Source organism: Glycine max, chromosome 15 (assembly GCF_000004515.6).
Source record: "Glycine max cultivar Williams 82 chromosome 15, Glycine_max_v4.0, whole genome shotgun sequence".
In the NCBI taxonomy this organism is placed as follows: domain Eukaryota; kingdom Viridiplantae; phylum Streptophyta; class Magnoliopsida; order Fabales; family Fabaceae; genus Glycine; species Glycine max.
The window spans coordinates 49,312,558-49,370,843 of record NC_038251.2 but is presented as its reverse complement, the minus strand read 5'-3'; the positions used below and the strand labels follow the sequence as shown (position 1 = coordinate 49,370,843).

At 30.5% G+C, this 58,286-nt stretch overlaps 3 protein-coding genes and 2 pseudogenes across 8 annotated transcripts; 3 read left to right on the top strand and 2 right to left on the bottom strand.

The window, feature by feature from the left end:
* The first annotated feature begins 4,903 nt into the window (after nt 1–4,903).
* LOC121173513 (gibberellin 2-beta-dioxygenase 1-like) lies at nt 4,904–6,354 on the top strand (annotated as a pseudogene).
* A 1,326-nt stretch (nt 6,355–7,680) lies between these two features.
* Nucleotides 7,681–9,520, top strand: LOC121173512 (gibberellin 2-beta-dioxygenase 1-like; annotated as a pseudogene).
* A 13,636-nt stretch (nt 9,521–23,156) lies between these two features.
* LOC100814754 (heme-binding protein 2) lies at nt 23,157–25,087 on the top strand. Its single transcript, XM_003546714.2, has 2 exons — nt 23,157–23,543; nt 24,521–25,087. Exons 1-2 carry the CDS (start codon nt 23,260–23,262, stop codon nt 24,954–24,956), a joined length of 720 nt encoding a protein of 239 aa, XP_003546762.1. The 5' UTR covers nt 23,157–23,259; the 3' UTR covers nt 24,957–25,087.
* A 1,010-nt stretch (nt 25,088–26,097) lies between these two features.
* LOC100814224 (ubiquitin carboxyl-terminal hydrolase 15) lies at nt 26,098–35,366 on the bottom strand. Of its 6 annotated transcripts, none has more exons than XM_006598098.3 (14): nt 35,212–35,366; nt 33,643–34,097; nt 32,588–33,017; nt 32,038–32,494; nt 31,539–31,705; nt 31,324–31,412; nt 30,871–30,956; nt 30,602–30,764; nt 30,293–30,416; nt 30,018–30,175; nt 29,785–29,869; nt 28,380–28,592; nt 27,475–27,536; nt 26,098–26,938 (listed from the first exon to the last, which is right to left on the bottom strand). In XM_006598098.3, the coding sequence occupies exons 2-14, from the start codon at nt 33,927–33,929 to the stop codon at nt 26,290–26,292; spliced, it is 2,970 nt and encodes a 989-aa protein (XP_006598161.1). In that variant the 5' UTR covers nt 33,930–34,097; nt 35,212–35,366; the 3' UTR covers nt 26,098–26,289. The 6 variants fall into 6 exon arrangements, with proteins under 6 accessions (XP_006598161.1, XP_006598162.1, XP_040865442.1 ...); XM_006598099.3 differs by having other exon boundaries at nt 33,643–34,066; nt 35,212–35,364; XM_041009508.1 differs by having other exon boundaries at nt 31,539–31,702; nt 33,643–34,066; nt 35,212–35,364.
* Nucleotides 35,367–53,614: 18,248 nt separating this feature from the next.
* LOC100813690 (tobamovirus multiplication protein 2B) lies at nt 53,615–55,792 on the bottom strand. Its single transcript, XM_014767381.3, has 5 exons — nt 55,498–55,792; nt 54,857–54,922; nt 54,697–54,761; nt 54,376–54,466; nt 53,615–54,090 (listed from the first exon to the last, which is right to left on the bottom strand). The coding sequence occupies exons 1-4, from the start codon at nt 55,693–55,695 to the stop codon at nt 54,394–54,396; spliced, it is 402 nt and encodes a 133-aa protein (XP_014622867.1). The 5' UTR covers nt 55,696–55,792; the 3' UTR covers nt 53,615–54,090; nt 54,376–54,393.
* Nucleotides 55,793–58,286: the final 2,494 nt, after the last annotated feature.

Genomic DNA, 58,286 nt, shown 5'->3' with positions numbered 1-58,286 from the left:
CGACTAATGTTGTGAGAGAAAGGCATTAAAAGGTGAATTGTCTTTTTTAAGTTGTCTTCATATACAATATTTGAAATTATAATCTATTTTGTTATGGTATAAGCTTACAATAATAACACTAGAAAATTAATTTTAAAATTCCATAATAATGAAGGATAATCAAATAATAAAGCACTAATAAATCCAATTTTGTAATGAATATTCAATGGTGAAAATTAAAAGTAATAATAATAAAATTGTTAGCAGCATTGTAAATTTACACCTAATAATAGATCGGTTATAATAAAAAATGATATATATATATATATATATATATATATATATATATATATATATATATATATATATATAATTTTCTAGACTAAAAATTATTTACTAATGCTAACATAGACTTTTTATATTTATATTAATAGTTTAATATTTACTACACAAGAAGTATACTGGTGAAAACGAGTCTAATTAACACCAAAGTGATAAATTAATGAATTCTTTTATGTAGTTATTTTTTTTATAAGCCAAAAAGTTTATTAATTGACTAAGTGGAAGCACAAGAAGTGCTCACTTGGCTCCTTTATGTGGTGGTTGCCACGACCATCGATATTGGTTAGTCAAAGATCAAATCGAGACAATTATCATTACATATAACCACCACGCAGCCATTTTCTTTGCAGAAAAAAAAATAAAAGTAATAATCCAAATTTTCATTAAAAAAAAACAACTTATGAAGAATCTTCATACAAGATCTCCAATTAAATTTATATGGTATAAATAATTTTTTTTCCCTGTAAAGTAGGTGTTTTTTTTTTAGCTTTTTAAAGTTTTTTATTTTAATCATTTAAACATTTTTTTAAAAATTGGTTTAGTTTCTACGTTCAAGTAACATTAAATGATAACATAATAATATATAATGATGATTACCCATTGGCCTGTTATGATCAACGATAATCACATGTATTTTTTTTTTATCAATTGCGTTTATGAATCCTTATTATTTTTTAATTTTTTAATTCAATGGATAGTTTTGAAATAAAATTTAAATTTATGATATTAGATTAGTTAATGAGTAATGTCATTAAATGCAATCATCACTTAAATCTTTTAATTCAATGGCTAATTTTGAAATAAAATTTAAATTTATCATATTAGATTAGTTAATGAGTAATGTCATTAAATGTAACCACCACTTAAATCTTTTAATTCAATGAGTAGTTTTGTAATAAAATTTAAATTTATGATATTATTAGTTAAAGTTAGCTAACTTAACTACTTTTATATGAACTAGGGGTGTACTGGATTAGGATTTTAAAATATATTTGTTTTATAAAAAAAAAAAAGTCTTGACATATTCAATCAAAATTTTTAAATAACATAAACAAGTCTTATGGTATTTAATTAGGATTATTAGAATTTTTTAAGGAATACAATAAAATTCAATGTTATTCAATTAAGATTTTTTATAACTTAAAAAAATCTCTTAGTATTAAAAAATATAAAGATTTCAACGAATTCTTTTTTTGGTATGGATTTCATGTGATTTTTTAATCAAAAAATATACATCAAACAATGTCACAAAAAACCTTGAGACTTTCTTGGATTCTTTTTTTTTTTTTCTTTTTCTCATTGCTCATAATTTTTTCTCTCTTTCTTGAAGGCAATATAGACATTCATGTACAACACTTCATAACCTTTAATACCTTGATAATATTCAATAACCACATGTTATCCTTGTCATGTACAGGCTCAAGCTGCTTCTCCTTTCTTTTGCCTATAAGTAACAACTTTTCATCATTAAAATACAAACACAATCATTTGTTATGTATTACGGGCATGTTGACATTTTGGCTCATGGGGCTCTATCTTTTTGTATCTGGGGTTTTTTATGATACTTTTTGTAACTTATTCAACTTTTTATTACTAATAGAAATACAATCATTCTTAGCTATATACTCAAATGAGGATTTGCTTCAACACTAGAAAGATCCGCAAACTTAGATATATTTTCTGGCATACAACGCGTTAAAAGATTTGATTGATGAGAAACAATATCATTTTTAATAATGATTGATCGAGTTATCTGGAACTCATCTCATCTATTAAAACAGGTTCATGGAAATGGTTATTGTGCAAAGTCGAGACTCAATTGGGAACCTTTTATTCCTCATGGTGCACCTGGAGCGTGTCTTCCCTCATTACTTTGTGGGTACTGATTTTTGTTTTGATAACTAGTATTATATTTTGCTTTAATTTTCTTTAAGAAAACAATCATTTATTGTGGAAAAAAAAAACTTACAATAATGTAAAGCTAATTTATTAGTTTCAATTTTCAATTAATTAAGATTTACTGTGTTCAAAAGTTGAATCAAGTAGGATGCAAAAAGGGTCATATAATTCACTTATTTATTTTTCATGAAAAAAATTAAGAATATTAAAGGTTTGTTGGATTTTGATGAGTGTAAGAAGAAGTTAGAGATTATCAATTTTTTTATAGAGTCTTTAATTTTGATTAAGGATTTTTCAAATCTTGTAAATCCACTCTTTGTAAATCTTATGAATTCATATTTTATAAATCCATTAAAATTTGAACTACAAAGTCTAAATCATAACAAAAAAATCTTAAAAATCATTACATTTTCACAAAATCTTTTAAAATTCACAAGATTTTTTTAAAATTCTAATCTAATACACTCCCTTATATATTTTTTTCTTATATATATAAGAACAAAAATAACATTTAAAAATAATTTATAAAAAAAATTACACATGACTATCCTATCAAACTACTTGATAACATATTAAGTCAATGAACTACCAATTCGATTGACAGTAGATATTTAAAAAAATTAAATATTTAAAGAACTAAAATAAAAAATAAAAGAATTAAATTAAAATTAAAATACCTATTTTATAGGAATTAAAAGATTATTTAAGTCTATTTATATATATTTCCACACAAAATCTTCCTTAACATCCGGTATCTCCCATGATTTTGATGGGCTTAACATACCACCAATGAACTCAATCTTTGAGCTACGCGTGACTTTGAGAATCCTTTTAAAAAAATAAAATTTTATCCTTATTAATAGTTATAACTTTTGATCTAGTTGTAAAGTGCTTAATCTAATATTATATGTAACATATGAAATAAATACTAAATTTAAGATTAATATAAACCTTTTTTTTAAAGGAGTTTAATATAATAAATTAAAAATTATAAAAACCCATAAATCATTTCGATATTTTTATGTAAATTAAGTCCATGTAAACTCTTTTAAAACTCCCCCTTAATTGGCAGAAATGATCATGTAAGCAAACCAACGCTAATTTTTATTTCCTAGTTGCAAAAGAGCCACATCTGACACGTATTGATTACTCATTGACGTGATTACAATCATCGATCGCATTATATAAAATATAAGAAAAAGGAGAGTATATTAATATATTATCCTTTGTATAAAAACTAAAAAAGAAGTTTGTAAAAGAAAACTAAAAAAGAAGTGCATGTCAAGTAAAAATATTTAAAATAGTAATAATACAAAGTATATATACTTCTATATATAGCATCATAATTTTTTTTCAAATTATTGTCATTTTATATAGGTGTGACACCTTCAAAATAGACAGATCTAGAAGTGTTAAAAGATGTTTCTTCTTTTCTGTGAATATAGAACATTCTATCGGCGCATAATTTCAAAAATGACATCATAATCATGTGAAAGAACTATATAAAACTATGGGCGCATAATTATGCAAAATTTTAAGAATAACATGTAACTTGTTTAGGAAAGAGTATATTAAGAGATAAAATTACATTTAAAAAAAATATATTTTAATTTAGTTTACTAATGCACATTTTAAAGTAGTTCATTTATATTATAAGCAATTGAGATTCAGGATTAAGAGAAACTTTTAACCTAAATAGTGAAGGTTTAAAACAATCAATTTAAAAGTATACACAATGATAATACAAGTATTTTAAGTTACGAATTATTTTAAAATGTTATATGTATGTTTTTAATGGACAGAAGACAAGCATTTAAAACATGAAGTATACATGTACCTATCTTATTGATGACGATTTTATGTTTACAAAAAGAAAAAAAAATTAGTAGTTTTCTCTCTCTCTAAATAAGTAGTAAGACAAATCATGTAGGACTAACTTTGTGCAAAATGATTCTCTTTACTAATTCTTACTCTTACCTTAAAATGCAAATGGACCAATATAGTACAAAAAAGTAAGATGACAACTCAGAATTTGTTTGTGGTGTGTCAAACACATTTTCTTATGTTTGGTGTCAGTTAGCTCCATGAACATAATATCGTGGTATCAATGCAACTCACAAGTTCTGATCTAAGTATAGGCCAAGTTTTTCATAATGTTAAATACACATACTTCGGACCCTCAAATAATTTTTTTCAGAGTATCCTCGTGAGTGCCATATTTATTTTAGTTTCCTTCGGCAGAAACCTACTTTTTATTAATGAGCTAAAGAAAAGATATATTTTAATAGGGTACAAAGAGTAACCGAACAACTGAATGAGTCTATTTAAGTTGATAGAATAAAATGTGTGAATCATTCTATACTTTGATACCTATCCTTGATTCCCCCAATCGATGAAAAAAAATATATCCAAACCCAAAAATACAAGGCAACCAAACCAGAAAACCAAAAAGTCCAAAGGAAATTAACATAACTCCTACAGAAAAGCAGAAAATAGACAGAACCAGATGATGACAGGAATAATTTCCCTGCATGTTTCAGAGACACTCATTCTAAATAAATGTGCCATATTCACTATGTGGCTAGTTTCCCCTGCATATACCTACACCAGTGTATAAATGAAATGTATGCCCATACCAATTAGCATATCCTTCACAATTCTTGATATCATATGCTATCTACTTTGATACATTAATAATTAATAAAGAATATTCATTCTCCTTATGTTCTTCCCCCTTCCAGTAATGTTTCACATCCCATGCTTTGTTTTAACACTTAAACCAACAGGAGCTCATCCTACTGTATGTTATCATTTTCTGTAAAGCCTTCAATTTTTTTAGTAGAACGATGAAGCAAATGTCAAAGAGTAACTGTGCCTGATATAGGGCCCACACATAGATCTCCTATTAGACATTGAATCATCTTGCTTTCTTCACTCTTTCTTTTTCAATGCCCCCACCAATTTTGGCTATAAATACCCAAGAACTCAACCGCTATTATCACAAGCATCCTTGCTCAGAGCCTCATTAAGTTTTTTCTCTTATACTTATTCATTGACTCTCCAAAAGCCCTTTAAACCTCTCTATTCCTCTCTCACGTACCCTCTTCCTTCCATTCACTCCACTTCTTAACTCCCCAAAACAGAAAGCAGCAAGAAAAATGGTGTTGCTGTCCAAGGCAACAACAGAACAATACTCCTACATCAAGAACTACATGCCAACGGCATTCTCCTCAACAATTCCCGTAGTGGACCTTCCAAACCAGATGCAAAGACCCTCATAGTGAAGGCTTGTGAGGAATTTGGATTCTTCAAAGTCATCACCATGGTGTTCCCATGGAACTATATCCCAATTGGAATCTGAAGCCTTCAAGTTCTTCTCTATGCCACTCAATGAGAAGGAAAAAGTAGGCCCTCCCAAACCATATGGGTATGGTAGCAAGAAAATTGGACACAATGGGGATGTTGGTTGGGTTGAGTACCTTCTTCTCACACCAATCAAGAACACAACTTCTCTTTTATGGCAAAAACGCTGAGAAATTTAGGTACCATTTCAAAATAGAACAAAACAGAACCAATCTAAACTAACTTATACATCATATAAATAAATTAACAAAGCTATGAAAGAAAAAATGATTATTTTTTTTCCTCCTTGTTGCTATTTTGCAGGTGTTTGTTGAACAGTTACATGTCTTCTGTGAGGAAAATGGCATGTGAGATTCTTGAGCTGATGGCAGAAGGATTGAAGATACAACAAAAAAATGTGTTTAGCAAGCTTCTTATGGATAAAGAGAGTGACTCTGTTTTAGGGTGAATCACTACCCTGCTTGCCCTGAACTGTGAATGGTCAAAACATGATAGGGTTTGGAGAACACACGGACCCACAAATCATTTCTCTACTTAGGTCCAACAATACTTCAGCCTTCAGATTTTCTTAGAGATGGAAACTGGATTTCAGTCCCACCTGATCACAATCTTTCTTCATAAATGTTGGTGATTCTCTTCAGGTACAACACAAAGCATACAATTGGTTCATACTGAAAAGTTAAATGAAAAAAATCATTTCCTTTATGACTTTCTTATTTCTTTGGATAAGTAAAAAAAGAAAGAAGAATAAATACAAACTCTTCTTTTTAAGTACCCTTTTGAAAATGTGTTTGTGCAAAAATTTTAGTTGACTTGTTAATTGTTACATTTCCACTGGGTCATTCATCTCCCTCCTTTTATCATGAAAAAAGATTCAAAATGAAAATTGAAAAGCAAGAGCAAAAAGTTTTGTTTTCCACGTTATGTCACTATAGAATAATGTTTTATTCAAAAGAGGCTATATATATATCATTGTTATTTATTAGTACTATAATATTTTCATTGCATGCCTTTTCATTTTGACTTTGTTTTTCGATGCATCAACATAGGTTATGACCAATGGAAGGTTTCGAAGTGTGAAACACAGAGTTTTGACAAATGGATTTAAGTCTAGACTCTCAATGATTTACTTTGGAGGTCCACCATTGAGAAGTTTTTCATAATGTTAAATACACATACTTCGGACCCTCAAATAATTTTTTTCAGAGTATCCCTCGTGAGTGCCATATTTATTTTAGTTTCCTTCGGCAGAAACCTACTTTTTATTAATGAGCTAAAGAAAAGATATATTTTAATAGGGTACAAAGAGTACCGAACAACTGAATGAGTCTATTTAAGTTGATAGAATAAAATGTGTGAATCATTCTATACTTTGATACCTATCCTTGATTCCCCCAATCGATGAAAAAAATATATCCAAACCCAAAAATACAAGGCAACCAAACCAGAAAACCAAAAAGTCCAAAGGAAATTAACATAACTCCTACAGAAAAGCAGAAATAGACCAGAACCAGATGATGACAGGAATAATTTCCCTGCATGTTTCAGAGACACTCATTCTAATAAATGTGCCATATTCACTATGTGGCTAGTTTCCCCTGCATATACCTACACCAGTGTATAAATGAAATGTATGCCATACCAATTAGCATATCCTTCACAATTCTTGATATCATATGCTATCTACTTTGATACATTAATAATTAATAAAGAATATTCATTCTCCTTATGTTCTTCCCCCTTCAGTAATGTTTCACATCCATGCTTTGTTTTAACACTTAAACCAACAGGAGCTCATCCTACTGTATGTTATCATTTTCTGTAAAGCCTTCAATTTTTTAGTAGAACGATGAAGCAAATGTCAAAGAGTAACTGTGCCTGATATAGGGCCCACACTAGATCTCCTATTAGACATTGAATCATCTTGCTTTCTTCACTCTTTCTTTTTCAATGCCCCCACCAATTTTTGGCTATAAATACCCAAGAACTCAACCGCTATTATCACAAGCATCCTTGCTCAGAGCCTCATTAAGTTTTTTTCTCTTATACTTATTCATTGATCTCCAAAAGCCCTTTAACCTCTCTATTCCTCTCTCACGTACCTCTTCTTCCATTCACTCCACTTCTTAACTCCCCAAACAGAAAGCAGCAAGAAAAATGGTGTTGCTGTCCAAGGCAACAACAGAACAATACTCCTACATCAAGAACTACATGCCAACGGCATTCTCCTCAACAATTCCCGTAGTGGACCTCTCCAAACCAGATGCAAAGACCCTCATAGTGAAGGCTTGTGAGGAATTTGGATTCTTCAAAGTCATCAACCATGGTGTTCCCATGGAAACTATATCCATTGGAATCTGAAGCCTTCAAGTTCTTCTCTATGCCACTCAATGAGAAGGAAAAAGTAGGCCCTCCCAACCATATGGGTATGGTAGCAAGAAAATTGGACACAATGGGGATGTTGGTTGGTTGAGTACCTTCTTCTCAACACCAATCAAGAACACAACTTCTCTGTTTATGCAAAAACGCTGAGAAATTTAGGTACCATTTCAAAATAGACAAAAACAGAACCAATCTAAACTAACTTATACATCATATAAATAAAATTAACAAAGCTATGATAAGAAAAAAATGATTATTTTTTTTCCTCCTTGTTGCTATTTTGCAGGTGTTTGTTGAACAGTTACATGTCTTCTGTGAGGAAAATGGCATGTGAGATTCTTGAGCTGATGGCAGAAGGATTGAAGATACAACAAAAAAATGTGTTTAGCAAGCTTCTTATGGATAAAGAGAGTGACTCTGTTTTTAGGGTGAATCACTACCTGCTTGCCCTGAACTTGTGAATGGTCAAAACATGATAGGGTTTGGAGAACACACGGACCCACAAATCATTTCTCTACTTAGGTCCAACAATACTTCAGGCCTTCAGATTTTTCTTAGAGATGGAAACTGGATTTCAGTCCCACCTGATCACAAATCTTTCTTCATAAATGTTGGTGATTCTCTTCAGGTACAACACAAAGCATACAATTGGTTCATACTGAAAAGTTAAATGAAAAAAAATCATTTCCTTTATGACTTTCTTATTTCTTTGGATAAGTAAAAAAAGAAGAAGAATAAATACAAACTCTTCTTTTAAGTACCTTTTGAAAATGTGTTTGTGCAAAAATTTAGTTGACTTGTTAATTGTTACATTTCCACTGGGTCATTCATCTCCCTCCTTTTATCATGAAAAAGATTCAAAATGAAAATTGAAAAGCAAGAGCAAAAAGTTTTGTTTTCCACGTTATGTCACTATAGAATAATGTTTTATTCAAAAGAGGCTATATATATATCATTGTTATTTATTAGTACTATAATATTTTTCATTGCATGCCTTTTCATTTTGACTTTGTTTTTTCGATGCATCAACATAGGTTATGACCAATGGAAGGTTTCGAAGTGTGAAACACAGAGTTTTGACAAATGGATTTAAGTCTAGACTCTCAATGATTTACTTTGGAGGTCCACCATTGAGTGAGAAAATAGTACCATTATCTTCACTTATGAAAGGAAAAGAAAGCTTATACAAAGAGTTTACGTGGTTCGAGTATAAAAATTTAACCTATGCTTCAAGATTGGCTGATATAGGCTTGGACATTTTGAGAGAATTGTTGCTTCATAATATGCTAAAGGATTACGGGGGCATTTGTCAATACAAAATGGGGGGTTACAATATATAGTCTATGTACTATATATGTTTTTTTTTTTTCAACTTTAAGGTTATTTATCAATTAGAATGCTTCATAGACGATAGAATATATACCCCTTTTGCTTTTGCTTCAACACTAGTGGATGACGTCTGATGTAGTCAACAATGGAGATTTGTTAATGATTAAAAGCTTGATTCAAATTGTAATAAAACATTATAAGAATAAAGTATATATTCCATGCACAATTCTCACAATAATCTTGTAAATTGCATAACATATTCAACGTATCGCATGTCATGGATTGAGTTTTAGACCTAATTAAGCATGTTCAACTAATATTTCTCTTTTATATATATATATAATATATATATATATATTAAATTCCATTATTACACGTTATTTGTTTATTTTTACAATTTAAACAACCCTTATATTCAATCCAACTATTTTAAATTTTTTAATAAATGAGTTTCATTATTGATCTTAAATCCTTACAAGTTAGGGTAAAATACCATCTTATTCTTCTACAATGTAAAGTAGCATCACATTAGTATCTGAAAGCAAAATCAAGTCTCATTGTAGTCTACCTCTAAACTTATCTGTTGAATATCACTTTAGTTCATAATTTCAATCAATTTTTGCATGATATATAATTCAGCATTGTTAATTCATTTCTTATAAATTAAAATTGAATTGTATATTTTACCAATTACCACCTAAGTATCATCATTTTACAAATTTTTTCACTTAATTATTTTTTTCTACAAATATTATCATTCAAATTTGTAACTTTCACGCATTGATCACCCCCATTTTTATTTCTTTTAGCAAATTTTACTACTAAAATTTTAATTTTTACCTATTTTATCATTATATTGATAAAAAGAAAATGACATCGTTCCACAAAAACTGATAAAAAAAATAATGTTATTTTCGTTTTTCTTTAATTATTTTAGTGATACATCACTCGATAAAATGCAAAAGAAAAAAGAAAAAATTTAAATGATAAAACTCAAAAGAAAAATTTAGGAGATAATAAAACTTACAAAATAAAAATACCCAAATGATAAAATGTATATAATTAAACTTAAATTAAATTCTTTTCATGTAAAGATGGATCAAGATTATAAATAAACAAGTAATATCTAAAAACACAACATTTTTTCATTTTTTTCCATTGTTTTTGTCATGGCATCACATCAATTAGTGGCATCCATGGCGGCGTGCCGTCACTCAGACTCACTCACTCACCACACCCGACCAGTCAGCCATTGTTTTTCCGTGTCTCTCTCGTGACCGAACCATGGCTTTTACGAACACGTGTGCACTACCACTCTTCAAATGACACGTACGCCACGTTTGAGTCTTCCACCAGTGTCACACGCACAAAATCTCCCACGTGTCTCACTGTTCAAAACTACTGTGCCAATGATTCGTTCCATCACACCATTAATTGGGTCAGTTTACTTCTTTAGGCATAATTAATGCATCATAAATATCTTGAATCATGCTTTAACACGTGTTCAAAATATAATATTACATGAAACCATTTAGATACTTTTCAGAATTTCAGTACGCGAGAATAGTGTATAGCTGATGAACGAATAATGTAATAATTTTTGTAGTTATTCAGTTGTAGTATCTTTTTATAATAATTTTTGTTTCTGAGTTATATATCACCTGTATTTCTTAATTTATTAATTTAGAGAATAATTTTATTTATGGTGTGTGATTTTTGTTAGTTAAAAATAATTTTATTTACGGAAAAAATTAAATATTATAAATTATTTATTAAATAAATTATTTTTCCACATATAAATATAATAAAAATTTTACACTACAATGCACAATCCTATGAATTACATTTTATAATAATTACTAAATAGGTTTATATTTTAGGAAAATAGTTGAAATTCTTTAAAAAAAAACTTTTCTAAACATATATATTTGCGATTGAATGACTATTAAAAAAACTTCTTAGATTCTTTGTGAATGCATGTCCTATTTTCTCATTCTTCTACTTTTAATGCAAATTATATGTATTTTTTACATAGAATAATCTTGATGGAACCAAATAAGATAATTATAGAGGATAAAATCATCTCTTTGAATATTTAATATATATAGAGATGCATATCGAATATTCAAAATAATTATAAATTGTTATATATGTTAAATTTATTATTTTTATTGAATTAATTTTAAAGTCATACATACAATGAGTTTTAATAAGTTGAAAATGTGGAAAAAATTTGTATGAACAGTACATGAAAATTATGCTGTATCTTATATTCTGTTAAAGATTGTAAAATACGTAAAAGATAGAGAAAATTAGGAAGATAAAAATCAAAATATTATAAATTATGGAGCAAAAAGAAAGAAAAGATAAAAATAGAAAGAAAATGAAAAAAAACAAATGCAAAAAGAGGTGTGAAAAAAAAAATATTCTTACACTTTTATTTTTAATTTTTTAAGACAATTTGTTTATTCATACATAAGAAAATTTGTATGATTAAGTGATTCATAATTTTATCCTTGCTATTCCTATTCTTAATTTTGATAAATAAAAAATGAATTTCATCTCATTAAGTTGTTAGTAAAAGCTATTAAAAATGCAAGGTAAAATTATATATATGTCTTTGAAAAATAATTTAAGCTTTGGAGTAGTTTAAACTTTTGAGATAATTTTTTTTTTAACAGAAACATGTATATTTAAATTATAAGAATCAAAATAAAATAAAATATTTTAAAAATACCATATATATATATATATATATATATATATATATATATATATATATGTGTGTGTGTGTTGTGTGTGTGTCAAATAATATTTGAACACGCACTTATAAGACAACGTAAAATGTCTCTAATTAATAAATTTTGAACGTCAACTCAGTCTGCTGCTTGAAATAGCAACAGTGCTATAGAAGCATATTATTCTTCTTCTTCGTGACTTCCTTCTTTATTTCCTTCAATCTTTGTCATCATTTTCGGTGTCCATGCCCTCCACTCATGTCTTTCCATGGCCCCATATGCATGCGATGTTTTGAGTGATCAACAGTGTCCATATAAAAACCTATATTTGGAATTGTACCTTGTACCTAAATTTTTGAAAAGGAAAAACAAATTGGTTTTCAGTGACCATGAGCGTGACTACGTACGTACTTTTAAAATAAAAATATTGCTTTTATAATTTCTTTATCTTCATATTTTTTAATTAGTATAAATTTTTCAAAATAAACTCAACTAGTAAAAGTGTATTAATCCTTAATTTATCTGAAGCATATCATAAATGTAACTCAATAAATTTTAGGCGTAAATATACAACATTATATTTGTTTACTTTATACATATATTCGCATTTAATTAATTGTAACTTTTTCTTGTGGATATTGATGATGATGAAAAGGAGTACCCTTTGTCTCATTTTCATCCATTATTTATTTAAACCACTTGTAGGCATCAATACCATGAAATTTTTTCTTTTCTTTTTTTTTTTTCTTTTCAATATTCATGTGTGCAAGGTTGGTAGGAATATTTGTACGGAGGGAAGCAAATTGCAAATAAAAGGTCAAATTTTCAAAATTTACTTTTGAAAAATTGGGCTGATGAAAAGAATGTTAATCTGAATTCGTTCTCATCCTTAAGTTTTATCTTTATCATGATTTTTTTTTTTGTGCAGAAAATTTTAAGGGAGAAGAATATCATTCAAGTCCAAGACAAGAAAAACTTCTATATTCAAAGAACATTTAATGAAGAATCTATATTTATCTCACCTAAAAAATGAGTGGAGGTTCAAACATAAAATCTTTTAATGCGAAAAATAATGTCTTATTTCACTCAACTAACTTCTTGAATTCTTAATAATAAAATTGAGAATTTGAGATTGTATCTTGAATTTACAAATTTTTCTAAGGTATAATTATAGCACAAAAGACCTAATGCAATTGCTTGTATGATGATATTTTCAACCCATTCTAATTTAAATTTTCTTATTTTCACTCCCATAATATTGACAAGGAAGGTGTCAACTTGTGTAGGCTAAACAACGCATGTGAGGCTTTTGTATTTTAAGAGGCTATTGTATAGATCAGGGCTCGTGAATTATGACACTGCCGGTCCTGCAGGTATCATAGACAAGATCTATCAGAAAAATGCAGCATATATATATTTAAAGATTTCATTGGCATGCTTAATTATGATTTCCAATTGTCAAAACGTAGCTATTAGCGGATAGGGTCTCAATCACACAGTCACAACAGCAAGCATTATTGAAAGATGATTAATATTAATTAATTAGGAACCTGTAATGCTCTAAACGGATCCATCATTATTATTACAAACTTGGATGAAGACGCTACTATATATATAGATACATGAGTATTCATCATAATAATTAGACTTGTGGTTTCAGCATGACCCTTAACATAAAGTGGCTCCTCAACATCAATAGTCATGCCAATATCTCATTTTTGACATGACTTGACAGTTTCTCTGATCCTCATCAAACAAACTAATGGCATGCCAAACTAAGAAGTTTATGATTAGTATTACTATCTCCTAGAGATTTTTTTTTTTAAAAGAAAATTCTCATGATCATATAATTGGGTTGTGGAAATGATAAACAAAAAAAGGTGCACTAGTGGGTTGGTTAGTCATCCATGAAAAGGATCAGGTCATGTTAAAATTGAAATCTGGATAATGTATGCATTCCTGCCTCACAAGTTGAATGGTAGGCCTCTTGTTAGCATAAGATGTGTATAATTTATAAGCTTATAGCATCATGGTTTTGTGTTGATTAATCAAATTTTGATTAGGTATGGCTCTGCCTAATTCGTCCATGGGGATATTGGCAATCAGCATTATCTACAGCAGATTAATGTATAAGGATAAGGTGTCCAAGATAAATTAGTCCCACACCACATTATGTGCTATAAAACTGAAAAGTACTTTTGAGTTTTGACTCATGACCATAAATTTTTTAATCTAGCCATTATAGCTAATGATAAAATAACTGTGTCAAGTGCTCCTCTGTTTCTAATGACAACATTAACTATATCAAATCATGAATATGTTCATTCATGATATAAATTCAGTCAATCATTAACAGTCATCGTTATCATCAACAAGCTAATTTTAAATTTAATTTCAACATTAAGAAGAAGAATGTGCCAGAGTATAAAGACTATAATTTCATTAAGTCAATGGATGATTATGTTGTTAGAAGTTAGAACATTTTTTTTTCATATTTTGGGATGCTACTAATTAATAATTTGGATTTTTTTTTTAAAGAAAAGAGAAGGTTAATAATAGTCTCTCTATGTGGAGAAGGGATATTCCTAGGATGATCAAATAATTATTTTGTGCCTATTATACTGTAGTATATATAGGTCAAAACCATTAGTAACTTGTAATAGAAGGTCTTAGTAGGCTTAACATCAAGATGTTTATATATCCAAGTTAAGTCCATTCTCCACTACCGACCATGAGCTAGAGTTTTACATATTGAGAGCTGAATTTCGATTTGGAGTGGAAGAGATTTCCAGAAAATCAATCAATTAATATACAATCATATGCATAATCAAGATAGGTGTGTAATATATTGTAAACTATTAGATGCCAACTCGTGTGATCAGGTTTGTTTAAAAAAATATATATATTTATAGAAAAGTCTGATTGTGAATAAGCTTTGAAAGTTGGCAATCAATCTATAAGTATACTATCGGCTTTCAAAAGAATTGACTCAAATACAGAAATACTGTTTTTATATATGCTTGCATCTAAATCTTATTGTATATTATACAAATTTTAATAGTTTAGTTGAACAATATATTTAATTAATTAAGCAAATTAATCATTCATATTTGTACAGAAGTTAACTTCGTTTTAGTATATGTTAAGAAGATGGTAAGCGAATCAGTTGTATAAGTAATAGTTTTTTAAAAAGCAAAACACAATAATATTATACATGAGTTATTTTTTTCACAATATTAAACATCAGAAATTAAGAATTTATTATAAACCTACACTGCATTTGTCATAGATTTATTAGTATACTATTATGTGTTAAATTTATGTTTGATAAAATATTTTTGTATTCTACAAAACTAGCTAAAAGGAAAAAAAAATTAAAAAGATGAGTTTAATTCATGTTTCACATTAAAATCAAATAAGGGGATGTACTAAATTGATCTTCTTACAAAATTAAGCACATAATTTTTTATAATTAGTTATAGGTCTTTAAAGTAACAATAATTACAAACATGAAGATAATTGAAATGAAAATTATTTTTTTAACTTGAAGCAACGTGTAACATGAACCAAATAGGATGTATCTCAAAGTTCAATTCATTTATTTAATTAAATCAATTTTCTCAAGTCCATCTAATTTGATTGATGAATCAAGTTTAATGAATAAATTACCAAATTAAGTATCAAATTAATTTCAAATCAATTTGCTTCAATATTAATCCTGTAGGGAAACTATGCAAAATGCTATTTAATATGAATTGATTTTCGTATAAAACTTATGAACGACTGAATTTTGTCAAATATGACTATGTTTAGTTTTTCGTTTGGGGGCTTCAAACTCAGTTTTGGTGATATGTTTAATTATTCTGAGAGGTACGTTCGTAAAAAAAAAAAAAAAAAGTTTCGTCTAAGAACTCAATTTTGTTAAAATAAGATTTAAGTTACTTTTGTAAACTTAAATTTTGATTAAAGTTTGTAAATTTTAGTCCAAAAGAGTATGTTTGGATGGATAATTTTGATTAAAAAAATAATTTATCTGAGAATTTAAATTTTTGTAATCTAAAATTTATTGTTTGGATGTTTTTTTTATGAAGAATATAAATTTTTGGAATTTTAAAATATAATTTTAAATAACTAAAAGTGTGAAATTTTAATTTCATTATAAAATGTTAGCGTATTTCCTTCATAATCTTCATTCTCTCTTCTATTCTAAAATCTAGTTCTCGAACTCGTGACTGGAGAGCATTGATGAGTGTGGGCAGAGAGACACATAGAACTATATTTGCTAGTAAGAGGAGTAGCCGTCATTATCCATCTCGCGCTAGAGGACTTGGGTCATGCTTTGCGCCGTTGACTGAATACTTGTGATTGGGTGTGGTGGGATACATCGTCGTGTCTCCGTTTTCCTGTGACTTCCTATACCACATAAGTGTTCTTCTCTTTGAAAGTACACCAATCATATTTTCTCTTTTCTTTATCTTTATTTTTTTTCACCCTCACAATTTTAAATTTTTTTATCCAAACATAAATTTTTGAAAATAAAATAATTTTAATTAAAATATTTAAAATTCTTAAAATTTAAAATTTATCAAAATTTTAAATTTCCTTATCCATACCCACTCTAAATGTAAATTGACAATTGGTGCCAAAAAGAAAAGAGACTTGTGAAATCAAATTTAGGTCAGACTGACTGTGCATTTGGTTCACGCGGGAGTTACGCATGTCGGCACGACACTGCCAAAACCTCTAAGATTGATCTCCTTTTGCATTTGTTTCACGCTCAACACCATTGTAGACCCAAAATAGGGTTCCAATGGAAGGTACAAAAACAACCAAATCTAGTTAGGATTCTTAACAAATCATGAATATCAACAAAATCCAAAGATCTAGTAGTACATAATAATAATAAAAACTTTTACTTTCATGGCAGCAGCACAAACAAGCTAAAATACCATTAATAGTGGACACTACTAGCTGAAAAATATGTAGTACCATAGGCCCTTGGCCATGCTTCACGCAGAGTTTTTAAAAAGGAACAAGAAAAATCTCATTAATTCAAACCACAAAAAATATATTTAATTATCTAATTTCATTTTCGTCACTTTGAAAAATCAAGATGTCAGGATCTCCAACGTGCCAAAACTTATCGACTATAAATGTCCCACAAGCACATTAGATCCAATTCTATCTCACATCAGCATTTAAGAAAAACTCTCCAATCTCAATAAAATTTAGGTATTTTCTAAAATTATTTTCAAGGGTTTCAAATTTAATATAAATTATTTTCATATCAATTGTAATATTAATTGCATCTATGCTGCACTTTTCGAACACTGCCAAATAATTGTTTCTCTATACTGGAATTTTAGAACTCACAAAAATAAAATAAAAAATAAAAAAACCTATAATATTCCTAAAGAAAACTATAATAAACTGCAAATGTACGTCTTGAAGAGATTTTTCTAAGAATGGAGATTGAGAATGCTACGTAGAAATGTAGGTACCTCTACATGTCCAGCAAAAAGATCTTCTCCTCCTTCCTTCTCAATAATTGAGAGTTCTAATTATGGAGAAAAGTGCACAGCTAACATGTTAAGAGTGGAAAGACCGTTCTGACCTCATATTATAAAAATAATCTTAATTTTCATTTGCTTGACCATATATCAAAATCTAACCTCCAATGAATGTGTTTTAGTTACTTGGGTTGGGTTATGTTTCACTAATTTAAAAATTAGCGGGAAGTCGAATATCTAGTTCAAAATTAAAAAGTTATTAGCTAAATGAAAGCTTACATATGTTAGTTAAAAGTTGAAAAATTAATTTATTAAATTATAAATATTTGATAATATTATTTGTTGAAATAACTAAAAAATATAAATTAATAAAAATGAACATGCTGATGTGATATTTTAATATAAATTATACTTTTATTGATAAAATTAATTAAAAACTAAAATTACAAATACCAAAATATATACTTTTTATCGATAAAATAAAATAATCCTATCATATAGCAATATCAATATCTTAAGTATAAGCTGAAATATCTAAATAAATATTGTAAATAATACAATGATTAAAATAAATAACACAATATGAAAATATCCAAAAGAATAAAAAAAATAAAAAGGTAAAAATAAAAACTCTTATGTAAAAAAAGTAAAAAAAAATAGTAAAAATACGTTGCAATTGGAATTGGAAGAAGCGAAAAAAATATGAAAAAATCTTACTTATATAGAAAATATTAAAAAAATAAATCTGATAAATATTAAGGATAAAAATGAAATAAAAAATTAAAAGTTAAAAGCTAGAGTTTTAAAAACTTTAAGAAAGTACTAAAAAAACTTATTTATCAAATAGAAAAAAATAGCTAATAAAAAAAGTTACAAACTAGCTTAAATGTTTGTCTAACATAACCTTAGCATCATTTGCTAGGAGAGAATTTGAGTTTAATTCTTGTATAACACATCTTTGAAAGGAGACAAAAAAATTAAATGAAATTAATTAAGTCTCGAATCAAGAATTTATCTCATACTTAACTTAAATGACCAAAACTTGTAAAATATCTCAAGGTCACACCAATTTTTTATATACCAAAATCTAACACACTTAAAAATATAAAAATAAAAACAAATTTACTTATAAATAAAATTTTAAATCTACCCTTAAATTATAAATTTAAGTACACATTGGAGAGTGATACTCCCATTCTACTCACTCTCTTAATTAGACATTATCAATATTCTCTCATTTAGATGCATATTTTACACTCTATTCTCACAACTAACCAAAAAAATTCTCAATCATCTCAAACTATCATCATCATCATATGCCCAGATCTAGGTTAGGGACTATGGGGTAATTGCTCCCACAAGATTTTTAAAATAGGTATTGTCCCATAAATAATCTTTTTTAGATGAATGTAAAAAGTTATAACTAAAAGATAATAAATTGATACTAATTTTATAGTTTTATCTTTTTAAATTTACTTTCTTCTTCTATAATACTAAATACATAGTCGATGAGAGACACATACCTTCACTTGGATTTTATTATCATAATAAAATCATATATTTCATATGAGTTTATAATATTTTCTCTACCATATATATATATATATATATGATCTACTTAATTGCTTATGCCTTTTAATTTAGTCTCTCTTTTATTTTTATCTTAAAATCACATTTCAATAGTTTTAGAAATAACTTTATATCATAATTTAATTTTTTTTATTGTAAATCTACAATATAATGTATATATTTAAATTATACCAAAAGATATTGGGCATTTCAGCACCGTTTCTTCGCCCCGAAGAACATCGACACAATTAAACATTTTGAATCAAGGGATATAGGTATAAGTATCTATTCTAGACCAGACAGCAAAGCTCAAATTGCTACCATCAACAGAATCTCTATTTTCAGTCAAGAAGTATTTTACAAGCCCAATGATTAGGATAATCTCATCTAACTAACCGAGAATAATGAACATGAAGGTTGAAGAGAATAATTTTATTTAAGAATAACTACCCTCACTATTGAATCATGTTTAACATTATCCAAAAAAACCACCTTGCTTTTCCTGTGCTTGCACTAATTAACATGAACCCCTTTTGCTGGTATTCATTCAATCCTCACCTCACCACTCACCAGTGTAGATATTCTCAACCTTACAATATCTTTCTGAATTGAGATTTGTAGAGTACTTGAGCACATAAGCTTTGACTAGCTTTTTTTTTTCTTTATCACATTGAGTACAAAAGGCATGACATGTCTCATCTTTAGCTACTTCACATTATTCCTTGCTAGACCTGCAAAATGGGAAAGCAACACTGAACCGACTCTTTGATTCCCCTTCATGAAAAGCTATGAAAAATTACATAGATGTCATGTAACAGTTAGCACCAACAGATGGTAACATAACACCTGATCAAATCTTCAAATATTATCAAACTTGAAACTTGAAAATTTCTATTAGATTCCCTGATCTGTCCTAGCCTATCTGAGACTGAAAGTGATCTTGTACTACGTAATACATATCCAACCAGGTAGTTATTCTCTACAATGAATGAATAAATGTACTTTTGCTATAAAATTCATGCACCCTTTCATTAGCATACTGATGGAACCAACCAATACCAAGCCTACTAAATTCCTTAAAGCCCCTTTTGTAGGAATAAGTTGGCCATTGTTATTTTCACACCCTTTTTTTCTATTCTCATACTCTAACTTTTTTACTACATCTAGTCTTTATTATAAGTTCCAATTAACTAAATTATCAAAATTAAAGAATTTGATTAATTTAGTAAAGAACATTCAATTTGACCTAAATATTTTTTTCAAAAATGATCTCTTAACAAAACTAACAAACATTAATGGATTGTGTTTTTCTCACTTCTACATTATTCTATAATTGACTTTAATGAAAAATATTTTTAAAAAAATAATTAATACAAGAGACATTTTAGACTGGACTTTATAAAAAGGATTAAGTCAACTTTTAATTTGGACCTTATACTCCATCTAAACTGAAATATAACAAGAAGAAAAAACTGATCCATGTTTATAATTAAGAAAATTAGTTAGCATCATTTAAATTTTATAGGTTCAATAAAAAAATACATTTTCTAAAGTATCCTTTAAATTTAATTGCATAGGACAAAAAAGAGAATGTTATTTAAAATAAAAACTTTAATTAAATGAAAGATATTTTAGAAATAATATCATTAAATAGGAGAGGGTAAGTTAAAATTATTTATATTTTATTCCATTATAGACTTTTTTTTCCTTATATTTTAGATTAGAGATATTAATAAGGAATGAAGGTAAGAATTTTTATTTTATTTTTACAAAAATACCATTAACGAAAATACATTTTCGTGAGTATGAATTCACAGTAGAAACTAGTTTCTGTTTCATATACCAAAAAATAATACAAAATTTTTTTTGCAAAAAACGTGTTTTTATAAAAGGTATTTTTTTTCAAAATAAAAAGGTATTGGAATAGAGAAAACAAGAGTAAGAATATTAATGGCCGAATAAGTTTCATTTCATAAACAACATAAACTTGGAGATTTTTATTCCACACCCTAAATTGTTATTTGCACCCCTAACTCTTTTTTAGGAGGCATCAATATCCCTCTTTCCTTCCCTACACTTATCCTCCTACACAAAATCACATTTCTGTTGTAGTACAAGAAAACAGAAGTGCACCGAAACCCATCCTTTTCTCTTCTTATTACCTTTAGTTCTGTCTTTCGAAAGAGAAACATACTTATTTTGATATTCCTATGTTTTAGACCATAAACAAAAAAGAAAAAGTTGACATAGAGGGGATAGATGGTCTGGTTAAGTGAAGGAACAAAAAGAGAAAATAATTTGTCCTTTTCAATACTAGATTAAAAAAAAAAGTTTGTACCAAAAAGAAATACAAAACAAAGAACAAACTTTTTGGGTCTAGGATAAAAATTAAAGCAGAGATAAATCTCCATCAAGAATTGTAAGTGCACCCTCATATTCCCCCTCCTTTTCATCGTGTCATGAGCCCTCTCACAATTTTGGGCATCACAATGAGCATACAAAATATACAACATAAATGTATTTTTGTTGTAGTATAGGAGACTACGTACAACAATCAAAGTAGAAATATGTTTCTATCATATATTTTGTAGTGAAAATGTATTTTTGTTTTGAAATTTGAATGCACTTCCTGTATTACAATAGAAATATATTTCTATTGTACATTTGTACAACTAATGTATTTATGTTGAAAGGGCATTTTGGGGAAAAAAATTTAAAACACACTTGAATGGTGAAAATAGCAAAACTTAGGTGAGAATAGTAACTCCTGATAAACTTTGACACCTTGGGTCTTTGCAATTCTAATATGGGTGTTGCTACGCACCATGAAAATTGTTGGTACACCCAGCATAACTTGTGCCATTTTCATTCTACTCTTTCGTAAAACTGATACGAATCAGGTAATATGTAAGCAATCTCATACAGATTGGTCAATCCGTATAAGGCTTACGGATTAGTCAATCCGTAAGGATTCTTGTGACTTTTGTGTTAATAACACGACGCTCTAATCAATTGAGTTAATAGATCAATTATATTATAAAATAATTAGTGTCGTTATATATAATACTAAAATTTCTAATGTATATTTAATGCGCATGTAAATTTAGATAATAAATTGTGACAATTAATTTTGATCTAATAATTAATATGTCTACATATATGAATTTTTATGAAACCTATAATTTTTATTTAAAATTTATATACGTAAAAAAAATACATTATTAAATCAAAATTAATTATAATAAAGTCAAAAAATACATTAGTAGATTTATGTTAATAAACCTATAATTTTTATTTACAATTTATATACATAAACAAATTAATTATTAGATCAAAATTAATTATCATAAAATTTATTATCTAAATTTATATGTGCATTAAATATTCATTAAAAAAATTAATATTACACATAACGATATTAATTATTATATAATATAATTGACCTATTAATATAAGAGATACATGTTTGATTCCTTCGTAAACTATTATTTTTAAATTAATTTGTAAAACATATTTTTAAACAAAAAATAAAAAAAATCATTTGGGTCAGTTACGGATTCGACAGTCTGTATGAGACTTATATTACCCAATTAGTATCGGTATGGTCCGCATAGCAACACCCTTCTAATATGTAATTTTATTAATTCAAATATAAAAGAAAGCACGAACAAAAAAGAAAATCAATTCATGCAAATACTTTTTGTTCTTCGAAATGTCACAATAAAGGTCCTATAAACAAGAGAAAAATTATCATCACATTCTTTAAACACACCTTTCTTTTAGTATTAGATGAATTTCATGCAAATGTTTTTCAAAAAAATAAACCAAAGCTATGATCCAAATTCTTTAAAGTGGTCAATTTGTTTTAGAAGGTAAAATAAGCAATACATTAATATATATTCATAATAAATCATAAACACATTACAATATTAATTATTAATTTTTTTCATTAAACCACTTTTATTTTTATTTACTGCCAAATCTACAATTTAATAGCTCTCATTAAAAAAGAATATACAAAAGAAGGTACCAGAAGAAACATAGTAAATGTGTGAACATCAAACGTTGTTGTTTTCTAGCCACATGACGAAACAGTAACAATAATTTCAACACGTTGCATCTTCAACAAACATTCAGCTACTCTAGCCATGGCTGCTGCTAGTACTATGATCACACTCAAGTTCTCATTCCTCTGGAGTCTCCTTCTCTCAGTTTCACTCTTGGGTGTAAAGTCATCACATAGCCACCAAAATGGTGGGAGAAGAACAATTCCTCCAACATGCAAGCGCATTGAGTGCCCCACCCATGATGTGATTGAAGTGGGTGATGGCTATGAAATCCGACGCTATAATAATAATTCAACTGTGTGGATGTCAACTTCTCCCATTCAAGACATTTCTCTGGTTGAAGCTACAAGAACTGGCTTCAGGAGGTAATAAGTTTCTTTCATTTTAGCAATTTTTTACATGAATTTCTGAGTTATTTTCTTTTCAAGTTCAGTAATAGTGTAACAGTAAGTCAGTAACACTCTCAGGTACTGGGTCTCTTTTTTGTTCATCATCATCATTATCATTAGTATGTATTGTCACCTCAGCATGTCTATTACCACTCTTATTTAATTGAATTTCATAATTTTTCCTTAAATTATTAGATGGAGTATCACAGAAAAAGAAGGGTATTTAAATTAAAATTATTTGAATAGGAGTGGCAATAGACATTCACCAGTTATAAAAAGACAAATTTGTTTTTGTAATACTTTAATCAAAATTAGAGTTTCATCTATGTTTACATTTTATGCAAATGTTTATTATGTCAGATTGTTGAGATGCGACTCCGATTGTAATTAAAAATAGCATAAAAAATATCTTAAGAAATGTATAAGTTTTCTCCTTATAAAAGCTCATGTCTTGCCCTGTATGTTATAATAAATGCATTTGTTAACCAGTGTCCTTGCCCTGTATGTTATAATAAATGCATTAGTTAACCAGTGTCCTTAGAGTACGGGTTTAGGAGTTAAAAAGAGAAAATATTTATAGCAGAGATCATAGGAGCGCGTAAAAAAATTCATGAGTAGAGTAATTTTGCACATCCTAATAAAAATCTCTCCTTTTAGTTCCTTAACCTAACCAATGTCCTAAGGGCACTTGTTAGCATTTGCCTTGAATTATATATGTATGTTTGGAAAAGTTTAGCCTGAGCCATATTTCATTCTCAAATAAAACTTGTCACATAATTATTTTGTAAGAAAAACATTTAACTATGGATGGTTTATTTTTATTCAGTAAACTAAGTTCCTTAGTTGATCATCTACATAGCAAAAAGTTTTCAACAAGTGCTTCTGGTGTTGGGTTATTCTATCCAAAGATTTAACTGAGCTTGAGTACCCCCTTTGGTTGTTTGGACATGCAGTCTATTTGATTATATCCAAGGCAAGAACAACTACAAGCAAAAAATTGAGATGACAGCGCCTGTGATCACAGAAGTTTCACCTAGTGATGGACCCTTTTGTAAATCCTCATTTGTTGTCAGCTTCTTTGTGCCAAAATTGAACCAAGCAAACCCTCCTCCTGCAAAGGGTCTCCATGTCCAAAGATGGAACAATATGTATGTGGCAGCAAGGCAGTTTGGTGGACACGTAAACGATTCAAATGTTGCGGTGGAAGCCGCTGTGTTGCGAGCTAGTATTGAAGGCACAAAATGGTCTGGTGCCATTGACAAAAACCAGAAAGCTGGCCATGCTTCTGTTTACACTGTGGCACAATACAATGACCCTTTTGAATATCAGAATAGGGTGAATGAGATATGGTTCTTGTTTGAAATGGAAAGTGAAAGGCATGCAATTTGAAATTTATGAGAAAACTATTTACATCACTTTACATAGCTTGTAAACTTTCTGCAAGAAAACTGAGCAGATCATGGTTTGAAGTATTAGAGCATCTGAAATTGATAAAATAAAGTGTTTAACATTCAGCTTAAGCAATGCTTTCAGCTTAAATAGTATTTTGGATCGCTAGCTTGCGAACTTTTTTTTTTTTTTTTTATGAAAGCTTGCTAGCTTTAGTGTGTTTAGATTTCCATTTGAATAATTAAAAATCACGGATTGAGCAGAAGGTCGTACCTTGTTTTTTCCCCTAAACTATGGGTTTGAAATTTCAAACAGCAATCCAAATACAATATTATGCACCCTGTTTGAAATGGTGTTTGCACAAAGTCCAGAGAGTCTAAAAGTACTTTTACTATGGAATTATCAATTTTTTCATTCATTCCGTGCATTGGATTTTTTGTCATTGCATATTAAAATTCATAAAATTATTTTTCAAACTTAAATCCAAACATGAGCTGAGTAGTGTGATCACTATCATGTGCTTTAAAGTTGGTTTGTTTAATGGTTGGTATTCCCCTGACTCGTTTGTTGTTGTAGTTATTACCTATAATTGCCAGACAGATTCGTCAAACTCAATCAAAATTGAGTGTAAAATCCTCATGATGTTGCCTGAAAATTTATGTCAAAAGAATATCAAGGCACCAAGCTTATTGTTCATGATGCCATTCGTTAAAGGGAAAAATTTCTTTGCCTTGGTCAACATAAAAACCAGCACTATAATATAGACATGTGCAAGTCTCGTTTTCACAAGTTCCATAATGTACACCAATCAACAACAGCCACATTATCGATTTAAATACACAGTAACTGTATGATACAAACTTCTATGATTATTTAAATGATGATACATCAATTATAGTTTAGTGTAATTTACACTCGTGTAAAGTAGATACTGTACAAGAATTTCTCGTTAAGTGAAAAGCTATTAAGAATGAGTTTTGAGTTAAATAATAACGTAAGTGTTACCGATATGTTTTTAATATTATACTAATGCATTATATAAATAGGACATCAACATGCCTAGTGAGCATGGACCCTAGTAATAATTAACGCAAGTTTAAAAATAGTCTCAAATCTCAATGAAATGGAACAGTGATACCACTAGGAAAAGACTGATGGATTAATAGATAACTAAAGGATCGATGCCGTCATCTTTACAATTATCAATAACAAAAAAAAAATACATCTGTGCTTAAAAGAACTATATGCCTCAATCAACTAAGTATTGAAAACTTTGAGGCACAGCACCTACTGCATCTAATAATCAGTTCAACAAGTTAGGATTCCCCAAAGACTAAAATTCACACTGACTAGAAGTCCGGGTAGTACCACACACAGGATTACTCCCATAATATACATACATGCCACAATTCCCATTTGGTGGATGTTCATTTGAAGAAGAATGGCTGACCCTTTTGGAATGATCAATCCTCTGTACTTGTTTAACATGACCCTTTTCAGGGAAGACCCTGGTAACTGGCCTACTATGTGAAAACTTCAAGTAGGACTTTTCTGAGGGGTAGTTGAAGATAGATGAAATTGGATCCATGTTGCATGAATCACCATAGTCTACAGTGCTGAAGGAGTCCCTGGTGCTCTCAGTTGTGAAAGAAGCCTCATCTGAGCTAGTGAAAAGGGACCAGTCACTTGATGTGGCATCTGAAAACTCACGCCTGACGTTTTCGGCATAAGTTTGGGTCACCGGCAGGGCATTCCTATTGGTGCTTTTTCTAAGGAAGCCATTGGTGGTGTCAATAATGTGAGTGGTGATTTCTGGCCTAGTATTAGGTGATGGCTCTGGGACAAAAAACTGACGACTGCCATGCCTACTATGTCCTGGTTTATTAGGTTTCTGCATTTCCATTGGATTGTGCTTTGAAGAATCATAAACAGATTGCTGCATGGCATTCATAGTATGTTCTACCGGAGGACGGGGACAGGACCTACCAACAATTCAACAGTTTTAAAGCCAGAAGAAAGCATAAATATAGCATGCAATAAAAGAAAAATGCACCGACATCCATAAAGAATGGACCAAGATTACAATTTATCAAATCCAAGAAATAGGATCAGATAAAAGATCCATGAAGAATCAGTTAAAATATGTATTCTTATAGGAACTTAAAACAGGTCACATAAAAAGCACATCCCCACCTATCATATGCAGCAACAGAATGCAAGAATATGATCAATCGAATTTACTGAGTCCTTTATTATAATTCCGGATCAACTTTTTTCGATAGTTACCTAAAGTTGATGGAAGCAATAAGATAAAATATCAACATTTCACATGATTTCACCACAGCATTTTCATCTTTCGTTTGGAAAGACATTTTGAATTTTTTGTATTAACAAAGAGGGTGATTTGACATTTATAAATAGATAGAAATAAAACTACAGAACCACGTATATTAATTGCCAATATACCCAGATAAAGGAAACAAATTGTCAACAACTGTGACAGCAACTAAATCTCTACCTCATGTAGAATAGGATATATGCTCCTTCTGACATGACCTGATTAATTAGCACTGGCTGTACCTGTTAAATAGAAATAATCGCAGCAGTTAGAGTAATCAGTGATTTAGAGGGATAAATTCGATAAATAGGGGTAACAGTATGAAGAACCATTCAGAAAATTAGATCTGTCAGAAAAGAGAAACCCATTTTGAAGGGGAACCCTTTTGTTCTGTTCAATTTCTTTCCATAAATAAAATCCTTCTTTTCTTTTCTCTATGTTCTACTCTGGATTCCTAACAATTATGCTACAGCAACTTCTCATCTACAGATGATACACACTGCATTATCTAAATACAATTTCCATAGGGAAACATAATCAAGTATCTCAGTTCACTTTGCAGAAACTCAATGATGATTTAAACCCATCATCTCTTTGTAGTCCATATCCATAAAAATGCAATCAACTTATTGTAAAAGAGAAACTTAAGCAGCTATAAATATTTATATCTAACATGATTTGAAATTCGAAATTGAAAAGTTACGAATCTCTGGCACACAGACACAAACTTGGTACTCAGACACAAACTTGAAGACCAAGTATTACTAGCACAGAGCATGGGCAGCATGGCAGAAACCCAAGGTAACAAGTTATTCCAACTCCTTGAATACTTTAATTACTTCTTAATTCCGTATAATCGTGAGAGTTCCTCTCCAAATTCTTTAATATTCATAAACACACTTGACATGAATATAAAATGTTTAGCAACAAAAGAAAATGGTTACTGTTAGATATAAAAAAAAACATCTATGCACTTTGACACAGTAACTTAGGCTTTTGAGACAGTTAATGTATGACAATTACTTATTACCACACATTAAATTGCCAATTATATGCAGATATTGCAAACAAGGCAATATCCTTACCTCAGCATCATCTATTCTGAACCAATTGCCTTGCAGATCTTTCACATATGAAACATAGTGTCCAGAGAAAGATGCATTTAGTGTGTCCAGGTGCACAACAACAGCATAAAGCATGTAAAGTGGTGGAATATCACCCGTCCCGGTCATGAAAGGAATCATATCCAGCATTTCAGGAAAAGTTATGCACTTGTTAATTTTCCCATATCTTCCTTCCTGAAGGTACAGAACCAGAAACAAGATAGACTCAATATATATAGAAAATGAAGTAATTTGAATCATTATTAGGCACCCAAAAGTATAAGATCCAAAATACAGTAGTTATGAATGAACAAGTAAAAATATGAGACAATTTAAGACTGATAGTTTCAAGGAACTCAACAATGACTTGCAAATTTATTTACTATTTATTACTCCCCCCGTCCCTAATTATAAGACCCTTTGAAAAAATTTGTTTGTCCCCTTTTTATAAGACCCTTTTCTAATTTCTAGATGCATTAATTATTTTTTTCCCTGCATAGCCTTAATTATTCTCTCTCCAAACATTAATGAGATGCAATTAAGTGGAGAGATAAGAAAAGGGTAATTTTGGAATGATAATACAAATAATTGACAAATTTAATGTGATGAACTAAATTAACTACTTTTCTTAAGGGGAGTGAATTAGTTGAAAGGGTCTTATAATTAGGGAAGGAGGGAGTATTTGTTTTTTTAGAAAAATTATATCAAGACTTTGTACAAAAAATAAAATAAACAGAATACTTAAAATAACCAAAATTTTGAGACTATATCCATACATAGCATAGATAATAATGCTAGACTCTATACAAATATGAAAAGGCATCACTTTAAAAAGACCATGAGCTAAGCATCACAATACTCCTAAAGAAGCCGAAACACCTTGAAAAATCCAAGTATTCCTCTCCAACTAATACGCACCAAAGAATAGCAAACACTGCACAGTTCCACAGATCCTTAACCTCCTTTCTTCTTCCGTACCCTTTAAAACTTGTTGTCAAAAGGGTCTCTAGAAATTGGTCAGACCCACTCATTCACACAAACAAAAAACAGCCAATTCCACAGAATTAACTTGTACAGAAAAAAAAGAGAGAGTATATATTAGTAATATTTTGCTTTAGAGGATATTGCCATAGAATATTGGAATGTAATTTTAGATCTTTATCATTAAATGGCAAAGCTCCACATCACATCTACAACCAAGTAAAGTTTTATAAGTCAATTTATGTCTTACAAAGCAACCTTAATCTAGAAAGCCAATAACTGTAACACCAACCAAGCCAAAAGTAGCAATAAGACTAGCAAGTGTGCAAGACAAACAATAAAGTCAAGCTTCCCAAGCAAATGAGGAGCAGCAATAGAGAAAAACCTTACAAGAGCTATGAGATACCTGAAATCTCTTCAGAACTATAGTCAAGATGTTAGGAGCCTCATGTATGCTCAGTTGCTTTCTAGCTCGAACATATGATGTGCACCTAGTTCAAAATGTATAGAGGTGAGTCTCTCTTAAGTTGGAAGTGAAAAAACTACAATGCTCTTCATTGTTTCTTTTTCCTGATCAACTAAATTAACCAACTAAACCACATAATGGTAACAGAATAGAAACATGTTAGATCATCAGACCTTCCACATCTGTACATATTCTCTCCATCCAAATCTTCAGGGGAAGTAAACTGAGTCAGCGCATCTTCCAGTGACTCAACCCAACCCAATATCTCCAAGGTCAGGTCCATAATGTTCTCATACCTTTCTGATTCATGATTACAATTCAAACACTTAACCTGTAGACATTAAATTCCACTAAGCCATCAAACAAATGTAAAATTAAGATCACTGTTGTCTGAGCCAGAGGCAACAAAGAAAAACACGAGAAAAGGAATAAAACAAAGAATCCACACCTTGGATTGAAGACGGCCACCAAAAGTATGTTGTATGAAAGTTGTTTCTTGTATTCTAGGATCAACTTTTTTCTCACCACCAAGTCCCTCCAAGCATATAGATTGCATTGATGCAATTAGAAGCCTATATAAACAACATATTTAATTTAACAATGACTAAGCATAGGTTTTAAACAAACACAAGTAAATTTCAGTATAGAAACAACAAGCTAAATATAAAGGAAATTTGTGTGTCTATGTAAGAGAGGAAACAAAGTTTCTGTATTAATTAATAATTCAAAAAACATAGGCAAAATAATCTCAGGAGACCTTAAAAATTCATGGGCATCTTCCTGACTTCCTTCACCCATATGGCAGTTAATGCTCCGCATATGCCAAAGTATCCGACTAGGAGATAGAGGAGCCCCATTTTCTCTTAAAATCATTATGTGTTGCTCTAACTCACACATGAGACACCAATCTTTAGCACAACCTGACACTCAATGAAGAATAAGACAATATTTAATAAAAAATGTCTTGAAAGCAAATTGAGTCTTGACACCCATCTTAGTGAAAAGATAGAGAGAGAATGTAAATACAAGCTTTTGAGTGCGATCTATAAAGCAAATAGATGACTAGAGGCTTTGTAGAAGTTAAGCACTGCAAGACAGCATTGGCATAGCAACTGCAACAATAAAGAGATTAAAAAAAATTAATGATTCAGAATATACCAAGAAAGGAACCATAAATAGATTTTTGCAAAAGTTTATCTTCAAGTGAATCAGGGCTCATTTTTACATATTCAAGTTAGATGAGAAGTTTGAAAACAAAAGGTAAATTGAGAAAGTTCACATAAGTAACCTTGAAAGGGGGAAACCTTCCCTCCCCAAAACTTTTGCTGACATAACAATAATAATAATAATCTAGTTGTTGAATAAGGTACAGCACCACTTGACAAATGACAAAAGTTAATATCTATTATTAAATGATTAAATCTATATATTCAACATTTCTTTCTTATCACAATCATAGTGTTTTAATGGTAGTATTACCTGTTCCCACAATTTAACAGGCCCCTGGGGTATATGCCAAAGACATCACTCTGAAAAATCTTTACAAATTCATCATAAGGAAACAACATCTGAGACATGATCAAGACACCAATTAGTTAGTAAAGGAATCAGTTTCTAACTAGCGGCTATAGAAAACTGTTTCAAGTAGGAGGGAAGAGGGAATTGAAATTTGTAGGCATCTACACAAATCTGACCTTTATCTTTGTCACCTTCTTGCACTTTACATCAATGCCTTCTGTGGAGGCAAGAGGAGTAGGTTTTGTCGATTTCCTCAAGCCCATCATTTTCATAATTCCAGTGCTTGCAACCCCATTGCTACCATTACCATGTAAAGGGATAGTATCACTATTTCCAGCAACTTCTGCATGATTAACATAGATTTGCATTTAAAAAAAAAAAAAACTAACAAGAAAGGTGGAATAACTTTAACTTAACATAGAAAAAACTTCGTACCCCATTGCCCAGAGGCTCTTCGCAATGCGAAGGTATGGGGGAGGGATGTTGTACGCAGCCTTACCCTTGCATATGCAAAGAGGCTGTTTCCGGATTCGAACCCATGACCAACAAGTCACCAAGGCACAACTTTACCGCTGCACCAGGGCTCGCCCTCATAGAATTAACACTAAACTAAAACTATATGAAAAGTGATATTAAGACAACAAATGCGGGGAAAAAAACATCTTAAATACTAACTTAGTTCATCTGCAGTTTTCCCTTTCTTTTCTATTTCTGAGCAACAAAAGTCAGCTGATGTCTTTGATGTTGACTTTGGTGATTTAGAAGATTTGGTCTTGGGAGTATGTAATATCTTTTTAGCTTTCATGCTTCCTTTGATTGTTGTTTCAGAAGGGCGTTTGTATTTTGCTGCTTCATCAGAATGATAATTTCCCCCTTTGACTACATTTACACCTCTAGCAGTGATCTCTGTTTCAAATTCATCTACAGTGTTATCATTGTTTGAAGCACTTGACACACTTGGGCGTCCATATTTGTGTCTTGTTACTGATACATTTCCATATTGACTTTGATGGTTGTCATCCTCATGGGTTGTGTTTTTTGATGCATCAAATCTGTTAATATAAACTTCAAAGCCACCAGAATTGACATTTGAAATTTCTTCCTCCAACACAGAATCATTGCTATTTCTTGACTGCAGCAACAGTTAAGCAACATGATCAGACATTTAGTATTGATTAATTTATGAAATGTATGTCAACTGGATATCAAAGTAAAACAAGTAAACCTTCTGTCTCATAAACGCCTCCTTTGGTACCACACTTGAGAGAGAACTGGTAGCTTTACAATCAGAAGATTCAATAGAAGATTCATAAATAGACCCATTATCTCTTCTCAATGTTTCTCTGTTGGATTTATGGGAAGTTCTTTCAAAAGCAGAAGGTTGAAAATTATTAAATATGGAAAAATCAGCTGTAGCAGGAGCAGCAGTGCCCGTCAGAGGGTGAACCAAATTGTCCAAAGGTGCACTCTCCCTTAAAGTCTGCTTCAAAGAGGGACCTAAGTACTGGCTGTTCAAATTTTCATAAAAGTAACTCCCATGACCAAGTTCCTCAACTGAAACAGCCAGAGGAAATGAGCTTGATTTAGGAGGTTCCAGTTGCTGGCATTCTTGCTTGTGATTTAGCCTCCAATGGATTATTTGACAATTTCCAGAGCTGCAAACCACTTACAGCTCAAATTTTGAGAATTAATCTTAAGGTCAAACATAATATTTTCCCCAACAATCATGTTATAGAAGAAAATTTATAAAAGAGCAGATAGAAGAGTTGTTTAATATAGGTTACAATATACACTGTCTCCCCTCTTCTCTCTTCCAATTCGGAAAACAAGATTTAGTCGTTCCACTTCATTTCCATTGGTTAAAGTCTTGAAAACTCTTAAACAAAATGTCATGGAGAAATCAACATAAGAGTTGTTCTAACAAAACCACAAAATTAGCAAATTGCCAATGCAACAAGCCAACCGAAAAACTACCACATTTTACTGGCCAAGAACTAATTTTTATAGCCATGGGTTTTATTATTTCATACCAATTAGAGAAAACTGAGTAGACATTACCTATTTGAGAACTAATTGAGCACAACTCCTAAGGAAATGTATTCTTTATTTGGTGGCATGGTAATGGTGTAAAACTTCAATCTAATTACCAGGCATGTATCCTTATTCCCAAGGCAGATATTGTGATGAGTATTCAAAGCATGCTTCCACACAACAAATTTAAGTACACAAAAGGGGAGAAAGAAAAATAGATTTGAAGCTAAAGTAAGTTAAAAGAATTACCAATATCTAACAATTTTGCATCTGGAGCAGCGAGTTCTGGCTGGAGCAGAGCACCTAGCACACACATGATGTTCATTTTTTGAAGCAGACACTGGAGGAATTACATCAGCCACAGCCATTTCTTCAGCTCTCAGAGCTTCTTCAGCAGCCAAATGGGCAAGCAAATTTATCCTATCTCTCTTCTTAGTGGTTTCACTCCATTTTCCAAGTAAGATGTAAGCCACCAAGGGAAGCACAACCAAGACCAGAAACAGGACGGGTATATCAGATTCTCGCGGTTCGAGCATATCCCCACAAGCATACTCATGTCCAGTTTCCTCCCAAAATCACTAATCAGAATAACATCCCCTAAAAGTCTAAGTAATCCGCATCTGGGAAAACAGCAACTTCAACTGCAGCATAACCCATTCCCTACTATTCAAACCTGTCAAGTATATCTACTTCAATTTCATGATCTGAAATTTCCCAATAACAAATAAAGTACTTAATTAATGTATGAATATTCAGCACTCTTATAAGACAGTTAGAGATTTACTTATGAAATGAACTACATTCAAAATTATCACCCAAGCACTCTATCTTAGATGCTAATAATACAACATTCCTGTCCATTATAATGAAGGAACAAATGCCTCAACCCTGCATTATTTTTTCAGATACACTAACGAAAGAAAAACTTTAGATTAATTATTTAGTTCATTTAGTTCCAAAAAGGAAAAGTGGTTAGTGCTATCCTATCCTTCTTTGAGTGACCTAATCACCTACCTTGTATAACACTATAACCTGATGTAAAGTAATCCATGCTTGCTCAATCTTTTACAGCAAAGAAACAACTGACTCAACAAAGAGTTCCCAAACTTGCACATCTTTAACATAGTATCAGCATAGTTTGCTTGAACTTTAAATTTACAGGTAGAAGGGGGGAAAAAATAAATTTCAAGAAATAAAGGACAATTGCTTTCAAGTCTGACAGGAAATTCAACAGCCATCGACCTAGTTGTCATGTTCATCATCCAGTTCAACAAAACAAAGCTAAAAACAAAACAAAATGCCCTTATTAAATACCATTTCACTAACACACAGAAAGATGTCAACAGTCAAAAATGCAATGATGGCACAGAACAAAGCAATGAGCATATAAAAAAAAACCTCACCTTTGTGTGCCCACTGCCCCAATTTTATATTCAACAAACACCCATTTCAGGCAATACACAACCAAACAAGTGAACAACCCCATTCCACAGTTGTATAGAAAGAACGGGACAAACCCCTCCACCTAAAAAGATGCTTCCACCAAAAGAAACCACTGAACCCCCCTAATTTTTTTTAAAAAACTATTTTTTGGTTTCTAAATAGACATTCAGCCCCATAAAACGAAAAAAAAAGAAGGAAGAAACTCCTTAGTTCCACACATCAGCAGCAAAAAATAAACTAAAAAATTTCAAGTTTTTCAGACAAATAAGCCAAACCCCACAAAAGATTATGCATTTTTTTCCCAATCTGAGATGTACAAGAAATCAACACCAACCTACAATGCAACACAATGCAAGTTGAAAACTTTGAACATACCCTCAACAGAGAGAAGAAATCTGAGCAAAACCCACCAACACTTCACCTCTTTACTCTCTTCACCCTTCAAAAGATTCCTTTGATTCCCTCCTCAACACACCTTCTTCTTCACTTCACATTCACAACTTGGCACCCTTTTCTTTAACGTTTTGGGGGGACACTAGCCTGTTCCTGCTTCACACAAACCTCCATCAGGACCCTCCACATGGCATCATGACAAGCGTTGATCACGACACCACATATTCCACCGCAGGATCACGGAGTGGGACCCACTCAGATGATGTTCCCAATGATTTGTCGCGGATGCCACGTGTACGGGTGATGCATTAATAAGAGCATAATTGTTGGTCAGAGTGGCGAATTTTGAATTGTCACTTAAGGAAAAATTATTATAATATTCTTTTAACTTTTTTGATCTGAGACATGTGATGTGACAGAGCCGTGACAGTCCTTTGCTCCGAATATTACAATGTCAGTGGTAAGAGGCTTGGAAATTGGAAATATAAAAATAAAAAATATTTTAAAATTAATTAACAATAATTTTTCCATTATTATTAAAATGTTAAAATATAATTCTTATCATTCTAGATATATAAACTATTCATTCTAAATATTTAGATATATTATTTTTTTCCAAGCATTAGATTAGATAAATTCGAGTATACAGATGATATTTAAAAACGTACTGAAAACTCTAACAAGATAAATTCTAAATAAAAAAAATTATATTTATAATGATGAAAAATATAATATTTTAATTTTGTTAAAATTTGTAGTTAGGGACAAGTGGATGTAATTATTATAATTCTATGCTGGATAATTTTGACTAAGAAAAATCAATCAGATCTAAATCACGGTAACGAGTTTTTGTCTGCACCAAATTTTATACTATCTTTTAGTTTAATTGAATAGCTATTTTATTTTCAAAGACTGGCCATGAGTCTTTATTATATGCTATTTGGGGTAACTTAAAGCACTTGTTTAAGAATCATTGAGTCATGCATTCTGATTAAACAATTCACTTTTTTAACTGTCTATTTTGTAGTGATAATGATTTTCTATGAATTTGACGTGGTCTTGTATGTAATTATTCATTTATCTGAAAAGAAAAACATATATTACGGAGTTAATAAATATAAAAATTAAAAAATGCGTGGGAGCTTAAGTAATGATTTTGAATTTATGTTATTAAAATACAATTGCATTAAACTGGATTGAGAATGTTTTGTCGTTTTTTCATATTGAATTTGTGACAAGTTGGATGTTTAGATTGATCTAAGAATTTAATTGAAATGTGTCGACAAGTAATGTTCAGAATGATTATTTTAAGTTTATATCTAAAATATTTTTTAAATAATTCTTAAGATAAAAAAAATTATCAATTTTTCAGAAAAATAGAAATTCAAATTAATTGCAGGCTAGCCATTCTTGCGTTTATTAAAAAATTGTTGGCTCAATTTTATCCAGACTACGAATTAATTATTTCTTCTTCGGTACTTAATTACGAATTATTTTAACTAATCCATGCTGTACTTATTTTATGTAATTATATAAATAGAGGATAAAATGATAATTTTATATACTTTGTTTAATTATTTATGTATTCACCAAAAAAAGTTCAATTATTTATAATCAAAAACTTAAATTAATTTACATTAAAAATTTATATTTAACTATCACTTAAAACAAATGAATGTTCATTGTAAATAATATTTGGAAAAAACTAAAAAAAAAGTAGAAATTTTTGTCAAATTTAAAAATAATTTTATTATTACTGTAATTTTCATTTTCAAACAGTTTTGCATAGAGAGTAGTAAAATATTACTGCACAAATAGTTGAGAACATGAAATAAAATAAAACTAAGGTGATATATTCTTAAAATTATTTAATGAAACAAGAAATAAGATTAAAAATAGTTTTCAAATCAAATAAATTCTTAATAATTATAATATTTTGTGAATTTTTATTGTAAATTTTTATAAAATCAGAAATAATTTTAATCCATTAAATAAAATTAAAATATATAATTAAACTTAATCATAAATATTATATTGAAATGTGTTAGGGCACGAAAATTTGATTGTTGTTATAGAGGATAAGAAAACTAGATAAGGAGTCTTACTAGTCAGCCCAACCTGTTTGTAGTCATCATCATGTATTGGTTAGTCTTAGCGGGCGGAGACCTTAAAGACTATTGACCCAATTCTTATCTTCTACTTTCGGATTATTGACCCAATTCTTATCTTCTACTTTTGGATTATTGACTCAATTCTCATCTTTGATTTTGGAAAATTCTAAGCATACACGTTATTTTACTTTATTTTGAGGCTGGCTGAAATATATTTTTTTATCTTGTAAATATAAAAATGTTTAAAATTTTATTTTTGTAAATTTTTTAATATATTTTTTGTTTTCACAAAATTGAAATTGAAATGTATTTTTTTTAGTTTGAGTAAGATCAAGACATCAAAACTTACATGTATTATTTTTTTCATCAAGATGTTAAAAAAATAAGATTTTATCAATTATATGCATAACTAATGTAAAAAATGATCATTATAGGTTTGAATTTATCCAAATCATCGTTGAGGGAAAAAAAACACATTTTAAATTTTGTAAGAATAAAAAATGTATTGAAAATTTTACAAAGACGAATTCTAAACATTTTTGTATTTATATGGATGAAAAATATTTTTTAATATTATTTTTATAATGTAACCATGAGTGGAAAGAAAAAGAACATGGAGAAAAAAAAGGAAAAAATTGATACATAATTAATAAACGAAGTAATAGAAAATGTAGGGGAGAAGATAAAAACCATATATAAAAAATTTGAGTATTTAAGTATAAGAGAAATGTTAAAAATACACTCTTAAATATACAATTTTGAATATACTCTTTTTATTGATTTAAATTTATTTAAAATTACAAAATTTTATGGATTTCATATCCTATTTAAGTTGTAATTTTCAATAAATTATACTAACTAATAAGAAAATATGTGTTAAAAAACATGTTGCTAGCACTCCTCTAAATATAATAAGAGTTGTTATGGAAGAGTAACATCATATTATTTTACAAATCTTCCTATTATTTTATAAAAAAAAATAAATTAAAAAAACATTTTTCATGACTTAAAATTATAAAATGTATTTAACACTTATTATGTAAAGAAAGTAGGAGAATTAGTAAAAGGATATTGCAAGAATATTTAGAGCTTTCATAATAACTCTTTTCTAGTATATTTGAGTGAATTTGACTCATTTTAACATCCTTGACCGTGACAAACTATTTTGACACTGTCAAGGCCTATTTTGGTACTCAAAGACATCTTGGGAACAATACTTTCGGCTCCACATATAGGAGACATCAATGTGGTCTATTTTTTCATACACTATTGCAAGAAAGACAAGGTGCATTGCTAATATAGAGCTTGCTAATTATGTCCATCATTTTTACATCAGCATCAATGTGGAAAAAAGGCATATAGTTGGAAAACAAAGTCATAAAAGCGAGTGTTGCAAGCAAACTTGTGGTAGTTGGATAAGTTGGCTCGTTAGAATTGTTCAGTTTTCTAAATTTGTGCATCTAATAAATATGAGAGAAAAGCATCACGATCTTTGGTTAGAAAATTACTTAGCGTGTGTTTGAATTAACTGTGAAAAAAAGATCGTTTCAATAATCAATTGTTATTATTGCATTTTGACTATATGAAAATAAGCTTTATATGTCAATATGAGAGGTGAAAAGTTATTTTAGAACATTTAATTTCATTCGAAATTGAACTTTAGCAGGGTGTATGTGAAACTTGTTCAAATCATATTACATACTAAGAAAAAACTAATTTAAATGTTTCTAATGGGAAAACTCCATTTCACTTTCTTAATTAACTTTTAAAAAAATCTAATAATTAAATTCTTGGTTTCCACAAAGCATTTTCAATTATTTTCTTTTTTTTTTTACTAATTAAAAAGCTTATTTGATTGTTTGATAAATAATTTTCTTTATAATTTTATCATTTTTTGGAATTATTCTTAAAATAATGATTTTTTAAAACGCAAGCTACTAACTTTTAATTTTTTATATTTTTTTTTTATTTTTATTTTCAATATATTTATTCAATTTTCATTTTATTATTTTTATATTATTTTACACTTTTGATCTATTTCAACCGTTAATCCTATCAAATATTTATAATTTAATAAGTTAATTATTCAAATTTCAATTACTAATTAATTTTCAAGCTTTCAACTAATTTTTTCAAATAATTCTGTGAAACATTGTCTTAGTTTAAGATGAAAAAGACTTTACCATTAGTAAAATAAGAAAATCACGTTACACAAAATTAAAAAATTAAAAATGAAGGAAATAATAAAATAATCAGAAAGCCTGAAAAGATCAAGGTAAAAATCAATGAGCCGTCTTGAGATTTTGGCATTATAACGAAAAAGAATATTATTCAAAGAATTATTATTTTTGAATAAAATTACAAAAATAGTACAAGTTATTTGCATTAATTGGTTTTGTATTTACAATAATCTCAAGCATAAAATGGAAAATAAAAGTTAAATAAAATAATAAAGTGTCAGTTTTTATAAACGAACTCCAAAATTTTGTTTATCATCAAAAAGTTGTTTCCTTTGTTAAGATTATAATAAAGTGGATACTGGGATTCAAGTAGCAGTATCAATATTTTCTACAAAATTATAGAAATCTTTAGCTGAGTTAACTTTGTAACTCTGCTGTTAATTGCATTACTGAAATGAATTGATTATGAGAGGCTTTATCCATAAAGGATTTTGGCCCTACCTGATTTCTCATTAAAAGCACCATTTTCCCAAATAGCAAGAATGCTTACTTTTCTCTGGGACAAAACAGGTGCATGGATTTAGAAGTCACAATCCTACTTTATAAAAGAAATATCTACTGGGGTTCAAGATTAACCTTTATTGCAATCAAGTAAAACTCTGGTGATACCAAGCCAAGGTAACTCCATATTTTGTCTTCAGATAACAGGATATAGGATACGTGCTCCATGGATTTATAATGGAAAATTAATTCATGCTTTGGTCCTTAGATCGTAAGATTTCAAGACCAGACATAACTCTATGTGGCATTATATAAGATTGCATTTTGATCTGTCAAAGTAGTTGAAAAAAATGGACAGGGAACTTGAAGTAGTATCTTGATGTAGAAAATAAGGATCATCAAGTTAAGTCAATCCGACTAACTCGGCTTAACCTGAAAAAACATGTTGGCTTGGATTTGAGTTGTTAATTATTTTTAGCTCACTTAACCTAAAAAAAATGTTGGCTTATATATAAAAATAAACAAAACATTTTACTTTGCAAATTAAAAATAAAAACACCTAATGAGATTTAGTGGATTTGCTTGATGAAGTAACTTTGACTTCTCTAACACCATTGACCAAAAATAAGAATCATTTTCTATTAGAGCATCTAAAAAGTTTTTTTTTATATGATTTTTAGTAAAATTGGAAAATATTAAGGATAAGCAACACATCCAAAAGCATATCAGATGAAATATCAATTTTCTTTAAATTTTTATAATTTATTATCCCTCCCCCTTCCTTTTTTGTGATTTTTTTTCTTGAAATTTTCATTCTTTGTTTGTAATTCTTTTACCAATGATCCAATACAATGATTGGATTGGGTCAAGTGAGACTAACACCTAAAATTCTTTATAGGGTGTTACTATTGTCTCCCACTAAAATTACTCTTTACCCCTACTTATAGGGAAAAGGTCCATCCTGTACCCATTTGAAAATTTTAACCCCTACCCTCTTTTCCCTCAACCCTTATGAACCCTTCTTGGCACCCCCCCCCCCCCCCTCTTCCTCTTTATCTTTCTTCCTTCTTTAGTTTCTTCTTTTCCTTCCCCAACCTACTTCTCACTTCTTTGTGCAACCCACCCCTTCCCTAACCTTTTGATAATTTTTTTTCGGGTTATGTTGGCAATGGAATCGTGATTCCATTACTATTTTTTTTGGGGGGGGGGGGGGATTGGAGTACACAATGTAATCATGATTCCTTTGTGGGTCAGTTTTGCCAAAAACCACAACAAAATCTTGATTTTGTTACGTATTTTCACAAAGCACACAATTAAATTCCTTTTATTGTTTTGGCAAAACCCACAACATTTTGGTTATTAAAGTTTTTTTTATTTTGTTATTATTTTTAATAATTAATTTTATTTTTATTAACAGTTTAAATGTTTTTCCTTTAATTTCATATGGTTCAAATCAAATATGCTTCATATGTGGCTAGATGCAATCTCTCTCATGAGGGCTCGAGCCCCTCACATGAAGGGGATGATGCTGAAGAAAGGCATTTGAGGCTAATCGTGTCAGCATGCGACCGACGACACCCGCCAGTAGAGCCATAGGCAAAGACACGTCCATCTAAATGGATCATTGTTTAATTGTTTTAATTGTGATTATTTGTAATTAATTTTTTAGGTGTTTGCACGTCTACCCACTATTGGCTATTTCGAGCCTAGGACTGATGCTCTGGATGACCCGGTAGCCAGTAGATAGAAGTCAACATGAGGCACTAGGCAGGCTCATCTGATTATGGAGAAGTAAGATGAACTCTAGATGGATTTTGTCGTTTGGTGTCCTTATGGGCGCCACATAGGTGTTAGGCCTTTCCCCCAGGAAGCCCTTTTCTCTGGCTTTATCAGGTGCAAAACGAACATGTTGCCTTATCTTCCAGAGAGGATGCTAAGGCAATTTGATCATGTTCAATGCACCCCCGCCATCATCGTAGCGTCTCACGTATGAGGCTTTTGATACAGCATGGACGGAGTTGCAACATATAATTCTAGTGGGCAATGTTATGCTACCCAGGGGTCCTTGGGCTTGCACCCTTGACTATCCACCTAGTGCAGCTACCACCTAGGTAGCCATTGGCAGAGTATATACCAGATAGAGACTACTTTCGCCAAGTAAATCAAAATGGATTTTGTTAATTTTTTTCTCAAAATTGCCACTATAAAAAATAGTTACTAATTGAAATTGTTCTTACAGGATCGATTATGGATGGCGTCAGGCGCCATGCAAAGCTTGCTAGACCTCAAAATTATGCCAGATGGCACGAGTCATCATCAAACCATACACCAAGCTCTATAATTTTTGCAGGAGGGTTTTGAATCTGGGGCAACTTAGAGAGGCAAAGGAAGAAGGCTACCAAGGATGGAGACAAGGGCGGTAGGAAAGGTGGCAGAGGCGAATGATTATTTATTATTATTATTATTATTATTATTATTATTATTATTATTATTATTATTATTATTATTATTTGTACAACTTTTTGTTGTTTTGACATTGTTTTTTAGTTGACAATGTGTTTCATTTACTTATTTTTTGTGTTCGCTGACTGTTTAAACAACATTCGCCTAGTAGTAACAAAAACTATTCAATTGATTCATAGAACAAATATTTGGATAAACAACTAAATAAACACTAATAATACAAACATTTTTTTGAGAAAAAAAAACAACGTACGATTTTGTTAAAGTAAAAACATGACTACACAGATTTAACACACATCAGAGTAATGATCTCATCAACAAATCTTGGTTTCATTGGTTTGCGTAAGGATTTCATCTAGAGATCGACCAAAATTTGCATTCAACTCAATCAGACCTTTGCTACTAAATTCCAAAAGGATGAAAAATATTTTTCCCACATCATTGTTGTTGGACAAGCGGTCTCAATAACTTAAGAGGGGAGTAAATTAAGTTTAAAATTTTTCTTGACTAATTAAGTTCTAATTCCCTTTTTAAATCTATATGTTCAAAATATTGAAGATGAAGATGAAGATGCAAACTATTTCAACAATATTCTTCAAGTATGCAAGATAAAAATATGCGAGATAAAATAACCAAGATAGGGAAGAGAGAAATGCAAACTCGTTTTATCCTAATTCAGCCACTTCTCGTGCCTACGTCCAGTCCTCAAGCAACCCACTTGGGATTTTCCACTAACTCAATAAAATTATTTACAACTTCTGAACAACCTTGAGATTCCTCTCCCTTGTGTTCAGGATTCTCATAAGTCAAGAAACAAACAGTCTCTTGATTACAACAATGCTTTTTAGAAAGTACAAAAGATTTTCTCTCTTTTTTGAGATGATGATACAAGTTGAAGATCTTAGAAGAATACTCAATTGATTTGCAATTGTTTGGCCAATGATTTATTTTTGAGAGAATATGTCACTTAGGTTCTAATGGAAAACTGAAGATTTTCGTAGAAAAGTCACATATTTATAGGCCCTTGGTGGTTTTTCAAAAACTTTTGAAGAGATGTGACTTTTCAAAATATTTTTAAAAAATTCTCTCATTATTAATCGATTACAACTTCTTGGTAATCGATTACATAGTTAATTTTTTGAAGGGTCATGACTTTTCAAAGTTAACTTCTGAAGTTTCGTCATTGGTAATCGATTACAGACAAGTGGTAATCGATTACAACATTTAAAATTCAAATTTCAAAAGAAAACTTCTTTTTGAAAAAGCTTTTATGTAATCTCTCTCTGGTAATTGATTTCAATATATGGTAATCAATTACTAGTGCAAAAACATATATTTTTGTACTGATAAAACATCTTTTAAAGCTTTATATAAACATTTGAAAATCAAGCTTTGAGGCCAAACCTTATTAACCAATGTGAGATTCTTTTAACAAATAAAACTAATCCTTATCTTTCTCTATCTTATTTTCTTGATCTTGAATTTAGACTTGAAGTAAATTTAGACTTGAAGCAATCTTGTTCTTATGGCATCATCAAAACCTATATACATTCATTCACATTCTTCCCTTTTTTGATGATGACAACCATCTGAAAGGAGTAAAGAAAAAATATCTATGTGCAGCACATTCACTCCCCCTTAATTTTGCAATGATTGTTTAGTAGAAAAAATATTTTCAGAATATATGTTCAAGTAAAAAAAATTCCCTTTTCCTTAGAGATATCTCTTCCCCTTTGGCAACATAAAAAACAAGGGAGCATTATAACAAAGAAGGAGCAGAAAAGCCATACATATAATAGAAATGATACCATAGAAAATATTATCCACGTAGGAAAGAACCATAATAGAACATAGTGTTGAAAATAACAAATCCTAAACAAAATTAATCACCAATATAAAGTACCAAAGCCTAAACAACCAAAGGCCAAAAAAAGGCAAAAAGTTTGAAATACTAAGAAAGATAAAGGCATATAATGCTATAAAGATGGGATTGGATAAACTCTATGGATCAGTCGGAGGATCAAAACATCAACGAATAAAGCTCATATCATCCTCAAGGCATGTGATACGTGAATCCATAGCATCAAATCGGTCACCAACAAAGGCACGAAAATCTCGAAGCTCATGAAGAACATCATTTAGCAAGGAAGAGAAGGGATTCCTTTGTGGTGGTGGAGAGGGTGTGCGTTCATTAGGAGCAGTAGGTGGAAGGTCTTGTTTCCGCACCCATTGACCATCCATATCCTTCCGATATCCAAAAGATGCAACAACAGCGGCTCCAATGGCAAAAGATTGTTTAACTTTAACAAAAGACTCATCATCTAAAGGAATGTTAAAGTGCTGGAGAAAAAGAGTAGCAAGGTGGGGATAAGGAAGAGGTGCATTTGCCTGTAATGCCTTATGCATACGGTAGCGGACAAGATGGGCCCAATCAATTTGACGACCAATTTGAAAGGCCCACAACAAAATTAAATCCTCCTCATAAGCCCGAGCAAGATTTTTGGAACAGGGAAGCAAGACACGACACAAAATATAGTGCATGATACGACACTCGAAAGTGAATGAGCCAGCATGCAAACGGCCCGTCATATCAACATTTTCTTTGCAAACCATTTTGCGGGCATCATGACTAGAATAAATATGTTTCCATTCATCAACCAAGGTGTCCTCAAAATGTACACCTTGACTACTTAATTTTGTCAGAGAATAAAATAAAGATTGATCAATAACAATAAGAATTTTATGCACCTCAGAAAAGATGACACCATTACAAATTTTCAGGTTATTATAGGAGACATGGACTAACTTGAGATAATATGGCAATTTGAGAGTCATGAAATCAATCAATTCAGAGTTTTGAAAGACTTAGTATCAATCAAAAGTCTCTCCTTCAAAGAATTCAAAGTCTAAAAACTTAGGATCAAGAATGACTCTATTTGAAAAAGAGGAATAGTACCTTTGACGTTGATCGTTGGAGGAAAATAGAGTTAAGGAGCATGGGGAGGAAAGGGAGGGATTAGGTGGTGTGGGAGAGTCACCAGAAGTGTCGTGATAGTGTTGGCCTGCAGCGGTGGTGGTTGAAGTTGAACATTTTCTCTTCTTAGATAATTCTGTCATTTTGTGCGTTTTTTTTACAGATTTTGATCAGTGGGGTTTATAGATAATTGAAAATGATGAAGTTTGCACTTTGTTTGAAAGGACTTGGTTAAGAAATGAGAAAGTTATGAGGATTTGAAGTTTTAGGAATGGAGAGCATCGTCGATGAGAGAGAGAGGAAAAAGGTTCTGAAATAAGAGAGAGAAAAAGTTGTATTTATAAGGCAGGGATGAGATGTAATCGATTGTAGCTTATTGTAATCGATTACAAGTGTAATCTGTAACTACTCATAGTCTTTGGTAATCGATTACAACCTATTATAATCGATTACAATGGTCTTGTTCTATTGTAATTGATTACAGGGATTGGTGATCGATTACCAGACCCTAAAATATGATTTTTAGGGTTTAATAATCATGACAAACAATTTATTATAAGCAACCAATATACACAAATATTATAAACAATCAAGGTAAACATTTATCATAAACAATCATGATAAACACAATTAAAAACAATCATTATAAACAATCAAAGTAAACAATCATCATAAACAATCATGATAAATAACCATAAAAAATAATCATTATAAACAATCAAAGTGGCTAGGAATCTAAGTTATTTCGGTCTATGAGTCTTAATTCTCTTCTAATAGTAAAAAAAATTTCTTTGGGGAGAGGTTTTGTAAAGATATTAGCTAACTGATTCTTTGTGTCAACAAATTCTAATACATAATCTTCCTTTTGAACATGATCTCTCAGAAAGTGATGTCATATTTCAATATGTTTTGTTCTAGAGTGCATAATAGGATTTTTGGATAAATTGATTGCACTCATGTTGTCACAACAAATAGGAATATGATCAATCATTAAACCATAATCAAAAAATTGTTGTCTCATCCAAAGTATTTGTGCACAACAACTTCCAGTGGAAATATATTCTACCTCTACAGTTGATAAGACAATACTATTTTGCCTTTTACTATGCCATGATACTAGAGCAGAACCAAAAAAATGACAAGTGCCACTAGTGCTTTTTCAATCGGTTTTGCATCCAACAAAATTAGAATTAGAGTATCCTACTAAGTTATAAGAAGAGTCCTTAGGATACCATAACCCTAGATTTATAGTGCCTAATAAATATCTCATTATTCTTTTAACAACACTAAGGTGAGATTCTTTGGGATTTGCTTGATATCTTGCACACATACAAACACTAAACATTATATCAGGTCTACTTGCTGATAAATAAAGGAGAGATCCGATCATACATCTTTATTTCTTTATGTCTATTGATTGACCGATTTCATCTTTATCTAGATAGCAAGCAGTGCTCATAGGAGTGCCCCTTTGTTTAGCATTTTTCATCCAAAACCTGTTTAGCAGTTCTTTGCAATATTTTGACTAACTAATAAATATTCCATTCTTTGTTTGTTTTATTTGTAGTCCAAGGGAGAAATTCAACTCTCCCATCAAGGAAAATTCAAATTCACTTTGCATATCTTGAGAAAATTCTTTGCATAGAGAATCATTAGTAGACCCAAAGATTATATCATCAACATAAATCTGTACTAAAAGAATATCATTCATTTTTCTTTTGATAAAAAGTGTGGTATCAACCTTTCCTCTTGTGAAGCTCTTTTCTAAAAAAAAAATTGCTCAAACATTCATACCAAGCCCTAGGGGCTTGTTTTAAACCATGTAGAGTCTTTTTAAATTTAAAGACATGATTGGGCATATCTGAATTTTCAAAACCAGGAGGTTGATCAACATACACTTCTTCTTGAATAAAATCATTTAAAAATTCACTTTTAACATCCATTTGATAAAGTTTAAAATCCATTATAGATGCAAAGACTAATAACATTCTAATGGCTTCTAATCTGGCTATTGGAGCATATGTTTCTTCATAATCTATTCCTTCTTCTTGATTATATCCTTTAGCCACTAATCTAGCTTTATTTATAATAACTATTCCATGTTCATCCAATTTGTTTCTAAATACCCATTTAGTTCCTATAACGGGACGATCATTAGGTTTATCAATTAATTCCCGGACTTGATTTCTTTCAAATTGATTCAACTCTTCTTGCATAGCAATAATCCAATGTTCATCAATTATGACTTCATTTAAGTTTTTAGGTTCAATTAAAGAAACAAAAGTCATATTATTGCATGCCTTTTTGAGAGAGTGTCGAGTTGTTACCTCTTTTGAGATGTCATCGATAATATTATCAAGAGGATGATATCTTGAAGTTCTCCACTCTCTTGGAAGATCTATATTTGCTTTAGTTTCATTAATTTGAGAGTTTTCATCATTTCCATCTCTTTGCCTTTGTGCCCTTTTTCATGAATGTGCATGTCTTCTAAAGAATCTGTAATATCATCAAGTGTTTCCTTCCTTGGCCTTATAGGGTTAGTCTCATCACAAAATAATTCAAAATCTCTATTTTCAAATTCTCTTCCATGATCACTCCTAATAGATGCAATGTTAAGATTTTTCTTTTTTTGAATGATTTTAGCAAGTTTCTTAAAAGCATGAAAAACATATCTTGGTGAGTAAGAAATAATGTCCATGTGAATCTTGAGTAATCATCAACTGTAACAAGGGCATAATAATTTCCACCAAAACTCATGGTTTTAGAAGGACCAAAAAGATCCATGTGCAAAAGTTGTAAGGTATGAGTGGTAGAAACAATATTTTTTGATTTGAAAGAGACCCTTACTTGTTTTCCTTTTTGACATGCATCACATAATCTATCTTTTTCAAATCTGAGTTTTGGTAACCCAATTACTAAATCTTTAGAAATTAATTTATTTAAATGTTTCATATTTATATAAGCAATTCTCCTATGCCATAACCATGATTCATCATCTTTGCATAAAAAGCATTGAACATGATTTGATGTTTTATCTAAATTTATCATGTATACAATATTAGTTCTATATCCTATATTTTTATATTCTTGTCATGTTTATTTTCAATAAAACAATTGTGAGAATCAAATGATACTAGAAAGCCTTTATCACATAATTGGCTAACACTTAGTAAACTATGCTTGAGACCATCAACAAGTAAAACATTTTCAATGGAGGTAGATGGATTCGTACCTATTTTTTCGACTCCAAGAATTCTTTCTACCTTTGTTGTTGTCTCCATAAGTCACGTGTCCACTATTCTTGGGAGAAATATGAGTAAACTTTGATGCATCTCTCATCATGAGTTTAGAGCATCCGCTATCAATGTACCAACTTCTCTTCAAAGAATCCTTCATTCATATAATCATGTTTTTTATTTAGGTACCCAAATTTTCATGGGTTCTTGAATGTTAGTTTTGATTAAAGATCCTTTTGGAACCCATATCATTTTAATATTATTATTATTTTTCCTAAAATAGCATGTTGATGTACTATGTCCTTTCTTACCACAGTAAAAACATGTCAAGAAAGGAGAACTATTCTTTTGAGTAGATGCAAAGAAGTTTTTATACATTTTTTGTTGTTTTTTAGGTCCATATCCTAATCCAACCTCATCAAACACACATCTTTGCTTTCCTAGTATAATATCTAAATTATTTTTGCCAAGAGTAAATTTGGCAAGAGAATTTTTAGATCTTTAATTTATTCTTTAAATTTGTTACAACATTTACATGAGTGACATGTTTCATTACTATCTTGTATCAATTTTATAGTAGAAAATTGATTTGTATCAATTGGTTTTAAAGTTTTGACTTCAGTTTTAAGATTTTCTAATTCTTCATTTAATTTCAAAACTTCCTTTTCTAAATTTGAAATAGTTTTCTTAGAAAATGAAACTAGTTTGGCAAGTTTGACTGATTCTTTATGCAAGTCATTGAATGCATCTTGAAATTCATCAAATGAAATAGATAAGTTATTGTTAGAAGATGTTACCTCTTCTTTACTTTCATAATTTTTGGGCATGAAACTTAGATTCATGACTTCATTTTCTGAATCTCCTGATGAATCCATATCGTTATCTTCCCAAGTGATGTAAGTTTTCTTTCCTTTCTTGTCTTTGAAGGTTTTCTTGTCAAATTTTTCCATTCTTCTTTTGAAACTAGGACAAGCAACTCTTAAATGTCTAGGTTGATTACATTCATAGCACTTTGGAACAGAAGAGGAATTTTCTCTTTTCTTCTTTGGATTGAAGTTTGTTCTTCTTTAATTTCCTTTGTTTCTTAGAAACTTATTGAATCTTTTTACGAAGAGACTAAAATCACCATCTTTTATTTCATTCAAATCCTCTTTGTCACTTTCTTCCTGAATAGAAAATGATGCTTTAAGTGCAATTCCTTTCTTTTTTATTTCATTTTCTTCATGTTGGTTTAGTCTCATAAGTTCCATTTCATGTTCTTGAAGCTTCCCAAAAAGAGTTGCAAGAGGCATGTTGGTGAGATCCCTTGATTCTACAATTGCAATTACCTTTGGTTGTCATTGCCTGCTTAAACATCTCAACACTTTGTTAATGAGATCCTCGTTAGGAAATATCTTTCCTGATGATGCAAGATGATTAACTATATTTGTAAATCTCTTTTGCATATCTTGTATCGTTTCATTTTGATTCATTTTGAAAAGTTTATATTCATGTGTGAGGGTGTTTATTCTAGATCTCTTTACATCAGTTGTGCCTTCATGGATTACTTGTAATGTATCCCACATTTCTTTTGCATTCTTACAATTTGAGACTCTAAAGTATTCATCCATGCCTAGTGCGGAAATAATTATATTTTTGGCCTTTAAGTTATATTGCACCATTATTCTTTCCTCTTCATCCCATTGTTTCCTAGGTTTTTCTATAGTTGCATTTCCTACTACCATTGTAGGGATGAAGAGACCAATTTCAATGGCTTCCCAGATGTTTAAATCTATAGGCTCTATGAAAATTTACATACGGGTTTTAAAGTAATGATAACCCAAACCATTAAAGATAGGAGGCCAATAATAATGGAGTTTCCTTCAAGAAATAGAAAGTTTGATGAGGTCATAACTATTCTTTAAGTTTTTTTAAATTTTATACAAGAATTTTGCTCTGATACCACTTGTTGGACAAGTGGCCTCAATAACTTAAGAGGGGGGGGGGGGTTGAATTAAGTTTAAAAATTTTCTCGATTAATCAAGTTCTAATTCCCTTTTTAAATCTATATGTTCAGAATATTGAAAATGAAGATGAAGATGCAAACTATTTCAATAATATTCTTCAAGTATGCAAGATAAAATAATCAAGATAGGGAAGAGAGAAATGCAAACTTGTATTATCCTGGTTCGGCCACTTCTCGTGCCTACGTCCAGTCCTCAAGCAACTCACTTGAGATTTTTCATTAACTTTGTAAAACTCTTTACAACTTATGAACAACCTTGGGATTCCTCTCCCTAGTGTTCAGGATTCTCACAAGTCAAGAGACAAACAGTCTCTTGATTACAAGAATGTTTTTTAGAAAGTATAGAAGATTTTCTCTCTTTTTAGAGATGATGATACAAGTTGAAGATCTTAGAAGAATATTCAATTGATTTGCAAGTGTTTGACCAATGATTTTTTCTTAAGAGAATATGTCACTTAGGTTCTAATGGAAAACTCTGAATATTTTTGTAGATAAATCACATATTTATAGGCCCTTGATGACTTTTCAAAAACTTTTGAAGAGATGTGACTTTTCAGAATATTTTTCAAAAATTTTCTCACTATTAATCGATTACAACTTTTTGGTAATCGATTGCACAGTTAATTTTTTGAAGGGTCATGACTTTTCAAAGTTAACTTCTGAAATTTCATCATTGGTAATCGATTACAGACAAGTGGTAATCGACTACAACATTTAAAATTTAAATTTCAAAAGAAAACTTCTTTTTGAAAAAGCTTTTATGTAATCTGTCTCTGGTAATCGATTACAATATATGGTAATCGATTACCCGTGCAAAAACATATATTTTTGTACTGATAAAACATCTTTTAAAGCTTTATATAAACATTTGAAAATCAAGCTTTGAGGCCAAACCTTATTAATCAATGTGAGATTCTTTTAACAAATAAAACTAAGCCTTATCTTTCTCGATCTTGTTTTCTTAATCTTGAATTTCAACTTGAAGTAACTTTAGACTTGAAGCAATCTTGTACTTTTGGCATCATCAAAACTTGTATACATTCATTCACAATTGTCACGTTTAAGCTTCATACACTCGTATTCAACACAACCATCACCAACATAAATTGGTTGACAGTAAAAAATATCAAGTAAAATTGTGCAACCTCCAATGGCGTCAACAATTGTTTTCCTTAAGGCATCAGGCGACATGTGATCACTTATTGTGATGACTTGAGGATCACTAGGACTTTCAAATAATATCCCTTTAAATGATGAAATTATGTCACCATCGTAATACACAAGAACAAATACACTCATGTTTTAAGCAATATGGTGAATATCAAACAAAAGAATTAAGTTACATCAAACCCCTACTAGTATTTATATTAGATGATCTACTGTTTTCTCGTTACCTATACCATTTCAACGGTTGAGATGACACTAAAAACATAAACGGCTTAGACTGCGTTTATATTTAATATGGTTGGTATATGTATCAGGAAAAATGATTGTTCAATAAATATGTCTTGGAAAAAGTGGTGTTCAATCAATACATCTCAGAAAAAAAAGCAGTGTCAATCAATAAATGGACAATAAATACAGTGTTGCAGTGTTCAATAAAAAAACACATTTAAGCTTCACACAAATGTGTTTTTTCTTCTTTTTTGAAAAAACACCGCAACGAAATCAAGATACCATTGTGGATAAATTTTTAATCACAATGGAACTACGATTTTGCTGTGATAAAAAATATTATGCACAATGAAATCACGATTTCATTATATATGAATACAACGAAATCATGATTCCATTGTGAATAAGGGAGGGCGGACGAATACTGATGCGTAACAGAATCACAATTTCATTGTGCATGTTGTACATGGAATCGTGATTCCATGGTGAGAGTGCTTTTGGAATAAAAAAGTCGTAGTCCCTTAATAGGTACCAAGAGCAATTATCATGGGAGCAATAGTAACTCCTTTAAAACCCAAACAAACCTATCTTCATCCTGGCAAAAATAAAATTTGGGTTATTTGCTCGATGCTTAAAGTGAAGCCTGTATCCATCCTTCTTATATGCATCAATCCAGCTTTTTCAGCTCTTTGGACTACGGAATCTAGATCAACCAAAAACTGTTAATTCTAGTATGCGGTTAATACCCTTTTTGTCACGTTTACAACGAGAGCCATGGAAAGTTAGACAGGCGTGAAAAAAGTTCGACACACTGACTCCAACTTTTTAGTCACTACATCTACATGCATGTTTTTATTCATTGTTTATGCTTTAGTCACTACATCTACATGAGTTCATTGTTTTGGTAGGTGATCCCACCACGATTTTCAGCAAAAGGATAAAGACTGATGAGTCTCAAAAGCCAAACAAATTTCTACTTAAATGCTGCTATCAGAAATCCACATTATTTCTGATTTTGCAATTTTGTATCCTAATTTCATGTACTTTAATCAGGGATCTCAGTACCATACAAATCAGAAAAGAAACTTATTAGAATATGTAAATAATTCATCAGAATATAGCGAACAAGAAAAAGATCTTGGTAGATTGACTACTTCTGGCTCTAGATCAACCAAAATGACAAAATGTAAATTACTGAATTTAAAGCCCAAATAATTTTGATTAGCTTTCATATGCCCTGTACTCTTCAAAGTAGCTTTGTTGCATTATCGAATCATTTTGCTGGCTTAATTGCCTGCATATGATATTTAACCTTTCTGTCTCAGTCTTAACTATATACCTGTAAGGTGAAAGTTTGGAGTTGAACTTTGTATTCCTTCTGTCTTTTCTACATTAAATTATCTTTTATCAAAAGAAAAATAGGTGGTAGTTGAATTTACTAGTGATGAGAGTAAGAATATAAACATTGGGATGTAACGCTTGTGCTGTCATGAGGAATGGGGGGAGTAGAAGTGCCATCATAGGAGTAGTGGTTTTTACTCTGCTTTGAAAATGGTACATTCCATAGCTAGTAAAACTAAAGTGATTTAAATAAAAGATACATCACTTTGAACATAACATTTGGCAAGATTAAAAACAAAAATGCACAAGCAGAAAATGAATGGACATACATTACAGAATACGGAAAGTCAATCATCATCAATCAACTAATAGCCTAACCTTGAATTCTTAGGACAAGATTCTCAATCTGAAACTTGGGCATAGTGTCACCAATATAACATGTTTCTCGGTTGAATAACCAATTAACCATGCACTTTATCAGAAGATGGAACAGCATTTTGTTATTTGATTTGCAGGAAGACTGCAAGAAGGAAATACAGCAGGTCTCAGTTCCAAACCTTCCAAAAACTCTGCATGAATTGATCGCGGGTGAAACTCCTAAGCAACACAAGTTTCTTTAACTGGTCCCTTGAGATTGGCTTCCTGGTTCAAGTTCCTGTAAAAAAAATGATAGAAAATGATGAATCACACATAGCACCAAAGTCGTTCACAAAGTTCACTCACAAATATTTCTTATTATATTCGTTCTTCCTTTCTTTTTTTCCCAGGTAGAGCAGAGTTCATCTTATATAGCATTAGACAAACAAGAAAGACTTGGTCATCAAGCCTTCCTGTTCCTAGCTTTCTGCCATCAGAACATACACTCCAAATGTTAAACTTCACTTTCAATTATATAGTGATATTCACAACTGCATCAGTAACAAAGCTATTATATTTATACCTTCTGGAGAGGATGGGGTCAGGATTGCGAGATAAGCTGGGTACTTTCCATATTTGAAAGTACCTGAACCACAGTCTTTAGATGTGGAACACTGCAAATTCATAACCCGCATCAGCCATAATAATCAAAACAAATGCCGCATCATTCACTGAATTTCACACAAAATCTTAATATACTAAAAAGAATGGGTTCCCTCCAATGAATAATTAGCATTTTAGCTAAAGGTTTCAGCTCATAATGCTTCAAAACCACCCTAGATTCAAAAATAGATGACAACATAACAGTTACAGCATATTCAATTAGACAAGAGAAGGTTCAGACTTTTGTAACCCATTCTCCATATGTGCATCCAGAGATGATATCACCCCAGGCAACTGCTCCAAAACCTGTGCATCAAAAACAGAAAACAACCATTATCACACACTTGGTTCACAGTGATGAGACATCTCATTTACAACCCAGCATCAGATAGATATAGTACCTGCTCAGTGTTCTTGATGGTAGGAACCTTCGTCAAAAGGTTCTTAGGAAGCTTAACCAATTGAGCCTGCAAATGATACAATAAAGGTAAAAAAACAAAGAGTTTCATTTTGATACACGGTCAACTAATTAAAGATTTTCATTAAGAGTACACAAATTTTTACTGTCTATCACTTAGAAATTACTCCACAGATGACTCATAAAGTTCAATTTTCATGCCCTGTTAGTGTAAAGATTGTCAATCAATCAGAAATCATCCCAAGTATGACTTCTAAACTTATAAAAATCAACAAATTTATCATATATAGCAACATATAATTGACAATTTGTGAATAGATGACAGTATAATATAATAGACATTTACACTACTAGTGCATTCAAGTTAAATTCTTATTCAAAAGTTAACAATTTTCAATTATTTGACACTAACAATCTAAACAACATTTTCACTTTGACTCTTTTCTAATTAAATTCAAAATCAAAACCCTAACATCAAAAAACAACATCTCCAACAATCAAGACTTATTTCCCATTAAAAGGGTCATCTCATAAAACATCAAATTTTCATCATTCAAATCAAAGTTCTTTTTTATTATTTTTAATTATGAAATTCCAATAAGATTGGCACTGTTGATGCGGTACCTGGGCAAGAGAAGAATGCTGCATAAGTTGGAGGAGGTTGGAGGTGGACTGCACCACCTGCGAGATCTGCTTGGCCACCGTAGCCTTCGCCGTCCCTCCGCCGCCGCCATCTGAGCCCGGCGCCGCCATTCTTCGCCAGAACGAAGCTTGTCCGTTTGCTGTAGTAAATAGTGTTGGGTCTTTCCAACCGCGGTCCATTTTTCGACCCTTTATTGATCTGTGTTATGTTATTTTACTGATCAGCAGTACCGACAAAAGTTTCTAGACAAAAAATTAAAATTTTTTTCACTAAATTTACATAAAATGAAACAAATTAGTCTCACTATTAATTTTTTCCATAAATTATTGTGTTTACGTAATGATCACGTATTATTTACGTGATTATCACTTATAAAAAAAATTAACTTTTTTTATTTGGTCTTTAAATTTAACAAATTGATATCATTTGAGTCTTTAAATTTAACTATTTATTGACGATTTAAATTGAAGGATTGATTTTAATTGTAGGTTTTGGGAAGTAATCCAGCAAGGTTCTTGAGAAAGCTTACAGAAGGTGAAATAGCCTTCTCACAATATGCCTTGAATTATTCCAATTTGGCTCAGGCTTAGGCTCATGCTGCTGAAATGCAAAAGGACTTGATGAGACCAAATTTGTAAAAGTTCTTCACAAGAAATTTGTTCGTCGTGATGAAGAGTATCATTCAGTGCTACGTGGTGTTCAAGGAACTCTCGTAGAGATTAATGTTCCAAATAATGCTTTGCTAGACAAAGTTTCCAAGGCTTATTTTTTTTTTCTTTTATAGTATCATCATGTGCTTGTTTAGGAGGATGACTCCTTTTGGTCTATTAATTATTTTATTTTGGTATATTAAGTTTTAAAAGTTTCATTATAATTTTTTATATTTTCAAAATGTATGATTTTGATCTTTTTTTATTTTTTTTATTATAAACATTAGTGTTTTGTTGACTTTATTAATGATCTGTTTACTTTTAAATTTTAAAATTATTTAATATTATTTTTTATCTATTATGTTTCACAATTATTTCACTTTGATATATTATGTTTTAAAAGTTTCGTTATAATCTTTTATGTTTTTAAAATATATAGTTTTGGTCCTTTTTATCTATTTTTTATTAGAAACATAGTGTCCGCTAGTGTTTTAAATTTTAGAATAGTTAAGTTAACATAGTAACAACTAAAAATCGTCAATATCTTTTTATTAAAAAAAATTAAAAATCATTAACTAAATGAAAAAAAATATCGATCTAAAATCATCATCAACAACAACATTCACTTCCATGATTATTAACATTATTCTTTTCATTTGATTTAATCATTTAATAATGATAATAATTCATTTCACCAATTATTTTCTATCACAACGGGTAAGGTTTCCTTTTCTTTCTTTGATCAATTAAGAACTTGTGCTCCTCTTAACTGTATGCATTCAAATGAAAATAATAATTCTCAAAAATACAAAAGGAAGTAAAATGGAAAGTACATGCATGAAATTGCTTACAAAATAATACTTCAATACATTTATAACACTTCTCTAGTTCATGTAGCAACAATGTTGAGACTTGAAGTTGGACTTCTACTTGATAACTATGAAATTTGGGTTTAATTGATAGTTAATTTTGGCTAGGAATGATTAAAATTCTTTTATTTTACTATTGTTTTTAATGAAATAATGAGGAATTTAATATCATGTTAATTTTTCACCAGTAGTATTCAAAAGAAGTAAATTACAAGTGCTTTGGAGAAAAATTGATGCAAAAACTTGAAGAAAAAGTTGAAGAAATGACAACTCGCTTAGCGCACAAGCCAGGCTTAGCGCACCTCCTCACTTAGCGGTCAAGCTCAAACTTAGTGCGAAGAAAGTCCACAAAGAAGTCCAAAAGCGTGCTTAGCGCAAAAGCCCATGCTAAGCGCGTGAACGCCCTGCTAAGCCCATAAGTGCACGCTCAATGCGAGGTTGCGTGGAATTTAAGCTACCTTAGGCTTATAAAAAGAGTAGGATGCATAAGGGAAAAACATACCGAGACTCAGAGATCTAAGCTTCTCTAATAGGGGAAACCCTCCTTCTATAGCCATTCTCCCCATCTCTTTCTTTATCCATCCTTCTTCTTCTTCTATCCATCTCAGCCCCTAAAGTGTAAAGCTTCTCATGGCAATGAGAGGCTAAACCCCCATTGTCGGGAGCCTAGTAGCCAAATGTCATTCTAATGTAATCTTTTCTTACTATCTATTTAATGCAATACCAATTTTTATTGCTTTTTCCTGTGCTTTATTGTTATTGTATGGTCTGATCATCTATGCATTTGTTTAAGGATTAGGCATTGGGAAGTGTTTAATTTCTAAAATACTGGGAAAGGGCATCTAAAAAAATCATTGCTAGGGATAGTGTGATATTGTTTACCGTATGCATACATTTCTAAACTTCATGCAATTTATTATTTTATCTCTGCAAAGGGATTTAGGAGAGAATAGACAAATCATTGCTTAAAGGGATAGTGTGAGGGATCAGGGTTGAGTATCATAGTAGATGTGTGTGAAAACTGGAATAGTATTAAATAGATAAACACATTAACATTGCATCAAGGGTAGTTAGGCATGCTAGGCCCCAACATATTTTAAATTCTGAATTTACCTTTAAGCATTCAAACGTATTATCATCATCTTTATCTTCTATCTTTATCATCTTTTACTTTAAATTTTTATCTTATCTTTTACTTCTCTTTATCTTCTATTTTAAATTCTTTATCTCTTACTTGTAAATTGGGTTTGT

Excerpts from the sequence above, each read along its gene's own strand:
- LOC100814754 (XM_003546714.2), top strand. The coding sequence starts at position 23,260 with ATGGCTGCTGCTAGTACTATGATCACACTCAAGTTCTCATTCCTCTGG. Across the intron at positions 23,544-24,520 it reads ACAAGAACTGGCTTCAGGAG|TCTATTTGATTATATCCAAG; the intron begins GTAATAAGTTTC and ends TTGGACATGCAG.
- LOC100814224 (XM_006598098.3), bottom strand. The coding sequence starts at position 33,929 with ATGCTCGAACCGCGAGAATCTGATATACCCGTCCTGTTTCTGGTCTTG. Across the intron at positions 32,495-32,587 it reads AGGCGTTTATGAGACAGAAG|TCAAGAAATAGCAATGATTC; the intron begins GTTTACTTGTTT and ends CTGTTGCTGCAG. Across the intron at positions 29,870-30,017 it reads AATATGTACAGATGTGGAAG|GTGCACATCATATGTTCGAG; the intron begins GTCTGATGATCT and ends ATTTTGAACTAG.
- LOC100813690 (XM_014767381.3), bottom strand. The coding sequence starts at position 55,695 with ATGGACCGCGGTTGGAAAGACCCAACACTATTTACTACAGCAAACGGA. Across the intron at positions 54,762-54,856 it reads CCATCAAGAACACTGAGCAG|GTTTTGGAGCAGTTGCCTGG; the intron begins GTACTATATCTA and ends TTTGATGCACAG. Across the intron at positions 54,467-54,696 it reads ATGGAGAATGGGTTACAAAA|TGTTCCACATCTAAAGACTG; the intron begins GTCTGAACCTTC and ends ATGAATTTGCAG.